The sequence below is a fragment of the Triticum urartu genome, chromosome 4A, assembly GCF_056163025.1.
Source record: "Triticum urartu cultivar PI428250 chromosome 4A, HENAU_Tu73, whole genome shotgun sequence".
Lineage (NCBI taxonomy): Eukaryota > Viridiplantae > Streptophyta > Magnoliopsida > Poales > Poaceae > Triticum > Triticum urartu.
In genome coordinates this window covers 552870741-552942829 of record NC_141876.1, presented here as the reverse complement: position 1 = coordinate 552942829, position 72089 = coordinate 552870741, and the positions used below count along the sequence as shown (strand labels likewise).

Here is a 72089-nt window from a genome sequence, read left to right as displayed (position 1 = left end):
CAACAACTATGAGATGACTGTATCTTCCATACTACATGCATTATAGGCAGTTCCCAAACAGAATGGTAAAGGTTTATACTCCCCCTCCTCCACAAGCATCAATACATGGCTTGCTCGAAACAACGAGTGCCTCCAACATTCAACGGGTCCCAGGGGGAGTTTTGTTTAATTATTTTGATTTGCTTTGATCTTTTTGGATCATGGGACTGGGCATCCCAATTACCGGCCCTTTCTCGTGAATGAGGAGCGGAGTCCACTCCTCTTGAGAATAACCCACCTAGCATGGAAGATATAGGCAACCATAGTTGCACATGAGCTGCTTGAGCATACAAAACAGAATTTCATTTGAAGGTTTGGAGTTTGGCACATACAAATTTACTTGGAACGGCAGGTAGATACCGCATATAGGAAGGTATAGTGGACTCATATGGAACAACTTTGGGGTTTAAGGAGTTTGGATGCACAAGCAGTATTCCCGCTTAGTACAGGTGAAGGCTAGCAAAAGACTGGGAAGCGACCAACTGAGAGAGCGACAACAGTCGTAAACATGCATTAAAATTAATTCACACCGAATATAAGCATGAGTAGGATATAATCCACCATGAACATAAATATCATGAAGACTATGTTGATTTGATTCAACTACATGCGTGAACATGTGCCAAGTCGAGTCACTCACTTCATTTAAAGGAGGATACCATCCTATCATACCACATCATAATCATCTCAATAGCATGTTGGCACGCAAGGTTAACCATTATAACTCATAGCTAATCAAGCATGGCACAAGCAACTATAATCTCTAAATGTCATTGCAAATATGTTTACTTCATAATAGCTGAATCAGGAATGATGAATCATCATATTTACAAAAATAAGAGAGGTCGAGTTCATACCAGCTTTTCTCATCCCAATGAGTCCATCATATATCATCATTATTGCCTTTCACTTGCACGACCGAACGGTGTGTATAGTAATAAGAGTGCACGTGCATTGGACTAAGCTGGAATCTGCAAGCATTCAACTCAAGAGAGAAGACAAGTAATATGGGCTCTAAGTTAAATAAACAATCTTGCATATAAGAGCCACTAAGCATTTTCAATATAGTCTTCTCGACCCCCAAAGAAAGGAAAAGAAAAAATAAAAACTATTTACACGGGAAAGCTCCCAACAAGCAAAAGAAGGACGGGAAATATTTTTGGGTTTTCTTTTTAATTCTACTACAAGCACGGAAAGTAGACTAACACTAATTTTTTTTGTTTTTCTTAAGGTTTATTAAACACACAAGAAGAAAGCGGGAAAAAGGAAAATAAACTAGCATGGATATTACAATGAAAGAGTATGAGCACCGACATCTAGCAATGAGTGTGTGTGAACATGAATGTAATGTCGGTGGGAAATACGTACTCCCCCAAGCTTAGGCTTTTGGCCTAAGTTGGTCTATTGCCAGGGATAACCTGGCTGATATCCGTAGGTGAAGCTGGGGTCGTACTGCGATGAAGAATAGTTGGGATCATAATGTGATGAAGAGGACTCTGACTGCCACTGGCTGGAAACCGCCTCAGGATCCCAAGAATAAACAGACATTCGTGGAGGCTTCGGTTCCGAGGCTGGTGCAGGATTCCGATAGGCTTGAACAGCCGCCCATGGAACAGTGTAAGTACCTGCAGACAAGTTAAACAAAGAGGGAGAAGGCAAAGTAATAGTCTCAGGGTGATGTTTATCAAAGTACAATTTATATTTAAGCGCCCGTTCGCGATTCTTAACAAGAAAATCATGCGCTACCATACTCTTATAATCTAAATAAGCACGGGGCAGCGCTGTTTCTTCTTTCTCCTCATGCCTAATAGGTATTTCAAAATGTTCAGCTAGGCGTGAAGCATAAATGCCTCCAAAGATGGGGCCCTTAGTACGATTCATACTCAACCGTCTAGCAACAATTCCACCCATACTAACAGAGTTATTGCGGTATAAACCATGGAGCAAAATAATAATATCAAGAATACTAAGGTTCCCACAGTTCCCGCGACCAATCAAGCAGCGACTAGCAAATAAGGCAAAGTAGCGTAAAACAGGGAAATGTATGCTAGTAATTCTTGCATCAGAAACCTTCCTGGTTTCTCCCACAGTGGTAGTGTCAATATAAGCTTCCACTTCATTACGGTGTGGTTCATCTAAAGAACCCTCGAAAGGTATTTTGCAAACCTTGCAAAATGCAGCTAATGTCATCTCCCTAGCAACATCATATAAATGGAACTCTACTGTTGGAGGTGATTTCTTAGGGAAAAAGTAGAAGTTCTGCACAGAAGTATTTGTGAGTAAGAGATACTGATGACGTTGGTCGCGGAGGAAGTTGGTGAGGCCGGCGTTCTCAATCAATAGATAGAAATCTTCATAAATCCCGGCACTCCTCAAGAAGTCATCGGAAGGCCATTCACACGGCCGGACCTCCGCGATACGAGGCAGATTAAATTTGGGCTTCTATTCTTCTTCCTTTTGTTTCTCCTTAGAACTTCGGCTCGACGAGCCCCTCAAAAGTGTCTTCATTATTTCTGAAACAATCTGAAATTTTTAGTAACTTCAAACAAAGTGAACCAACTTCAATAAGATTGATAGCAACTACTCATACAAGTGCCTAGACCATATATCAAGCATTAGAACTACTTGGAACCATATATATATTTGACATGCAAGCTCAAGAACATGGTCACCTATGCAGCACAAATTTGCAATGAATAAAGCACTAGAACAAAAACTAATTGGACCAATGGAGGAGTCACATACCAAGGAACAATCTCCCCAAGCAGTTTTGCGAGAGGTGCTTTGAGCAAGGAGATCGAAAATCGCAGCAAAAGTTGCTGGAACACGAGCTTGAGTTGGTTTTTCGGGTTTGTGCGAGACAGAGGAAGAAGATGGGTGCAGGAATAAGTGGAGGAGGGCCACCATGGGCCCACGAGGTAGGGGGGCGCGCCCTCCACCCTCGTGACCAGGTGGCAGCTCCCCCCGCGGTAATTTTTGCACTAAAAATCCTTAAATATTCCCGAAAAAGTCATATTAAATTGGCATGGCATTCTGAGGACTTTTATTTTCAGGATATTTTTATATTGCACGGATAAGTCAGAAAACAGACAGAAAAATACTATTTTACTTTATTTCTACTAAAGAACAAAAAATATAAAGAGGGTACAGAAGGTTGTGCTTCTAGTTTCATCCATCTCATGCTCATCAAAAAGAATCCACTAACAAGGTTGATCAAGTCTTGTTAACAAACTCATTCCGATAATCATGGAACCGGAGAAATTTCGAATAACACTATGTTACCTCAACGGGGATATGGACATCCCCAACAATAAGTATATCATATTTCTTTTTGACAGTAGGAAGAGGAAATTCAAAACCTCCAAATATAATCGATGGAATTTTTCCAATAGAGTTGATACTATAAACTTGAGGTTGTTTCCTCGGAAAGTGCACCGTATGCTCATTACCATTAACATGAAAAGTGACATTGCCTTTGTTGCAATCAATAACAGCCCCTGCAGTATTAAGGAAAGGTCTTCCAAGAATAATAGTCATACTATCATCCTCGGGAATATCAAGAATAACAAAGTCCGTTAAAATAGTAACGTTTGCAACCACAATAGGCACATCCTCACAAATACCGACAGGTATAGCAGTTGATTTATCAGCCATTTGCAAAGATATTTCAGTAGGTGTCAACTTATTCAAGTCAAGTCTACGATATAAAGAGAGAGGCATAACACTAACACCGGCTCCAAGATCACATAAAGCAGTTTTAACATAATTTCTTTTAATGGAGTATGGTATAGTAGGTACTCCTGGATCTCCAAGTTTCTTTGGTATTCCACCCTTAAAAGTGTAATTAGCAAGCATGGTGGAAATTTCAGCCTCCGGTATCTTTCTTTTATTAGTAATGATATCCTTAGCATAAGGATTTGTTTTGAGCACATCAGTCAATCGCATACGCAAAAAGATAGGTCTAATCATTTCAGCAAAGCGCTCAAAATCCTCATCATCCTTTTTCTTGGATGGTTTCGGAGAAAAAGGCATGGGTTTCTGAACCCATGGTTCTCTTTCTTTACCATGTTTCCTAGCAATGAAGTCTCTTTTATCATAACGTTGATTCTTTGATTGTGGGTTATCAAGATCAACAACAGGTTCAACTTCTACATCATTATCATTACTAGGTTGAGCATCATCATGAACATCATCATTAACATTTTCACTAGGTTCATGTTCATTACCAGATTGTGTTTCAGCATCAGACATAGAGATATCATTTGGATTATCAGGTGGTTCAGCAATAGGTTCACTAGAAGTTTGCACAGTTCTATCATTTTTTCTTTTTCTTCCTTTTAGAAGAACTAGGTGCATCAATATTATTTCTTTGAGAATCTTGCTCGATTCTCTTAGGGTGGCCTTCAGGATACAAAGGTTCCTGAGTCATTCTACCAGTTCTAGTAGCCACTCTAATAGCATAATCATCTTTCTTACTATTCATTTCATCAAGCATTTCTTTCTGAGCTTTAAGTACTTGTTCTACTTGAGTGGTAACCATAGAAGCATGTTTGCTAACAAGTTTAAGTTCACCTCTAATATTATCCATATAATCACTCAAGCGTTTAATCATAAAGGTATTCTGCTTTAATTGTCTACCAAAATAAGCATTAAAGTCATCTTGCTTAAACATAAAATCATCAAACTCATCCAAGCACTGACTAGCAATTTTAGTAGGAGGGACTTCAACTATATCATATCTATAGAGAGAATTTACCTTTACTACCTGTGTCGGGATATCGGGAGGTTCTTCAGTAAATAAGTAATTGAGATCATATACTTCTTCAACAGGCGGTAAATTAAGACCATGTATTTCTTCAATAGGAGGTAAATTCTTAACATCTTCAGCTTTAATACCTTTTTCTTTCATAGATTTCTTTGCCTCTTGCATATCTTCAGGACTGAGAAATAGAACACCTCTCTTCTTCGGAGTTGGTTTAGGAATAGGCTCAGTAATTGGCTCAGGAGCTGGCTCAGGAGTTGGCTCGGGAGGTGGCTCAGGAGGTGCCCAATTATTTTCATTTGCCAACATATTATTCAATAAAATTTCAGCGTCATCCGGTGTTCTTTCCCTGAAAAGAGAACCAGCACAACTATCCAGGTAATCTCTGGAAGCATCAGTTAGTCCATTATAAAAGATATCAAATATTTCAGGTTTCTTAAGAGGATGATCAGGCAAAGCATTAAGTAACTTGAGAAGCCTCCCCCAAGCTTGTGGGAGAATCTCTTCTTCAATTTGCACAAAATTATATATTTCCCTCAAAGCAGCTTGTTTCTTATGAGCAGGGAAATATTTAGCAGAGAAGTAATAAATCATATCTTGGGGACTTTGCACACAGGCAGCATCAAGAGAATTAAACCATTTCTTAGCATCACCCTTTAATGAGAACGGAAATATTTTGAGTATATAAAAGTGGCGCGATCTCAGATTATTAGTAAACAGGGCAGCTATTTCATCTAACTTACGAAGATGTGCCACAACAGTTTCAGATTCATAGCCATAAAAAGGATCAGATTCAACCAAAGTAATTATATCTGGATCAACAGTAATATCATAATAATCCTGATCAGGAACACAGATAGGTGAAGTAGCAAAAGCAGGGTCGGGTCTCATCCTACCTCTAAAAGATTCCTTACTCCACTTAATTAGTAACCTCTTACGTTCAGGTTTATCTGGACAAGCAAGAATAGCTTCATAAGATTCATTATTAAAAAGATAACCCTCAGGAATAACAGGCATAGGTTCATCATCACTAACATCATCGTGTTTAGGTTCACTAATTTCTCTTTCTCTAGACTTAGAAATTTGCTCATCTAGAAATTCACCAAGTGGCACAGTAGTATCAAGCATAGAAGTAGTTTCATCATAAGTATCATGCATAGCAGAAGTGGCATCATCAATAACATGCGACATATCAGAATTCATAGCAGTAGTAGGTTTAGGTGTCGCTAGCTTACTCATAACAGAAGGTGAATCAAGTGCAGAGCTAAATGGTAGTTCCTTACCTCCCCTCGTAGTTGAGGGATGAATTTTTGTCTTAGCATCTTTCAAGTTCTTCATAGTGTCCAGCAGATATAAATCCCAAGTGACTCAAAGAATAGAGCTATGCTCCCCGGCAACGGCGCTAGAAAAAGGTCTTGATAACCCACAAGTATAGGGGATCGCAACAGTTTTCGAGGGTAGAGTATTCAACCCAAATTTGTTGATTCGACACAAGGGGAGCCAAAGAATATTCTCAAGTATTAGCAGCTGAGTTGTCAATTCAACCACACCTGGAAACTTAGTATCTGCAGCAAAGTGTTTAGTAGCAAAGTAATATGATAGTGGTGGTAACGGTAACAAAGTAAAGACAGCAAAAGTAATGTTTTTGGTATTTTTGTAGTGATTGTAACAGTAGCAACGGAAAAGTAAATAAGCGTAAACCAGTATATGGAAAACTCATAGGCACCGGATCAATGATGGATAATTATGCCGGATGTGGTTCATCATGTAACAGTCATAACATAGGGTGACACAGAACTAGCTCCAGTTCATCAATATAATGTAGGCATGTATTCCGTAAATAGTCATACGTGCTTATGGAAAAGAACTTGCATGACATCTTTTGTCCTACCCTCCCGTGGCAGCGGGGTCCTATTGGAAACTAAGGGATATTAAGGCCTCCTTTTAATAGAGAACCGGAACAAAGCATTAACACATAGTGAATACATGAACTCCTCAAACTATGGTCATCACCGGGAGTGGTCCCGATTATTGTCACTTCGGGGTTGCCGGATCATAACACATAGTAGGTGACTATAGACTTGCAAGATAGGATCTAGAACTCACATATATTCATGAAAACATAATAGGTTCAGATCTGAAATCATAGCACTCGGGCCCTATTGACAAGCATTAAGCATAGCAAAGTCATAGCAACATCAATCTCAGAACATAGTGGATACTAGGGATCAATCCCTAACAAAACTAACTCGATTACATGATAAATCTCATCCAACCCATCACAGTCCAGCAAGCCTATGATGCAATTACTCACGCTCGGCAGTGAGCATCATGAAATTGGTGATGGAGGATGGTTGATGATGACGACAGCGACGAATCCCCCTCTCCGGAGCCCCAAACGGACTCCGGATCAGCCCTCCCGGGAGAGATTAGGGCTTGGCAGCGGCTCCGTATCGTAAAACGCGATGAAACTTTCTCTCTCATTTTTTTCTCCTCGAAAGCCAATATATGGAGTTGGAGTTGGCATCGGAGGGCCACCAGGGGGCCCATGAGGTAGGGGGGCGCGCCCAGGGGGGAGGGGCGCGCCCCCCACCCTCGTGGACAGGGTGTGGGCCCCCTGGTCTTCATCTTTGGCGAGGATTTTTTATTATTTATTCTAAGATATTCCATGGAGTTTCGGGTCATTCTGAGAACTTTTGTTTTCTGCACATAAAACAACACCATGGCAATTCTGCTGAAAACAGCGTCAGTCCGGGTTAGTTCCATTCAAATCATACAAGTTAGAGTCCAAAACAAGGGCAAAAGTGTTTGGAAAAGTAGATATGACGGAGACGTATCACCTCTCGCCTAGGACTTGGAGGAGTACTTATGCAAGACGGAAGAGTTGTTTCATATGCCTCACGACAACTTCGACCTCATGAGTTGAATTATGCCACACATGACTTGGAGTTGGCAGCCGTAGTGCATGCACTCAAGACCTGGAGACATTTTCTTATTGGGAACCATTGTGATGTGTACACGGATCATAAGAGTTTGAAGTACATTTTCACACAGAAGGAGTTGAACCTCAGGCAAAGGAGATGGTTGGAGCTTATAAAGGATTATGATATGAAGTTGCACTATCATCCAGGCAAGGCCAATGTTGTAGCAGATGCTTTGAGCCAGAAGAGTTATGCCAATACCTTAGTAATAGGAGGTTTGCCAAGGGAGTTAGCAGAAGATTTCAGGGATCTACGTTTAGAGATTGTTCTTAGAGGTTTTGTTACAACCATGGAAGTACAGTCGACCTTGTTGGGAAAGATTCGAGAAGCCCAGAAGGATGACAAAGAAATTGTCGAGATAAAGGAGAATATGAGTGAAGGCAAAGCCAAAGGTTTTCGTGAGGATGAGCACGACACCTTGTGGTTTGAGGACCATGTATTTGTGCCCAATAATGTCGAGATCATAAAGTTAATACTACAGGAAGCTCATGACTCACCATACTCGATACACCCCGAAAACACCAAGATGTATTTGGATTTGAAGGAGCGTTTCTGGTGGACTGGAATTGTCGTGGGTTTGTCACGGCAGATGTCCTTGTGAAAGGACTTAGTCGTGGAGCCATCGCTACGGGTTAGCTTTAAGGGGTTAAACCGGACAAGGGGACACGGGGAATTTTATACTAGTTCGGCCCCTTCGAGGAAGGTAAAAGCCTATGTCTAGTTGTGATTGGTATTGCTAGGGTTTCGAAGGCCAGGGAGCGAATCCGCTTTGTCTGGCTCTCGAGTTGTTGTCTCCCCCTAAACCGCTGCCGGGTCGTCCCTTTATATACATAGGTTGACACCCGCCGGTTTACAGAGTCCCGAAGCCGGATTATAAACGTATCCAGTTCGGTCTCTATCCTTCCTATCTTACAATACAAATTACATGACTAAGCTGGTTTACATTTACAGGCTTTAACCCGCCTTCGGGCCTTGGGCCTCCATGAAGCGCCATCATCCTTGCATTTTTATGGGCTTCTAATCTTCAAGGATTCAACCCGGCTACATAAGGCCGGTTTACCTCCAGTAGTAATATCCCCAACATTAGGCCCCAGATTGGTTTGAACTCGTTCATGTCAATCTTCTATAATTAGAAAAATTCTTCCCTCATATCTTCACCTTGATCTTGTAAACCGCCGTGACGTCATACTTCAAGATTAGGATAAACCATCCTGACGTCATCCATTCGTTGATGTCGAAGATTACCTTCATTTAATATGTCTTCAGCCATCGAGGCGACACCCTTATTAACTTATCCATTTTTGGGCTCCTCGATTCCCGCACTTGCCGTTTCATCTCTTCGCCTTATAAATAGGGACAGCGGACCCCTTTTATTTTCTTTCCGCTACCCATTCATCTCTTCTTCTTCCTCTTGACGACCTCGCACCCGAGTGCCGCCGTCATCTTCGAACTCCGCCTCTGCTTCGTCGTTGGCCGCTGCATCAACCTGTATGCACCAGAGTTCCACAGCGCCCTTCTGCTGCTTCTGCCGTCGCAGTAAGTCTTTTCCTCTTTCTTTCTTAGATCCATTAGGGTTTCCTTGTTCTTCATTGTTCTTGAGGTTCATCAGAGCTTTCAATGTTGCTCTTTCATGGCCTTTAGGTGAATACTTCATATCTGACGTACTCCTTGCCGTAGCTAACCTTCCCTTGTCACCACAAACCCTTATGCGCAAAGAACTGATCTAGTCCTTCATAAGTTGCTTCGGTTCTACACCCCTTCTAGATCCAATTATTTTTACTTTTTTGTCTTATCTTAGATCCGAAAATTTCATATGTCACTGTGAGATCTGTTTCTACGTCCCTGTGAGATCTGTTTCTCCTTACACCAACATAGGCGGTTTAACCTTGTATAAGCAGTCTATGCCATTAGCCCTCTGATAAACCGGAGGAGCATTTTACCTTCATAATTATGCTCCTGTTTAACAGTGTCTGAATAATCCTGTACTAATATACCCTTTTTTCCCTTATTGCATTAGTCTCCGGTTTACACAATTTCACATATCAATATGTTTCTTACTCCCTTGTATCTTGCATATATCATGCGTAATTTATAAACCGGCCTTTCATTTTCAGCTTTTTTTTGTTTTGCAATGGCCAAACAATTCACTGCCTGCAACTGGGCTCGTTCCTGGGTTACTGAGACTCAGTTGAATGAGATGGTTAGCATCGGCTCCCTGTCTAAGAAAACTAAAATCAAATGGCGAGTTCCAGGAACAGAAAATCCTCCAACCCCAAGGCAAGGCGAGGTGATGGTCTTTGTTGACCATATAGGTTGTGGCTTCAAACCTCCAGGGTCAAAGTTTTATCGAGATGTGCTTGCCAGCTTCCAACTTCATCCGCAAGATATTGGTCCCAACTCGGTTTCCAATTTATGCAACTTCCAGGTCTTTTGTGAAGTATATTTACAAGAAGAACCAACTGCATAACTGTTTCGGGATTTCTTTCACTTAAACCGGCGCACAGAGTTTGTAAATGGCCCGAACACAGAACTTGGTGGTGTCTCGATTCAAAAGCGGAAAGAAGTTGAATTTCCTCATGCCAAACATCACAACCACCCAAAGGAATGGAATCAAACTTGGTTTTATTGCAGAGACACTTCGCCTGAAGATGAAAACCCCCTCCCCGGCTTTCCTGATCACAGACTATCCAATACTCACCCCATGCCACAATGCCTGAGCTCTTCAGAAAGGGCGAAATATGCTCCTCAACTCGCCAAACTCCGGGCCTTTATGGCAAACGGTTTAACAGGCGTGGACTTTGTGCGCTGTTGGATATCCTGGAGTATCTTGCCGCTAAGCCGGCGTCCCGGTTTAATGTGTGAATATACCGGTGAGGTTGACGACCCTCAACGTCATTGCAACATCCAATTATCCGAGGAAGAAGTCATTGAAGGTGTAAAGAAGATTCTGAATGAGTCGGAACTGGTTTGTAGTCAAACCGGTCTGAGTCCCTTCTATGCCAAGAACAAACTGCCTGCTGTAAGCATTATATTTCCCCCTCATTCTTAATGTTTTTAGCTTATGAAACATGTAATCCTTCTTCTTTATATACAGGGAGATGACCCCTTCTGGAAACGGAAAACCGTAGAGAAAGCGGCAAAGCCGACTGGAGATAAAGCGGTCAAGCCATCCCGCCCAAAGACAAAAGCCGTAAAGCGGACGTCAAAACGGAAAACAACTGACCGGATTAACATGGAGCTTGATGATGACACTGATGATCCAGAAGTTGAGGTAGAACTTGACTCACTTGGCTCTCTTTTCATGCATATCATTAACAATGATCTTCCTCAGGAGGACGCAGAAGCTAGTCAAGCTGATGATGTAGAGGTAATTACCCTTTCCTCCGGTTCAGACTCTATGCCAACACAAAAAACTCGCCAAGCAGTCCGGAAAGTAAGCTTTTCTCATCCTCTTGTTCACTTGGATCCAACATTTATTTTGAAGACTCAGCAGCATGAAGCTCGCCGGACAACCCGGCACAGTGGCCAACAGGTCACTTCAGCCGGTTTACCTGATACTCCGGTTCGGAAGCGCCGGTCTAAGGTCTCTCCTACTTCTGACCACTCTTACCCCAAGGCAGGTTATTTCAGACAACCTCTTAATCTGTCCGATTCAAATTATCAGGTGACACCTCCTTCATCTTCTGGTGAATCGACAGCAACTCAACTCCCCCCTTTGAAAACTGTGGCCGGGTAAGTTGTAAAAACCTTTCCTTTGAATGCACCATAAATCCTTTGAATAGGATGTTAATCCTCTTTTATTCTATTTGTAGGGCCAAAGCCAGACCCAGTAAGAAAGCTCGGACCACCAATCCGCTCGAAGATCCGGTCGCCGAAGAAGGAGAACCAAGAGGTGAACCGGAACAAACCCGTGAACCGGAAAGCCCTCATCCTGAAGCTGCTTCTGATAACCCGCCCCTTGAAGGCCAAAATACTGATGAACTAGCAGACGCTGATCCTGCCGCGCCTGATGCTGAACCGGCGGAACCAAACCGGGCTAGCCCTGTGAAAGATGCTGAAATTCCAATATCATCCACCAAAAACCCTGAAGGCCAAGGTGATGACGTTATTATTACTGGAATGGGCCATAGCTCTCCTGGCCGTCCCATCATTTTGGCTCAACACAGTGCCAAAGAAGAGCAAGCTGCCGGGGAGAAAGGTAAATGGAGCAGCGATTTATCAAGCTATGCTCATCTTAACGCTGATGAGCTCCATTCTGGCTTCTTGAACCATCTGCACTCAAACCGGGATTATGAAACCGGTTTGGTGAACTTGATGAAAGAGCGATATGAGGTAAATTCCTCTCCCTTTGTGTATTGATTTATAGATGAAACACTATCCCAAATAGCCCCCAAGGGCCGTTTTATGATTGTTAATCACAAACCGGGTCTTTGTAACACTTTAAGCATCTCATCATCGATCCTTGTAATGGCAGGTTGCTAATAATAGATAAGACTCATCTTGAAAAAATTAGATAACTTTCTGTAGCATAGACCCCAAAGGCCGGTTTAACTTGGCAAGTTAATCCGGTTTTTAACCCACACATCTGTTTTAGAACAAACGCACATTAGCCCCCAAGTGTCAAGGATAATGCTTGCATTGTTCTAGAGACTTGTATAAAGTGTAGTACTTGAAAGCAAATAGGCATTAGCCCCCAAGTATGAAGTGCATAACTTTGTTATACGCTTTGTACTTTAGCACATATATATGTTGTTTGTTTAACATACCTTCAACATGGCAGACTGAACTGAGAAGCAAAGATGCCCGAAATTCTGACTTGCAAGAGAATGTGAAGTCACAACAAGCCGAGGCTGCAAAGGCCAAAGAGGAGCTGACCCAGGCCCTGGCCATAATGGAGAAGCTGAAAGAATCCTTCAACCAAGAGCGTGCTGAATGGGAAACCGAGAAATCTGGTTTAACCAAAAGAGCTGTAGACGCCGAGGCAGCCCTGAAGCCAGTGGTTGAAGAACTAGCCGGTTTGAAACGCCAAATCAATGCTATGACCTTTGCTATCTTTGGTAAGTGTCTGCTTATGTGTGTTGCGCCAGTCAATGAATCTTATAACTGACCAAAATGTTGATAAAATCTTTGGCAGGCACTCGGATCGCTCATCTTGGTACAGATATGCGGATGAAGCTCAAAGCGGCATATACATTGGTTGAACAGCTATACTCTGGGTCTCAACGGGTTATTAGCACGGCAGCTTATAACAAACCGGCTCCAACTTTGATTAAGGAGACCCTTGAGAAGCTGGGCATGTTACCAGCCCGTATTGCCGAGTTGAAGAGAGCAGCTGCCAGAGCAGGAGCTTTAACCGCCCTTATTCGAGCCAAAGCCTGGATTCTAGACCTTGAAGCGGAGGATATCATTAAAGGATACCCAGGCGTTAAAGAAGACGGTTCAAACTTCAACAATGATGATCTTCGGCGGCTGACCAAACAGATGCGGCCAGCAGCCAGCAAGTTGGCTGATGATACCGATTTGTCCCATTTTCAACCGTTTTATGATGCAGAAGGGAAAAGACAGCCGGCTGACATCCATGAAGTCGAAGAACTTGTGCCTCCGATTCATAAGCACACTTACGCCCCTGATATTAACCCTTCCAATCTTATCCATGAGGATTGGTCAACGGCTGATTTCCAGCGTCTGGGGAGGGATGAAGAAGTGCCTACACCAACTGACCCTCAACCGTCAACCCGTCGCGATGAAGAGTCCTGATCCGGTCGCCGGTTTATATGGCTACTGTGAAAAACAATGATACTATTTGAGCCGCTTTGAAGCTTCATGTAATAGGATAGTTGAAACTCCGTTATCTGCCATGCCATCGAGCATGTTTTGTAATACTTTGTGACAATATGTGCCGCCCTTTGGGATATATTTATGCATAACCCATGATGAATTGCGTTCCTGCGTACAACAACTTAAAAGTATCTAGCGGTTTACCGCTAGACGTGTCATGGTGTCCATGAAGTATATAGTACCTAGATGAATAATCAAGTGTTTGTACAAAAGGTAATGTATAGAACATACCTCATTGGTGGACCAAATGTGTATACGACAAAGGTGTTAATACCAATCTGAAACGTTGATAACTCTATCTTCATAATGCCGGTCTATATATTAAACCGGACCGGGATAACCACCGGAATTTCTTTATAACACGGGCGATTTAGTCAAACCAGACCGGGTCAATGAACACCGGTTTATAATTGATCATGTGCCCACAACTTGTAGTTGAGAAGCAAGCCGGGTCAAGGATGCCGGTTTATCAAAAAATACTTATGATTTTCAACAAACAAAATTCAAACAGGAAAATATGCAAGGCTTTTTACGAGCTGCCAGGCTCCAAATCGAGGCTTTTCATGGGCTGCCAGGCCTCTGAGTTAAACCATTTAACAAAGCCTTTTAAGATGGGCCTCCAATTAACCAATCATCGTTTTAACTGTGACAAGTTCAGGGTCTGTAAAAGATTGACTTGTCAAACGTTCGATGGGTCATACCAGGATTACCTGGACAGGCGTGGCTTACTTGATGAAGGCAGGTTAACCCGGGTTTTTAGGTGAATACACCAGGCTTCCAAGCCGTGGCTTTATAGCCAATTACGAGGGTCCTTTCAAACTCTTTGTTGCTTTGCAAAAAGAGCCCCCAAGTAACTTTGTGAGTGATGCTCAGTGTGTGACTATGTTTGAGTTTGTACTGTGTACAACACTCTCTTTGGCTTCACAAATTTTTCCCTTTGTGGCTTAAATGCCTATCAAGAGGTGTAGCTATGGTGTGAGGACAACCAAGCCCCCTAGTGATATCCCTTCGTGGTTTAAAAACCGATCAAGAGGTGTAGCTGTAGTTCAAGGATGACCAAGCCCCCTAGTGATTTTCTTTATATCTATGCAGCTGCTAAAGCCGGATTAACAAAAATTCCGCTTTGTCAGTTAACTTGTAAAAGGACACACATGATATAAAAAGAACAAATACCCCGCTTATAACGGAGGCTCCGGTTTATTATATGATATATACACTGTCATAAATATGTACAGATGAAGAGCCTATGGCTTCAAGTATAGTAAGGCCGAAGGAGAGCTATGTTCCATGGCCGCTTGGTCTCCTCCTCTGATTGACGTGAGTCTTCATGCTCTCGAACATCAATGAGGTAGTAAGATCCGTCGTGCAGATTTTTGCTGACCACAAAGGGTCCTTCACAAGGTAGGGATAACTTATGCATATCAGTCTGATCCTGGATGAGCCGGAGCACCAAATCACCTTCTTGAAAGGTTCTGGTTTTAACCCGGTGGTTGTGATAACGTCAGAGATCTTGTTGATAAATCGCCGATCGTGCTGCTGCAAGATCACGCTCTTCATCCAACAGGTCCAGTGAATCCTGACGTGCCTTCTCATTATCAGCTTCAACATAAGCTGCCACACGGGGTGAATCGTGACGGATGTCACTAGGAAGAACCGCCTCCGCTCCATAGACCATGAAGAAGGGTGTGTAACCCGTAGACCTATTGGGTGTGGTGTTGATGCTCCATAACACAGAAGGTGGCTCCTCAACCCAACAACCCGGCGTCCGCTTTAAGGGAACCATAAGCCTTGGTTTGATACCCCGTACAATTTCTTGATTTGCCCTTTCTACTTGACCATTAGATTGGGGGTGAGCCACCGATGCTAGATCAAGCCGGATGTGCTCACGTTGACAGAATTCTTCCATCTCCCCTTTTGACAGATTAGTACCATTATCTGTTATAATGCTATGTGGAAAACAAAACTGGAATATCACCTTCTTGATGAATTGAACCGCCGTGGCTGCATCACACTTGCTGACTGGCTCTGCCTGTTGGGGAACGTAGCAGAAATTCAAAATTTTCTACGCATCACCAAGATCAATCTATGGAGTAATCTAGCAACGAGGGGAAGTAGAGTGCATCTACATACCCTTGTAGATCGCTAAGCGGAAGCGTTCAAGTGAACGGGGTTGATGGAGTCGTACTCGTCATGATTCAAATCACTGATGATCCTAGTGCCGAACGGACGGCACCTCTGTGTTCAACACACGTACAGCCCGGTGACGTCTCCTACGCCTTGATCCAGCAAGGGGAGAAGGAGAGGTTGGGGAAGACTCCATCCAGCAGAAGCACGATGGCATGGTGGTGGTGGAGGAGCGCGGGACTCCAGCAGGGCTTCGCCAAGCACTACGGGAGACGAGGAGGGAGAGGGGTAGGGCTGCGCCAACAGGGAGAGCAAATCACATGTGTTGGGCAGCCCCAAACCTCAAGTATATATATAGGGGGAGGGGAGGGGCTGCGCCCCCACCTAGGGGTGGCGGCAGCCCCCAGATCCCATCTGGGAGGCGGCCAAGGGGGAGAGAGAGGGGCGCACCTAGGGTGGGCCTTAGGGCCCATCTGCGCCTAGGGTTTGCCCCCTCTCCTCTTGAGGATGCCTTGGGCCTTGGTGGGAGGCGCCCCAGCCCACCTAGGGGCTGGTCCCTTCCCACTATTGGCTCATGTAAGCCTCCGGGGCTGGTGGCCCCACCTGGTGGACCTCCGGACCCCTCCGGTGGTCCCGGTACACTACCGGTGATGCCCGGAACACTTCCGGTGGCCAAAACCATACTTCCTATATATCAATCTTTACCTCCGGACCATTCCGGAACTCCTAGTGACATTCGAGATCTCATCCGGGACTCCGAACAACATTCGGTAACCGCGTACATACTTTCCCTATAACCCTAGCGTCATCGAACCTTAAGTGTGTAGACCCTACGGGTTCGGGAACCATGCAGACATGACCGAGACAACTCTCCGGTCAATAACCAACGGCGGGATATGGATACCCATGTTGGCTCCCACATGTTCCACGGTGATCTCATCGGATGAACCACGATGTCAAGGACTTAATCAATCCCGCATACAATTCCCTTTGTCCAGCGGTATTGTACTTGCCCGAGATTCGATCGTCGGTATCCCGATACCTTGTTCAATCTCGTCACCGGCAAGTCTCTTTACTCGTTCTGTAACACATCATCCCGTGATCAACTCCTTGATCACATTGTGCACATTGTGATGACGTCCTACCGAGTGGGCCCGGAGATACCTCTCCGTTTACACGGAGTGACAAATCCCAGTCTCGATTCGTGCCAACCCAAAAGATACTTTCGGAGATACCTGTAGTGTACCTTTATAGCCACCCAGTTACGTTGTGATGTTTGGCACACCCAAAGCACTCCTACGGTATCCGGGAGTTGACAATCTCATGGTCTAAGGAAATGATACTTGACATTAGAAAAGCTTTAGCATACGAACTACACGATCTTTGTGCTAGGCTTAGGATTGGGTCTTGTCCATCACATCATTCTCCTAATGATGTGATCCCGTTATCAACGACATCCAATGTCCATGGTCAGGAAACCGTAACCATCTATTGATCAACGAGCTAGTCAACTAGAGGCTTACTAGGGACATGGTGTTGTCTATGTATCCACACATGTATCTGACTTTCCTATCAATACAATTCAAGCATGGATAATAAACGATTATCATGAACAAGGAAATATAATAATAACCAATTTATTATTGCCTCTAGGGCATATTTCCAACAGTCTCCCACTTGCACTAGAGTCAATAATCTAGTTCACATCACCATGTGATTAACACTAACAGGTCACATAGTTCACATCACTATGTGATAAACACTCAAAGAGTTCTGGGTTTGATCATGTTATGCTTGTGAGAGAGGTTTTAGTCAACGGGTCTTGCCATATTCAGATCCCTATGTATTTCACAAAACTTTATATCGTAGATGCTGCTACCATGTTCCACTTGGAGCTATTCCAAATTGTTGCTCCATTATACGTATCCGGTATTTCTACTCAGAGCTATCCGGATAGGTGTTAAGCTTGCATCGACGTAACTCTTTACGTCGAACTCTTTATCACCTCCATAACCGAGAAACATTTCCTTATTCCTCTAAGGATAATTTTGACCGCTATCTGGTGATCTACTCCTAGATCACCTTTGTACCCTCTTGCCAGACATGTGGCAAGGCACACATCAGGTGCGGTACTCAGCATGGCATACCGTATAGAGACTATGACAAGAGCATAGGGGACGACCTTCGTCCTTCCTCTTTCTTCTGCCGTGGTCAATCTTCGAGTCTTACTCAACTTCACACCTTACAACTCAGGTGAGAACCCCTTCTTTGACTGATCTATTTTGAACTCTTTCAAAAACATGTCAAGGCGTGCGTTCTTTGAAAGTATCATCAGGCTTCTTGATCTATTTCTATAGATCTTGATGCCCAATATGTAAGCAGCTTTATCCAGGTCTTCCTTTGAAAATCACTCTTCAAACAACCGTTTATGCTTTCTAGAAATTCTACATTATTTCAGATCAACAATATGTCATCCACATATACTTATCAGAAATATTGTAGTGCTCCCATTCACTTTCTTGTAAATACAAGTTTCTAACAAACATTGTATAAACCTAAAAGCTTTGATCACTCCATCAAAACATATATTCCGATTCCAAGATGCTTGCTCTAGTCCATAGAAGGATTGCTGGAGCTAGCATACCTTTTAGCATCCTTAGGATCGACAAAACCTTTTATTGTATCACATACAACTTTTCTTACGAAAACTGGTAAGAAAACTTGTTTTGACATCCATCTGTAAGATTTCATAATCGAAAAATACAGCTAATGCTATCATGATTCCGACGGACTTAAGCATCGCTACGGGTGAGAAATTCTCATCATAGTCAACTCCTTGAACTTGTGAAAAGATTCTTTCCCACAAGTCGAGCTTCATAGACGGTAACATTACCGCCCACGTCCATCTTCTTCTTAAAGATCCATTTATCTCTATGGCTCGCCGATCATCGGGCAAGTCCACCAAAGTCCATACTTTGTTCTGATATATGGATCCTATCTCGGATTTCATGGCTTCTAACCATTTGTCGAAATACGGGCCCACCATCGCTTCTCCATAGATCGTAGGTTCATTGTTGTCTAACAACATGATATCTAAGACAGGATTACCGTACCACTTAGGAGTAGTACATATCCTTGTCGACCTACGAGGTTCGATAGCAACTTGATCCAAAGCTTCATGATCACTATCATTAACTTCCTATTCAACAGACGTAGGCGCCACAGAAAACATCTTTCTGTGTTGTGTCACTCTCTAGTTGAAGTAAAGGTTCGACAACCTCATCAAGTTCTATCTTCCTCCCACTCAATTCTTTCGAGAGAAACTCCTTCTCGAGAAAGGACCCGTTCTTAGCGACAAACAATTTGCCCTTGGATCTGAGATAGAAGGTATACCCAACTGTCACCCTTGGGTATCCTATGAAGATGTGTTTGTCCGCTTTGGGTTCGAGCTTCTTCGGCTGAAGCATTAAGCATCGCAGCCCCAAACATTAAGAAACGACAACTTTGGTTTCTTGCCAAACCATATTCTTACGACGTCGTCTCAACGGACTTAGATGGTGTCCTATCCAAAGTGAATGCAGCTGTCTCTAACGCATAACCTCAAAATGAAAACGGTAGATTGGTAAGAGACATCATAGATCGCACCATATCTCATAGGGTTCGATTACAACGTCCGGACACACCATTACCTTGTGGTGTTCCAGGTGGCTTCAACTGTGAAACAATTCCACAATGTCTTAAGTGATTGCCAAACCCATAACTCGGAAAATCCCCTTTTGATCAGATCATAGGAACATGATCTTCTTTGTTATGATGATTCTTAACTTCACTCTGAAATCGCTTGAACTTTTCAAACGTTTCAAACTTGTGCTTCATTAAGTAAATATACCTATATCTACTCAAATCGTCAGTGAAGATGAGAAAATAGCGATATCCATCGCACGCTTCAATTCTCATTGGATCACACGCATCAGCATGTATGATTTCCAACAAGTCACTTGCCCGTTTCATTGTACCTGAAAACGGGGTCTTAGTCATCCTGCCCATGAGGCATGGCTCGCATGTGTCAAGCGATTCAAAATTAAGTGACTCCAAACATCCAACAACATGGAGTTTCTTCATGCATCTTACGCCAATATGACCTAAGCGGCAGTGCCAAGAAAATGGTACTATCATTATTAACTCTACATCTTTTGGCGTGAACATGTGTATCACCACGACCGAGATTCAATGAACCATTCACATAGGGTGCATGACCATGAAAGGTATCATTCATGTAAACATAATAACCATTATTCTCTAACTTAAATGAATGACCGTATTGCAATGAACATGATCAAATCATATTCATGCTCAACGTAGACACCTGATAACATTTATCCAGGTTCAATACTAATCCCGAAGGCAGATGGAGCATGCGATGGTGATCTCATCAACTTTGGAAACACTTCCAACACACATCATCACCTCGCCCTCAGCCAGTCTCCGTTTAGTCGTAGCTTTTGCTTCAAGTCACCAATAATAGTAACTGAACCGGTATCCAATACCCAGGTGCTACCAGGAGTACTAGTGAGGTACACATTAATAACACGTATATACTTTGTTGAAGTTTCCAACCTTCTTATCTACCATGCATTTGGGGTAATTCCGCTACCAGTGACCGTTCCCCTTACAATAGAAGCAATTAGTCTCGGGTTTGGGTTCAACCTCGGGTTCCTTCACTTGAGCAGCAACTGGTTTGCCATCCATATGAAGTTTCCCTTCTAGCCCTTGCCCTTCTTGAAACCAGTGGTCTTATTAAACCATCAACACTTGATGCTCCTTCTTGATTTCTACCTTTTGCGGTCTTAAGCACCGTGAACAGCTCCGGGATCAACTCCATCCCTTGCCTGTCATAGTTCATCACGAAGATCTAGTAGCTTAGTGACAGTGGCTAGAGAACTTTATCAATCACTATCTTATCTGGAAGTTTAACTCCCACTTCATTTAAGTGATTGTAGCACCCAGACATTCTGAGCACATGCTCACTAGCTGAGCTATTCTCCTCCATCTTGTTGGCTAAAGAACTTGTCAGAGGTCTCATACCTCTCAACACGGGCATGAGCCTGAAATCCCAATTTCAGCTCTTGGAACATCTCATATGTTCTATGGCGTTCAAAACGTCATTGGAATCCCGATTCTAAGCCGTAAAGTATGGTGCACTAAACTATCAAGTAGTCATCAGGATGTGTCTGTCAGGTGTTCACAACATCCACAGACGATGTTGTAGGGGTTTGCACATCGAGCGGTGCATCAAAGACGGCAGCCTTCTGTGTAGCAGTGAGGACACTCCTCGGACTACGGACCCAGTCCGCATCATTGCTTACAATATCTTTCAACTTAATCTTTCTCTAGGAACGTATTGAAACAGGGAGCTACAACGTGAGCTATTTATCTACAACATATTTGCAAAGACAATTTAGATTATGTTCATGATAATTGAGTTCATCTAATGAACTCCCACTCAGATAGACATCCCTCTAGTCATCTAAGTGAAACATGATCCGAGTCAACTAGGCCGTGTCCGATCATCACGTGAGACGGACTAGTCAACATCGGTGAACATCTTCATGTTGATCGTATCTTCTATACGACTCATGCTCGACCTTTCGGTCTTCCGTGTTCCGAGGCCATGTCTGTACATGCTAGGCTCGTCAAGTCAACCTAAGTGTTTTTGCTGTGTAAATCTGGCTTACACCCGTTGTATTCGAACGTTAGAATCTATCACACCCGATCATCACGTGGTGCTTCGAAACAACGAACCTTCGCAACGGTGCACAGTTAGGGGGAACACCTTTCTTGAAATTTTAGTGAGGGATCATCTTATTTAAGCTACCGTCGTTCTAAGCAAATAAGATGTAAAACATGATAAACATCACATGCAATCAAATAGTGACATGATATGGCCAATATCATTTTGCTCCTCTCGATCTCCATCTTCGGGGCTCCATGATCATCGTTGTCACCGGCATGACACCATGATCTCCATCATCGTGTCTTCTTGAAGTTGTCTCGTCATCTATTACTTCTACTACTATGGCTAACGCTTTAGCAATAAAGTAAAGTAATTACATGACGTTTATGTTGACACGCAGGTCATAAATAAATTAAGACAACTCCTATGGCTCCTGCCGGTTGTCATACTCATCGACATGCAAGTCGTGATTCCTATTACAAGAACATGATCAATCTCATACATCACATATATCATTCATCACATCCTTTTGGCCATATCACATCACAAGGCATATGCTGCAAAAACAAGTTAGACGTCCTCTAATTGTTGTTGCAAGTTTTTTACATGGCTGCTATAGGTTTCTAGCAAGAACGTTTCTTACCTACGCGAAAACCACAACGTGATATGCCAATTTCTATTTACCCTTCATAAGGACCCTTTTCATCGAATCCGATCCGACTAAAGTGGGAGAGACAGACACCCGCTAGCCACCTTATGCAACTAGTGCATGTCAGTCGGTGGAACCAGTCTCACGTAAGAGTACGTGTAAAATCGGTCCGGGCCGCTTCATCCCACAATGCCGCCGAATCAAGATAAGACTAGTAACGGCAAGTAAATTGACAAAATCAACGCCCACAACTGCTTTGTGTTCTACTCGTGCATAGAAACTACGCATAGACCTAGCTCTGATACTAAAGTTGGGGAACGTAACAGAAATTCAAAATTTTCTACGCATCACCAAGATCAATCTATGGAGTAATCTAGCAACGAGGGGAAGCAGAGTGCATCTACATACCCTTGTAGATCGCTAAGCGGAAGCGTTCAAGTGAACGGGGTTGATGGAGTCGTACTCGTCGTGATTCAAATCACCGATGATCCTAGTGCCGAACGGACGGCACCTCCGTGTTCAACACACGTACAGCCCGGTGACGTCTCCTATGCCTTGATCCAGCAAGGGGAGAAGGAGAGGTTAGGGAAGACTCCATCCAGCAGCAGCACGACGGCGTGGTGGTGGTGGTGGAGCGTGGGACTCCAGCAGGGCTTAGCCAAGCACTACGAGAGACGAGGAGGGAGAGGGGTAGGGCTGCGCCAACAGGGAGAGCAAATCACATGTGTTGGGCAGCCCCAAACCTCAAGTATATATAGGGGGAGGGGAGGGGCTGTGCCCCCACCTAGGGTTCCCTCCCTAGGGGTGGCGGCAGCCCCCAGATCCCATCTGGGAGGCGGCCAAGGGGGAGAGAGAGGGGCGCACCTAGGGTGGGCCTTAGGGCCCATCTGCGCCTAGGGTTTGCCCCCTCTCCTCTTGAGGACGCCTTGGGCCTTGGTGGGAGGCGCCCCAGCCCACCTAGGGGCTGGTCCCTTCCCACTATTGGCCCATGTAAGCCTCCGGGGCTGGTGGCCCCACCTGGTGGACCTCCGGACCCCTCCGGTGGTCTCGGTACACTACCGGTGATGCCCGGAACACTTCCGGTGGCCAAAACCATACTTCCTATATCAATCTTTACCTCCGGACCATTCCGGAACTCCTCGTGACGTCCAGGATCTCATACGGGACTCCAACAACATTCGGTAACCACGTACATACTTTCCCTATAACCCTAGCGTCATCGAACCTTAAGTGTGTAGACCCTACGGGTTCGGGAACCATGCAGACATGACCGAGAAAACTCTTCGGTCAATAACCAACAGCGGGATCTGGATACCCATGTTGGCTCCCACATGTTCCACGATGATCTCATCGGATGAACCACGATGTCAAGGACTTAATCAATCCAGCGGTATTGTACTTGCCCGAGATTTGATCGTCGGTATCCCGATACCTTGTTCAATCTCGTCACCGGCAAGTCTCTTTACTCATTCTGTAACACATCATCCTATGATCAACTCCTTGATCACATTGTGCACATTGTGATGATGTCCTACCGAGTGGGCCCAGAGATACCTCTCCGTTTACACGGAGTGACAAATCCCGGTCTCGATTCGTGCCAACCCAACAGATACTTTCGGAGATACCTGTAGTGTACCTTTATAGCCACCCAGTTACGTTGTGACGTTTGGCACACCCAAAGCACTCCTACGGTATCCGGGAGTTGCACAATCTCATGGTCTAAGGAAATGATACTTGACATTAGAAAAGCTTTAGCATACGAACTACACGATCTTTGTGCTAGGCTTAGGATTGGGTCTTGTCCATCACATCATTCTCCTAATGATGTGATCCCGTTATCAACGACATCCAATATCCATGGTCAGGAAACCGTAACCATCTATTGATCAACGAGCTAGTCAACTAGAGGCTTACTAGGGACATGGTGTTTTCTATGTATCCACACATGTATCTGAGTTTCCTATCAATACAATTCAAGCATGGATAATAAACGATTATCATGAACAAGGAAATATAATAATAACCAATTTATTATTGCCTCTAGGGCATATTTCCAACACTGACTCCACCCATTTAGTGAATTTATCAACTGCTACTAGCAGGTGGGTCTTTTTGTCCTTAGAACGCTTGAAGGGTCCAACCATGTCAAGCCCCCAAGTTGCAAACGGCCACGTAATTGGAATCATCCGCCACTCTTGAGCCGGAACGTGCGCACGGCAGGAAATTTTTTGACATCCATCACATCTCTTGACTAAATCCTCCGCATCAGCATGCGCCGTCAACCAGTAAAAACCGTGGCGAAAAGCTTTGGCAACCAACGACTTTGAACTGGCATGGTGACCGCAATCCCCTTCATGGATTTCTCGCAAAATCTCACAACCTTCTTGAGGAGAAACACAGCGCTGAATTGCTCCTGAAACACTGTAACGATGTAACTCCCCGTTGAGTATGGTCATGGACTTGGAACGCCGGATTATCTGTCGAGCCAACGTTTCATCGTCTGGTAACTCGCCCCGGTTCATGTAAGCCAGATATGGGATCGTCCAATCCGGTATGGCATGCAAAGCTGCCACCAACTGAGCCTCCGGATCAGGAATAGCCAAATCTTCTTCGGTTGGCACTTTGACTGACGGATTATGCAACACATCAAGAAAGACATTGGGCGGGACTGGTTTACGCTGGGAACCAAGACGACTTAAAGCGTCCGCCGCTTCATTCTTCTGCCGGTCTATATGGTCCACCTGATAACCTTTAAAGTGACCAGCCACTGCGTCCACCTCTCGCCGATATGCAGCCATGAGTGGGTCCTTAGAATCCCAAGTGCCAGACACCTACTGAGCCACTAGATCTGAATTGCCGAAGCACTTAACCCGGCTCAAATTCATCTCCTTAGCCATCCGAAGACTGTGGAGCAAAGCCTCATATTCAGCTGCATTGTTAGTACAAGGGAACATTAAACGGAGGACATAACAAAACTTGTCACCTCATGGGGAAGTTAGTATGACTCCAGCCCCCAAGCCCTCCAACTGTCTGGATCCATCAAAATGAATAGTCCAATATGTATTATCTGGTTTCTCTTCAGGTGCCTGTAACTCCGTCCAATCATTGATGAAATCCACGAGTGCCTGGGATTTGATCGCTGTGCGGGGTATATATTTGAGCCCATGAGGTCCAAGCTCAATAGCCCACTTGGCAATCCGGCCAGTTGCTTCTCTGTTTTGAATGATGCCGCCCAGAGGAGCTGAACTGACCACTGTTATAGGATGGCCCTAAAAATAATGTTTAAGCTTCCAGCTCGCCATAAACACCCCATACACCAGCTTCTACCCATGCGGATACCTCTGCTTTGACTCAATGAGCACCTCGCTGATATAATAAACCGGCCGTTGAACCGGATATTCCTTGTCAAGCTCCTTGCGCTCTACCACAATGGCTACGCTAACAGCCCGGGCATTAGCAGCCACATATAATAATAATGGCTCTTTATCGATCGGCGCTGCAATCACGGGCGGTTCAGCTAGCTGCCTCTTCGGATCCTTGAACGCCTTATCAGCTGTCTCGCTCCAGACAAAGTTATCTGTTTTCTTGAGCATCTGATATAAAGGGATGGCCTTCTCTCCAAGGCGACTGATAAACCGGCTCAAGGCTGTAATCCGGCCGGCCAGACGTTGAACATCGTTAATACACGCCAGTTTAGCCAAGGATGTAATTGCTGCAATCTTTTCCGGATTAGCCTCAATGCCTCTGTTTGATACCAGAAAGCCTAAGAGCTTGCCTGCCGGGACACCGAAGACACACTTCTCCAGATTGAGCATCATCTTGTAAACCCGGAGATTGTCAAAGGTTTCTCGTAGATCATCGATCAATGTCTCCTCCTTTCTGGACTTAACCACAATATCATCCACATATGCATGAACATTGCGCCCAAATTGTTTATGAAGGCAATTCTGAACACATCGCTGGTAAGTTGCCTGGGCACTCTTGAGTCCAAAAGGCATGGAAACATAGCAGAAGGCTCCAAAGGGAGTTATGAAAGCTGTCTTCTCCTGGTCCTTAACCACCATTTTGATATGATGATAACCAGAGTAAGCATCCAGAAAACACAAACGGTCACAACCCGCCGTAGCATCAATTATCTGATCAATGCGAGGGAGAGCAAAGGGGTCTGCAGGGCAAGCCTTGTTTAAATCTGTGTAGTCCACACACATGCGCCAAGTGCTGTTTTTCTTAAGAACCAGCACTGGATTAGCTAACCACTCTGGATGAAAGACTTCGACAATAAACCCTGCGGCCAACAGACGGGCTACCTCTTCACCTATAGCCTTACGTCTCTCTTCATTGAAACGGCGGAGGAACTGCCGGACCGGTTTAAACTTAAGATCAATGTTGAGTGTGTGCTCAGCGAGTTCCCTCGGTACACATGGCATGTCAGAAGGTTTCCATGCAAAGATGTCCCGATTCTCATGTATGAACTCGATGAGCGCGCTTTCCTATTTGGGATCCAGGTTAGCGTTGATGCTGAACTGTTTGGATGAATCGCCAGGAACAAAGTCAACCATTTTAGTGTCTGTAGCCGATTTGAACTTCAACGCTGGATCATGTTCTGTAGTTGGCTTTTTCAAAGAGGTCATGTCTGTCAGATCAACTTGCTCCTTATAGAATTTAAACTCCTCTGTGGCACAAACCGACTCAGCATAAGCCGCATCATCTTCTTCACACTCCAAAGCAATCTTTCTACTTCCATGTACTGTGATAGTCCCTTTATGACCTAGCATTTTAAGCTGTAGATAAACATAACATGGCCTTGCCATAAACTTAGCATAAGCCGGCCGCCCAAACAAGGCGTGGTACGGACTTTTGATCTTTACCACCTCAAATGTCAATGTTTCTGACCTTGAATCATAGTCATCTCCAAAAGCTACCTCCAAAGCTATCTTGCCAACAGGATATGCAGACTTACCAAGCACCACACCATGAAAGACCGTATTTGATGGTTTAAGATCCTTATTTGTCAACCCCATACGGCGGAATGTATCATAATACAAAATATTGATACTACTTCCCCCATCCATGAGTACTTTGGTAAACTTGTATCCCCCAACTTGAGGGGCCACCACCAGGGCCAAGTGACCTGGATTATCAACCCGGGGTGGGTGATCATCTCTACTCCACAAAATAGGTTGCTCAGACCAGCGTAAATACTGAGGTACTGCCGGCTCAACAGAGTTTACTGCCCTTTTGTGAAGCTTCTGATCACGTTTGCACAAACTAGTAGTGAAGACATGATATTGCCCGTTGTTCAGCTGTTTGGGATTGCTCTGATAACCCGACTGCTGCTGCTGCTGATTCCCCTGATGGTTGTAACCTCCCTAGTTGCCTTGGTGCCCTTGATTGACGTGTCCGGTTTGGTTGCCTTGAAACCCTAAACCGGAACCACCACCTCCGTAACCCGGCCCATGGAAACCTCCTCCTGAACCGTCGGGCGGGCCGTTGTCATATTGGAATTCTTGAAATCCCGCATGATATAACAGTCCTTCCAAAGATGTGATGCCGGCTTCTCCTTCGATCCATGCTTTGGACAGGGCTGATTTAACAAGTGCTCCAAATTGGGGCCTGAACCTCCACCCCTCTAGGGCTGCTTGCCCGTACGGCGCTGGCCATTCTCCTGCGCGTTGGTATTTGCAACAAAGTCCAAGCTACTGTCGGCCTTGCGCTTACCACCGTTTCCATGGCCTGCCGGATTATGCTGTTGACCCTTGGCATTGCCGTTCTTCTTACCTTTCTCCGGTTTGTCCTCCTCTGAATCCGGATCCTTGGTGTTATCTGAATCGGCGTATTTAACCAAAGCGGCCATGAGTGTTGACATATCATTACAGTGATGTTTGAGCCTTCCCAATTTCTGTTTTAGCGGTTTGAAACGACAATTGCCCTCTAATGTTAACACTGCAGTGTCTGCATTGATACGAACTGATGAATGCAAAATTGCTGAGACCCGCTTGACCCAATGGGTTGTGGACTCCCCTTCCTCTTGGACACAAGCGGACAGATCCACGATTGACATCGGCTGCTTACACGTATCCTTGAAGTTCTGGATAAACCGGTGCTTCAATTCGGCCCATGACCCAACAGAGTTGGTCGGCAAGCTCTTCAACCAAGTGCGAGTTGTTACTTCCAACATCATGGTGAAATATTTAGCACACACTCCCTCATCCACATCTAACATCTCCATTGCCATCTCATAGCTCTCCACCCATGCCTCTGGTTGCAAATCGGCGGTGTAATTTGGTACCTTACGAGGTCCCTTGAAATCCTTGGGCGGTCTCACATTACGCAAAGCGGGGGTTAGACACGGCACCCCTAAGGAGCTGAACATCACTCCTGGCTCCACGGAGGCCGTGGGGTGAACCAGAGTATGATGTCGTGCTCCGTGTCGAGCCGCCAACTCGGCCTCCCGACGTGCGCGGCCATGGTCCACAACATCTTGCGCATTAGCGCCTCCCCCGGCCGGGTTGTTCCCTCGTGGTGAATTTCGGCGATGTGCATTACTGGACACGGCCGGTTCGTCCTCCACATGTCTGCTATAGCTCCGGCTTGGACGGGGAGTGGAATGAATCCTCTCGCGACTGTGTGAATACGCCTGCTGTTGATTTAGTGCTGTTTGAAGGAGATCCCTGGCCCGACGTGCTTCCACTGCAACTGGTGACTCGCCGTCGGTTGGGAGGGCCGCCAGGCGTGAAGCGGCGGCCACAATGTTGTCCAACGGGTTGGAATAATGCCCGAGCGGTGTTGGTACATACTGTGGCACAACGTTGTTCTGGCGAGGCGGGTCCGTCGTGCGCGGTTGAACCGGTGCTCCTGTTCCCGGCGCCCCCGCCCGGTTTAGTGTGGGTTGGCTACCAGCTCCTGCTCCTGGTGTGTTGAAGAGATTCTGTGGTTCATAAACCGATGGGAGACGCGATCGATACCTTCTTCTCATGACTTCCTCTGAAGCATTCTGATCCAGTCTAATCCGGTAGGCCTGTGCTTCCAATTCCGCCCGCTCTGTAGCCATCCTATCATTCTCTGTTGCCAGGTCCGCCTTAGCCTGGGCTATCTGATCTTTCAACTTTGCAATCTCCGCATTGTCCTGATCCCTGGCTGCTGCATCCACCTCCGCGGCCATCAACGTTGCCAAAGCGTCGAACAAATCAGACAGGACTTGGGCCGGAGGCGGCGCCGAGCTTCCTGCCCCTATTGGTGTGGCCGTTGTTGAACCGGAGAGCATTGCTGCGGCAGTAGATGAATGAGGCGCCGATTGTGTGCCGGCCATGAAGATGGCGGCCCGGTTTGGTAGATCGGGGGAATCCGGAATACTGTTGCCCTCGGATCCTCCATCAATCCGGCTGTCCTGCAACTGGTAAAGTGATTCGGTCTCTCTAGAAGACTCGTCGTCAGAACAGACCACGGTCTCTCCATCGAACACCGGTTCATCCTCGTACCTCGATCCATGGATGACACCCACGAAAACATGCCTTGCCTCGGGCTGAACCGGTGAAGGACTTGCATGTCAAGCCGTTTCAATGATGTCGGTGCAGATGTCCGGCTCAGGGGCCGGTTTGCCGATCTTGTCGATGAAGACGTGAATCCCACCAAAGGGGACCCGGTACCCGTATTCGATTGAATCAGCCTCGGGACCCCATCCTGCGTTGTCGATGTAGAGCTTGCCGCGACGACTCTTCGTCATCCGGCCCACAACATATCCCTTAAGTCCATCGAAGCTGCCCTTCAAGAACTCAAAACCATCGTGCGATAGCCCCACGGTGGGCGCCAACTGTCGTGGGTTTGTCACAGCAGATGTCCTTGTGAAAGGACTTAGTCGTGGAGCCATCGCTATGGGTTAGCTTTAAGGGGTTAAACCGGACAAGGGGACACGGGGAATTTTATACTAGTTCGGCCCCTTCGAGGAAGGTAAAAGCCTACGTGTAGTTATGATTGGTATTGCTAGGGTTTCGAAGGCCAGGGAGCAAATCCGCTTTGTCTGGCTCTCGAGTTGTTGTCTCCCCCTAAACCGCTGTCGGGTCGTCCCTTTATATACATAGGTTGACGCCCGCCGGTTTACAGAGTCCCGAAGCCGGATTATAAACATATCCAGTTCGGCCTCTATCCTTCCTATATTACAATACAAATTACATGACTAAGCCGGTTTACATTTACAGGCTTTAACCCGCCTTCGGGCCTTGGGCCTCCATGAAGCGCCATCATCCTTGCATTTTTATGGGCTTCTAATCTTCAAGGAGTCAACCCGGCTACATAAGGCCGGTTTACCTCCAGTAGTAATATCCCCAACAGGAATGAAGAAGGATATTGCCGAGTATGTAGCTGCTACCTCTTGAGCACTGCGTTGGTTTTCCCCGAAGAGGAAGGGATGATGCAGCAAAGTAGCGTAAGTATTTCCCTCAGTTTTTGAGAACCAAGGTATCAACCCAGTAGGAGGCTACGCGCGAGTCCCTCGTACCTACACAAAACAAATAAATCCTCGCAACCAACGCGTTAAGGGGTTGTCAATCCCTGCACGACCACTTACGAGAGTGAGATCTGATAGATATGATAAGATAATATTTTTGGTATTTTTGTGATAAAGATGCAAAGTAAAATAAAAGCAAAGTAAAAGCAAAAGGAAATAACTAAGTATTGGTAGATTAATATGATGAAGATAGACCCGGGGGCCATAGGTTTCACTAGTGGCTTCTCTCGAGAGCATAAGTATTCTACGGTGGGTGAACAAATTACTGTTGAGCAATTGACAGAATTGAGCATAGTTATGAGAATATCTAGGTATGATCATGTATATAGGCATCACGTCCGAGACAAGTAGACCGACTCCTGCCTGCATCTACTACTATTACTCCACTCATCGACCGCTATCCAACATGCATCTAGAGTATTAAGTTAATGAAAACAGAGTAACGCCTTAAGCAAGATGACATGATGTAGAGGGATAAACTCATGCAATATGATGAAAACCCCATCTTGTTATCCTCGATGGCAACAATACAATACGTGCCTTGCTGCCCCTACTGTCACTGGGAAAGGACACCGCAAGATTGAACCCAAAGCTAAGCACTTCTCCCATTGCAAGAAAGATCAATCTAGTAGGCCAAACCAAACTAATAATTCGAAGAGACTTGCAAAGATAACCAATCACACATAAAAGAATTCAGAGAAGATTCAAATATTGTTCATAGATAGACTTGATCATAAACCCACAATTCATCGGTCTCAACAAACACACCGCAAAAAGAAGATTACATCGAATAGATCTCCACAAGAGAGGGGGAGAGCATTGTATTGAGATCCAAAAAGAGATAAGAAGCCATCTAGCTACTAACTATGGACGCGTAGGTCTGAGGTAAACTACTCACACTTCATCGGAGGGGCTATGGTGTTGATGTAGAAGCCTTCCGTGATCGATGCCCCCTCCGGCGGAGCTCCAGAACAGGCCCCAAGAAGGGATCTTGTGGATACAGAAAGTTGCGGCAGTGGAATTAGGGTTTTGGCTCCGTATCTGATCGTTTGGGGGTACGTAGGTATATATAGGAGGAAGGAGTACGTCGGTGGAGCAACAGGGGGCCCACGAGGGTGGAGGGCACGCCCCCTACCTCGTGCCCTCCTCTTTTGTGTCTTGACGTAGGGTCCAAGTCTCCTGGGTCTTGTTCGTTGAGAAAATCACGTTCCCGAAGGTTTCATTCCGTTTGGACTCCGTTTGATATTCCTTTTCTTTGAAACCCTAAAACAGGCAAAAAAAACAGCAATTCTGGGTTGGGCCTCCGGTTAATAGGTTAGTCCCAAAAATAATATAAAAGTGGATAATAAAGCCCAATAATGTCCAAAACAGTAGATAATATAGCATGGAGCAATCAAAAATTATAGATACGTTGGAGACGTATCAGTAGCCGTATGTGATGTATGTCAGAGAGTGAAGGCAGAACATCAGAAGCCAGCAGGATTACTGCAGCCTATGCCGATACTCGAATGGAAGTGGGATAAGCTTGGCATGGACTTTATCACCGGATTACCCAGGACCCGATCGGGATATGATTCTATCTGGGTAGTAGTGGACCACTTGACCAAAGTAGCTCACTTTATCCCAGTGAAAACCACATATACAATTGCGAAGTTGGCCAAGATATACATGACCAGGATCGGATGTCTGCACGGAGTTCCGAGGACCATCGTACCAGATAGAGGAACACAGTTTACTTCAAAATTTTGGCACCAACTGCACCAGACTTTGGGAACCAGGCTGGAGTTCAGTACAACTTTTCACCCGTAGACAGATGGACACACTGAGAGAGTCAATCAGATTCTGGAGGACATGTTGAGAGCTTGTGCACTAGACTACGGGTCTAGTTGGGATGATAATTTACCCTACGCGGAGTTCTCGTACAAAAACAGCTACCAGGTGATACGTCCATTTTGCATCATGCTTTTATATCGATATTTATTGCATTATGGGCTGTTATTACACATTATGTCACAATACTTATGCATATTCTCTCTTATTTTACAAGGATTACATAAAGAGGGAGAATGCCGGCAGCTGGGATTCTGGGCTGGAAAAGGAGCAAATATTAGATACCTATTCTGCACAGCTCCAAAAGTCCTAAAACTTCATGGAAGCTATTTCCAGAATATATAAAAAATACTGAGCGCGAGAAGTACTAGAGGGGGGCCACCCACCAGCCACGAGGGTGGGGGCGCACCCCCTTCCTGGTGGCCCTCCGATGCCCATCTTCTGCTATATGGAGTCTTTCGTCAAGGAAAAAATCATAAGAAAGCTTTCGGGACGAGACTCCGCCGCCACGAGGCGGAACCTTGGCGGAACCAATCTAGGGCTCTCGCGGAGCTATTCTGCCGGGGAAACTTCCCTCTGGGAGGGGGAAATCATCACCATCGTCATCACCAACGATCCTCTCATCGGGAGGGGGTCAATCTCCATCAACATCTTCACCAGCACCATCTCATCTCAAACCCTAGTTCATCTCTTATATCCAATCTTTGTATCCAAACCTCAGATTGGTACATGTGGGTTGCTAGTAGTGTTGATTACTCCTTGTAGTTGATGCTAGTTGGTTTACTTGGTGGAAGATCATATGTTCAGATCCATTATGCATATTACTACCCCTCTGATTATGAGCATGAATATGCTTTGTGAGTAGTTACGTTTGTTCCTGAGGACATGGGATAAGTCTCGCTATTAGTAGTCATGTGAATTTGGTATTCATTCAATATTTTGATGAGATGTATGTTGTCATCCCTCTAGTGGTGTCATGTGAACGTCGACTACATGACACTTCACCATTGTTTGGGCCTAGAGGGAGGCATTTGGGAAGTAATAAGTAGATGATGGGTTGCTAGAGTGACAGAAGCTTAAACCCTAGTTTATGCGTTGCTTCGTAAGGGGATGATTTGGATCCATATGTTTCATGCTATGGTTAGGTTTACCTTAATACTTCTGTTGTAGTTGCGGATGCTTGCAATAGGGGTTAATCATAAGTGGGATGCTTGTCCAAGTAAGGACAGTACCCAAGCACCGGTCCACCCACATATCAGATATCAAAGTACCGAACGCGAATCATATGATCGTGATGAAAACTAGCTTGACGATAATTCCCATGTGTCCTCGGGAGTGCTTTACTTCATATAAGAGTTTGTCCAGGCTTGTCCTTTGCTACAAAAAGGATTGGGCCATCTTGCTGCACCTTATTTAATTTTATTACTTGCTACTCGTTACCAATTACCTTATCACAAAACTATCTGTTACGGATAATTTCAGTGCTTGCAGAGAATACCTTACTGAAAACTGCTTATCATTTCCTTCTGCTCCTTGTTGGGTTCGACACTCTTATTTATCGAAAATCTACGATAGATCCCCTACACTTGTGGGTCATCACCATGCTAGTTTGAAGATGGCACCGTTTGAAGCCCTGTACGGAAGAAGATGCCAACACCGTTGATGTGGGATGAAGTTGGAGACCGCCAGTTGTTTGGACCGGATTTGATTAAGGAGTCCGAGGAGAAGGTTAAGCTGATTCGAGATAGACTGAAGGTAGCTCAATCCAGACAGAAGAGTTATGCAGACTCGAAATGCAAGGAGGTAGTCTATGAAATTGGAGATAGAGCATATCTGTGAGTGTCACCTTTGCGAGGAGTTAAGCGTTTCGGAGTTAAGGAAAAATTAGCCCCGAGATTTGTAGGACCGTACCATGTTTTGGAACGCATGGGAGAGGTTGCCTACAAGTTGGAGTTACCTGAAGGACTGTCAGGAGTTCACGATGTGTTTCATGTTTCCCAGTTGAAGAAGTGCCATGCTGAGATGGCCGATATTCCTCTAAGAGATACAGTCCCCCTGGAAGCAATTTAGTTAGACAGTGATTTGACATATGAGGAGAAACCAGTCAGGATTCTCGAATTTGCCAGTCGAGTTACCCGCAGCAAGGTTATCAAGTTTTGCAAAGTTCAGTGGAGCCACCAAACCGAGGACGAAGCCACTTGGGAAAGAGAGGATGATCTACGCAAAGACCACCCACACCTATTTTCTAGCCAACCCGAATCTCGAGGGCGAGATTCATCTTAAGGGGGTAGGTTTGTAACATCCCAAATTTTCAATTTGGAATGTAATACATAGGTCATTCATGCATATCATACTTTATTGCATTTCGTTTTGTGATCCTCGAGATCCTAAGCAACTCAAGGACCCTCAGAGAGAGTTGGGGATTTTCCTAGTTCTCATATTTGAACTTTTCTCAAATATTGAAACAAGGATCACTTTGGTTTTAATTATTTTTCTCCCTGAAAATGTTTCATATTAAAATTAAATGAGAGGAGATAATATGACTTCTCCAAAATAAATGAAATGTTGGAGGAAAAATATTAAAATCAATTTGCATTTTTTATTTGGGGTTTTATCGCTATTTTATTTGGATTAGGAAAAATATGCGTTTTTTAAAATTGCATTAGAGGCCCAAATAAATGTTCACTTTGTCCGCTATATTTTTAGAGGACGAGAAAAATTTATTTCAGGATTTTTGGAGTCCGTTTAGTATTTCTTTTAATCGTTTTTCTGCGCGTCGGAATATATTTTTTTTAAAAAAAGTGCGAACCGACTTATCGGGCCGTGTCCGGCTAGGACACTTAGCCCGGGGCTTTATAAGCCGCGCCCCCGAGGCCCGAGGCCCAAGTCGCCCCAGCCCCCGAAACCCTAGCGCCGCGCGCCGCCGCCAGCCTCCCGCCGCGTCGCCGCCGACCCCGCTCGCCGCCGCCTAGCTCGCCGCCTTGCCGCCCCGCGCCCGACCCGCCGGAGCCGCGCCGCCGCCGCACCGCCGTCCCGCCGCCGCCGGTTTTCACAAGAAAACCATTCGGTTTTCTTTCGAAACCCTAGATCTCGTTTTTTCTATTAGATCGGTTTTTCCGTCGGTTTATTTATTTTGCGGACGTTCGTCCATATGTTCGTTTTAACGAACGCCGTTCATCCGTTAGTCACAAACAGCAAACGTTCGTTCGTTAGCCTGTTAGTCAGCTTTTCTTTTTCCAGGGTTTTCCACGATTATTTTCGATCACGATTTCTGCCCTGATCTTAGTTTTAGTTTATGTTTTCGCTCGTTTGTCGGAATCAGGCGATTCAAGCACCTGGATCTTCGTCTCGAAGCCCTCTTTCGGTTTAACCAACTTGAATAAGATTTTGGTACTGTAAAATTTGATTTTAGTCCAGATTAGTAATCGGATCTTGTTGCATTCATAGTTTGAGTTTCGTTGCTCCGTTTGATTTGATTCTTTTTGCAAACCGGAGTTCTTCAGTTGAACTTTCTGGTTAGATCTTCTTATTTGAGATTTACCCATGCATCCCTTCTTGATTGCTTATGTATGATATTGTTTGTTTACGATAGAACACCCGGAGTGCGAAGCGTGCTACTACGAGCCTTTAGGATTTGCAGATCGTCAGCAAGGCAAGTAACACTTTGATCATACCCCTTTATCACCCAGTTTTATGCATTAGTTTCAACCTTCACACATTGCATGAGTAGGATCTCTTAACATGTGGGTCTGGGAAGTAGATGATGAGGTAGAACCTATTACCTGTTTTATTATCAAACCCCTGGGAGTTACTTCTATGTTATGCTTATATTGCGATGCTATGCTCGTAGACGTGGTTTGGGTTTGAGTGTATCCATGCCAGGGGTGAGTTGTTAACTAATGGTTCAACATAAGGTGGCAACTTTAATACACATCTGGGTGGATTGCTTGTGGGCACCTGGAGAATCCAGTGTTGTCCTAGGATATCCCGGAGTACCCGTGTGATCATCCTATGGTCCGCCACCCAGGCTCAAAGGGATCATAAGACTATTCGTGCTAGAAACTTCCGTGTGCAGCCACAAGCCATTATGGGCTCTGGCATAGTTGAGTAAGTTGAATGAGCTCTTGAAGAGGTGGACTAGCAGATGTAGGGGATTGTAGGTGTACCCGTCCGCCCGGGTAGAGAGAAAATGCTTCTGAAAGATTGTGTCTCGGTCATCCGTTTCTCAAACACCATGTAGTGCGAGAAATCCAACGGAGGAGATCGAGTCTTGTGGGGAAAAGTGCGCAAACCTCAACAGAGTGTACAAACTAATCATGGTTAGCCGTGTCCCCGGTTATGGACATCTTGAGTATCTGGTTCTTGGATTATCATATGGATCTCATCACTCTAAATAAATTTTGTTGGGTTGATAATTACTTTAATTGGGATTGAGTTGGAGGAAGCTTCTCAATACTGTTCAACTACCATGATAGTTAAATAAAATATATTCATTTGTTGTAGGGAAAAATTGGCTTTTCGCAAAACATATTAACCATACAGCCTCCATCAGCCATATATGCATGTAGTGGTAGCATTTATCTGTTCATTACTCTCCTGTGTTACATTGCCATCATATTCCATGTGCTGAACCGTTTTCGGGCTACAACGTATTATGTTGCAGACTTTTCAGACGAGGAGTAAGATGCGATAGGTCGTTTGTCATGCACTCAGCTATGTCGTTGGAGTTGATGGACTCACTTTATCTTCCAAGCCTTCCGTTGTTATCGTATTAGATGGCCTTAAGCCATATTTATTGTAATAAGTTCTCTCTTGAGACATTCGATGTAATAAGTGTGTGATTGTCACTCTATTATAAATCCTTCGAGTACTATGTGTGTCAGCATTACCGATCCAGGGATGACACTGAAGCACAGAGACTTGACCGTTTGAGGTCGGGTCGCTACAAAATCTCATCCAACCCATCACGGTCCAGCAAGCCTACGATGAAATTACTCACGAACGGCGGTGAGCATCATGGAATTGGTGATGGAGGATGGTTGATGATGACGATGGTGACGGATTCCCCTCTCCGGAGCCCCGAACGGACTCCAGATCCGTCCTCCCGAGGAAGAACAGGGCTTGGCGGCGGCTCCGTATCGTAAGACGCAATGATTCCTTCTTCCTGATTTTTTTCTCCATGAAAGTGAATATATGGAGTTGGAGTTGAGGTCGGTGGAGGTCCAGGGGGCCCACAAGGTCAGAGGGCGCGCCCCCACCCTTGTGGCTAGGGTGTGGGTCCCTGGTGCTGATTCTTTTGCCAATATTTTTTATTAACTCAAAAAATAATCTTCGTTGATTTTCATGTCATTCTGAGAACTTTTTATTCCGCACAAAAATAACACCATGGCAATTCTGCTGAAAACAACGCCAGTCTGGGTTAGTTCCATTCAAATCATGCAAGTTAGAGTCTAAAACAAGGTCAAAAGAGTTTGAAAAAGTTGATATGTTGGAGACGTATCACCCTCACATGGGCTAGCCAAACTGGAGAAGGAAAGGGGAAGATGGAAAGGAAAAAGGGAATAGGATTCCCCCTTCCCCTCTTCCCTTCCTACTCTGAATAGGAATAAGAAAGGAGGGAGGCCGAATTGGAGGACCCCAAGTAGGATTCCTCCTACTTGGGGCGTCCCCTTGGCTGCCTCTCCTCCCCTCCAACCTATATATATGTGGGGGGGGGGGCACCGCTAGAACACACACCAATAATTGTTAGCCTTGTGTGGCGCCCCCTCCACAGTTTACGCCTCCGGTCATATCTTCGTAGTGCTTAGGCGAAGCCCTGCGCGGATCACTTCACCATCACCGTCACCACGTCGTCGTGTCGACGGAACTCTCCCTCGACACTTTGCTGGATTAAGAGTTCGAGGGACGTCATCGAGCTGAACGTGTGCAGAACTCGGAGGTGTCGTACGTTTGGTCGGAACGAGAAGAAGTTCGACTACATCAACCGCATTGTCAAACGCTTCCGCTTTCGGTCTACGAGGGTACATGGACACACTCTTCCCCTTTCCTTGCTATGCATCTCCTAAATAGATCTTGCGTGAGCATAGGAAATTTTTGAAATTGCATGCTACGTTTCCCAACAACCCCATGGTAGCCTCCATATCTTTTCATTTATTTGTTTTTTTGGCATTTTCTTCAAACATGCAAAGGCAAATTAAGCTCAACCAGACCCATGTTTCAACATGATAAATTGCTAGAAACTACAAAAAAAACTATAAAGGGGCCAAAACCCATACGACTATAACAAGGTCCAAAATCCATCCCATTACTATAACTAGCAACTGCAAATGTCGGTTAGCGACATTTTCAACCTATGCTATCTACACCCAGGTGCCCGATGTTGTCCGTTTGTCGCCCTCATCCTCCTCTTCATCGTCGGTCCCTCCTTGACGTCGTCACCAGTCACCACCGTCTTCCTTTTTCCGTCGATGAGGAGATACCCTCCATCTAGGCGTAGGGGTCGGACACACGAGCGGCTGTCGTGAGCTACCATGCCTCCTCCTCGTCGGTGTGTGTGGGTCGTACTCAAAGATGATTTGTACCTCGTTGCCAGCTTGAGCGTCACGTGGATCGGGGCCTAGGGGTCTACCTCCGGCTCTAGTTGGGCCATGACAGGGACGACGTAGTTGACCCGTACGAGGCGACCATCTAGGCTAGCGGGGATGATGTCCTCCAACTCCTCCTTCGCCCGGAGGAGGCCCTGCCTCCCCCACGGACGCCACACCCACTAAATCCACTACTGTTTACACCACGATTTTGGAGGACTTCCAAAAAAGGGGTCCAAATAGTGTTTTTCTAAGTTTCTTTCACAACCATTTTTGTTTTTTGTCACGACATCCTCGATCGTCCAAACAACACGATTATTTGCATGCATATCACACTATTTTTTTGACTTTTTTTTACAATTTTATTTTACTTTATTGTTCACTCATAGGTGCTGATACACTTGGACACCGAATTACCACACTCATGAAAATTACACTATTATATGTTTTATTCTTTGCATATTACAAAAGTACGATTTCAGTGTAAAGTTATGTGCAAGTTTTTATTTTGTTTTCTTTCTTCTTTAAGGGTAATACCAATGCCACTAATTTATTCCTTCTTAGGAACTTTTTTTTTCATAAGTTCCAGTATTGTATGCTTATTCTTGTATATTATAAAAAGAACAATGGCAGTGCAAAACAGTGTGCAAATTTTTATCATTTTTTGTTTTGCTTCTTCTTAAAGGTAATTCCGGTGCCACTAATTCATTATTCCTTGGAAATTTCATTATTTTTGATTAATTTTTGTTTTAATTGATTATTTTTCCTTTTGAAGTATAACACCAATGCCACTAATTTATTATTTTTTAGGAAACTTCTTTTTTATGATTTTTTAATATTATATGCTTATTTTTACATATTTTTTGCGAAATTCCTTTTAGAGGGATTTGTCTACTGTTTTACAGGTGGTGTTTTTACGGGATCTCTGAGAGATGCTCTTAGGTTGTGCACAGTTGCTCTAGCAGTAGCAAGTATGTAGGGATATACAATCTTTGATGTCCTTGCTCGAGTCGCCGGCACGTATGTAGGGATATACTCCCTCCGTACCAAATTACTCGTCGCAGAAATGGATGTATCTAGAACTAAAATACATCTATATACATTCATACCTGCGACAAATAATTCGGAACGGAGGGAGTACAACCTTTGATGTTCTTGTTCGAGTCACCAGCGTTTTACACCACAACAGCAGCTCCTCGATCGGAGCCCCTTGCCGCCGGCGGCGAGATAAGAAGGAAGTCGCACTCAGTAGCGGGACCTTCTTGTTTCTCGACGACGTAGTACATGTTTGGGCATCTTCACGTGGGCCAGGCTGGAGGTGTGCAAATGGACGGACTCCGGTGTTTTTTCTAGATTCCTTTTTGAGACTGGCCATCCCGAACCGGCCACTACCCACTACAGGCCCATCTTTCCTCTCAAACAAAGAAGAGTGGAGGCCCATTCTGTGCTAAGGTCAGCAACCCTAGCGAAATTTCCCGTTCCCTCGAAAATGGTAACCAAAAAACGGCACCGGCAGCCGCCGCTGCTCGTGCTCGGGGGGAACGCCGACGGCGAGCGCCGACGAGCACGAGGGGAGCCGGCGGAGGCTCTCCCAGTCCGCAGCAGCAGAACAGAACAGCACAGAAGCACATCGCGTCGGCGATCCTGCTGCCTGGCGACGCACGCAATAATACTGCAGCAGCATCAGCAGGTGGAGGACACGCAGCAGCAGATGCGTCGCGCCATGTGAGGCGAGGTGGCGAGGCGGGATGAGGAGCCACGAGGCCGGCACGTGAGCGGGCGCAGCAGCTGTCTGAGTGCGACCGTCCGTTTCTTCGGTTCTTGATGAACCATGATGGCCGCGCAGATCCGGGGACCCGCCGGATTGGTGGCAGCTACTGAATTTTCCTCGCGCTCACATGGACATACGGAATCCCTCGGCAAATTGGTCGTATCGTACTCTGAGGGATTCCGTATTAGTACGTGCCCTGTTGGCTGTAGATCGTAGCTCATGTCAAGTACCGGTGGTTGATGCCCGAGTTCATGGGCTGCCGGGCAATAATGCTCCTCTGCAGACTTGCTGCGAGAGCAATGGGAGGGAGACTGCTTGATCTGCACGGAGGATTTCTTTTTTTCTTTTTTTCTTTTCTACTGCCAGCCAATTTCACATCAGCAGCACCAAACGAACAAGGAGATGAAGACACACGCAGAGGGAGGGAGCGAGGAACAACAGATCACCGGACCACATGGAGATGCTAGACGAGCACCACGAGACCGATCATAGCATAGGGAAATGCCAAATGAACATTTTTCTATGTGCCACTTTCGCGAGGGCAAGTGCGCGTGTCACATGGGCACGAGCATGGGGATCGTTCAGATCAACCGAACCTCATCATTTCGTTTCCCCTCGGGTCTCTCTCTCTCTCTTCCCTGGATTAATCCCAGGTTAAGTCAGTCAGTCGAGCCGAGCGTGCCTTCTGCAGCAGCAGCGGTAGAAAACATGTCTTGGGCTTCTCTAGAAGACGCAGCCAGGAAGCAGCAGCGGCAGAAAACAACGCATGTGAGCTGCAGAGGCTTGCGCAGGAAAGAAAGACACCGCGGTCAAACGGGTGGGTAAATGCAGAGTATATTTAACTCGTCCATTAAACCCGGCGTCAGTTTTCTTCTGTCCTGGATATACCATTTCAACTTCTCTAACCCCCGGATTTATTGGCACCGTAATTTACTTTTCAGAAAGCACCGCCACTCGATTGGGTTTAATTGCCTTCAAGGACCGCTTTCATTGCCACACTAACTACCGGTAAATCAATCGCACATCTCAAATCACAACCCCAGGAAAAACGAAAAACTCCGCTATACTGCCACAGTGTGCTTCCCCCGCTGTGCCGCGCCCGCTTGCGCTTGGCCTCGACCGGCCCTCCGCTTTTCCTTTGCGCTTTACGCAGCCTTCACACTTCAAGGGCACTGGTGCTGGTGGTGACTGGTGAGTGGCGTGCTGACCAGAGGCAATGGGGGCGAGACCGTGAGGTGAGATGGGATCTTGATTCTTGCCTGCCTTGTCGCCACCAGCCAGCCAGGCTCCACTGCGGTACGCCACTGCGCTTCCCTCCCTCCCTCCTCCGCTCCGAGATTGGATCTTTACCTACAACCCGTGCTTCTCCGTCTTCTCCTCTTGATCTGTTCTCCGGTTCAGCTTTTTCCGGCGCATTCTGGTCTTTGTTGGTTGCCATCTGCCTCCCAGTTGGTGTTCTGCTGCTTCATTGGGTTAGTGGGATGGGGAAGAACAGTGGGTGCTGAATCGTGTGGTCTCTTACTCTGGTTGGGTGGGGCACCGTCGCTTGATTCGCTCTGGTATTTCTTGCCAAGGGGGCTCTGATGTAGCATTGCCCTCCAAGTTTTAGGGGTGTGTGAATGTTTATCTTCTTTTATTTGTTTTCTCTCTCCTGATTTTACCATGTTCCATAGCATTGGACCCTTTTTCCCAGTATTTTCATAGCTACATGTGTTAATCATCCCTGCAGTTTCATTTCTTGCAGTTTAGTTTTTTCATCTCTTTACTGAACACTGTTTCTTTTCTGGGCGCAATGCAGTGGGATTGTTAACCTGTCTTTGTATGCTCCGAAACTGGTTCAAGAATTCATCCATTCTGCTGCGTTTATCAGGAAATCTGTGGATGGGAGGTGAGTGTTTCTACTGACTAGTACCAATCTTGACCCCTAGTTTCCAGCTTACATTGTGCTGTTTTTTCCCTTTCGTAGATTCCATTCACGCAGTTCCTGGAAAAAGGAAACTGTAAAAATCCTAATTTTAACTACTGATCGATCTACACTTCTGCACTCTACTATAGGTAAACTGCTTACAAATTGGGAGATTCTGCCTGCTCTTCGGGCTCCTCGCTCTTCGCTTTGCCCGGAAGCATGATATACTCCAAGGCTACTTGAATGCGTATTCCGAAGCATCAGAGCCATCTTCTGTCCCCACGCATGATATTATACCGCAGGGTTGCTCAATCCTGAGCACTGAAGAAGTTGAGAAATATCGTGCCATCTGTGGTGGTTTACCTTACTCCTCTCTGACAATGGCGACATTAGTCCGTCATGACTCGAATAATACACGGTACTCATGGCTGTGGGTTAGCCATATCAGCCCTAAGAACTCCAAGTGGCTTCAGGAGAATCTTACTGGTATGCATTTTTCCCCATGATTCGTTATTGTTTATGCTGTCTTGTTAATTTAGTGTGGAGTATATGTGTTAGTATCGAAACTTGTACATATGAGCAAACACAGTTTTATTGAGCTTTGCATTATGCTTTATAACCAACCACTTAAATATAAATGTGCATGCAATGCAAGACATTTTTTTGTATATGCGTTTTCTTGTCTGCCAGATATTCCAAATCTTGGTTTTGCTGGATATCTGTGTTTGGTGTGTTGGAATATTCTGATCTCAATAATCTGTAGAATCTACCGTATATTGTTTGTAAATTTGCCTGTTCAATTCCTACTAACGGGTGTGTGCCACAAATAAATCAAATTGACATAACTTTTTGATGTAGATTTACAAAGCCGGCTAAGTGCCTTTGTTTCATGATCATTTAGTCTGTAAATTTTGTTCATGACCACTTTGGACCATCTTCTCAAGTTCTTAGTGCCAGACTGATATAATCTCATATCTGGCAATCGGAAGTTTATCAATACAAAATAGGCATTTTTTCTGTCTTTAATGAGGTAGAAAGGTGACAGCAAAAGACAGGGCTATCGCCTTTCGGAGCTAACAAAACTTTGATCCTTCAACTTGAAGTAATTTCTGAAGTCAACAAAGAGGCTGAGCTGACACTAACTTGAATTTTTGTTTGCAAATTGCAATAGCACATTGTAATTCACAAACTAAATGATGTTGCTTGTAATGTGATTATGCAACACTACATAGACCTGCCATATCTATTTTTAATAATAGCATAAGCACGTGACTACTTCAGTTCACCTCATTGTCATGATTCTCTACATGCTTAATTTGCTATTGTTTGCTTTTTGAACTGAAATGCTATTTTATGATTTAGGAGCAGTATTACCAAAACCTGGTCTATAAAAGAAACAGTATTACCAAAATATTTATGTTACAATAGGCTTAATATGTTGTTTGGTTAGTTTTTCGGGAGTTCAGTATGTATATGTATATAATAAGATATTTGTTTGGTTCCTTTGCATTTTCTTGTATTAAACATGTTTTTTACTTCCTGGGAGTAATATTTTATTTCTGACCTACATTCATCTCTCACCATTCTGTATTTACTTTGTTGATACATCATGTAGAATCTAATTACATTGTTGAAAGCAGAATTAACAAAAATAAACTAGTAGTATTGAATGGCATGTGGCTAATTGAATTTCTTTTTGTGAACAGACATGGATATGATGGTCAAGGCGATGATAAAACTTATCAATGAAGATGCTGATTCTTTTGCAAGGAGAGCAGAAATGTACTATAAAAAACGCCCTGAGCTCATGAAACATGTGGAAGAGTTTTACAGAGCATACCGTGCCTTAGCAGAAAGGTACGATCAAGCAACTGGTGCACTCCGGCAGGCCCATCGGACAATTTCAGAAGAGTTTCCAAATCAGATGCCATCAATGTCTGAGGACTCGCCCTCCTCAAGCCAAGAAGGGGAGCCACGTACACCAGAAATGCTGACACCCTTGCGTGCACCTTTTGAACCTGATGATCTGCACAGGGATGCACTTGGTGTTTCACCACCGCTATTTACTGTCAAGAGGAATGGTACACACCCTGATGAAATAGGTTCTTTATCAAGTCGCAAAGGTCTCAAGCAGTTCACTGATTTGTTTGAAAGCTGTGATAGTGCCCATCGTGTCAATTTCGCTGATGGGAAAGTAAGAAAAGGCCTCAGTTTTGAAAGCCCAGATGCTAAAGGGAAACAAGATGCAAGTGATGACATCATGAATTTGCAAAATGAAATTTCCAAATTATTAGCAGAGAGCCAAAGTCTGAAGCAACAAGTTTCATCTGAGTCTCAGCGGGCAGACAATTCTGAGAATGAATGCCAAAGCCTTAAGGACATCATCTCATGTTTGATTTCTGAGAAAGACAAAGCCCTTGTGCAGTACAGCGAATCCACCAAAAGATTGTCTGCTTTAGAGACTGAGCTCTCTAAGGCACACAACGAACTCAAGAAACTCTCTGATCATATGGACAGGGAAGTTCAGAATCTAAACAGTGCCGTATCATGTAACAACACAATGCAATCCGAGCTTGAAACTCTGGGCCAGAAGATCATGATGCAGCAGCAAGAACTTGCACAAAATAGAAAAGATCTGGTGGATTCAAAGAGTAAATTCGAGAGTGAGATCCACTCCCTGAGGAGCACTGTCTCACAAATAAATACTGAGAAAGATGTGGCTCTACTACAACATCAGCAGTGTATTGAGGAGGTTTCTGATCTGGAATCCAAGCTCTTGAAGTCACAATCAGAGCAGGAGAAGATTGAACTGAAGGTACAATTGCTGGTGCAAGAACTTGAACATAAGAGAGAAGAGGCTGGTGCCATACATACTCGGCTGCAGGATGAACACTTCAATTACATGCAAAAGGAAGCAGCTCTTCTTGCAATGGAAGACCTGCATTCCCAGTCTCAGGAAGAGGTTAAAAGGCTGGCACAAGATCTTGAATACTCCAACAAGAAATTGAGTGATTTGGAAGCTCAACTTCTGTTTGCACAATCAGAAACGGAGAAGATTGCAAGTAAAGCCCAGATACTGGAGCAAGAACTTGTATGCAAGACCGAGGAAGTCAGTATCCTTCAAAGTAGTTTGCACAAGGAAGGGAAGAAGTGCATGCTTGCTGAAACAACTCTTCTCAGAGTGGAGAACCTACATCTGCAGTCCCAGGAAGAAGCCAAGACACTAGCACAAAATCTTGAAACTTTAAGCGAGAAGCTTAGTGAGGCTGAAAATGATAGGTTGAATCTGCAGAACATTTCACGAGAACTCAAGAACACCATTTTGGAGATGGATTCTGAGAAAAATGCAATGCTACTTCAACAGCAGCAGTCCTTAGAGAGACTTTCTTATTTAGAAGCACATCTTTTCGATGTACAGTCAGATCTGGATAAAAATAAGGAGAAAGTCCATTTGCTGGAACAAGAACTGAAACACCACAAAGAAGTGGTGGATGGCCTTCACAATAATTTGGAGGAGGAAGGCCATAAACGGATGCATGCCGAAGCAGAACTTAGGGTGGTGGCAAACCTGCATTCTGAATCTCAGGAAGAAGTGGGTAAGCTTGTTATGGATCTTCAAAAGTTAAACGATGAGTTAAGTGAAGTGCAGGGCAGCAATCTGATTGTGGAGGACTTATTGTGTGAACTTATGAACACCATCTCTGTTTTGAATACCGAGAAAGATGCAGCACTTCTTCAACTGCAGCTGTCCTTAGAAAGAGTAACCGATCTGAAGTCAGAAGTCTCGGAGACACAGTTGGAGGCAGAGAAAACTGAGGAGAAGTTGCAGGTACTGGAGCAAGAATTTGCTCAGAAGAATGTCATGGTGGATTTTCTGCAGTCAAGTCTGCAAGATGAGGGCAAGAAACGTGTGGAAGCTGAGACATTGCTCATGTCAAAAGAGAATCAATACTTCCAATCACAGGACGAAGTAAATAGATTGGCCCTGGAGAATGAGGCACTGAACAGAAAGTTGAATGAGATGGAGAACCTGTCTTTCGAGCTTAAGAACACCATCTTGCTGCTGAATTCCGAGAAAGACGCAACTCTTCTTCAGCACAAGCAGTCCTTGGTAAAAATATCTGATCTGGAATCTAAGTTTTCAGTGGTGCAGGTTGAACTAGAGAATGCTGAACAAAAAGTGCAAATGCTTGATAAAGAACTTGAGCAGAAGAAAGAAGAGTTTGATAGCTTGCAGACTAGTCTGAAAGATGAAGCCCAAAAGAATGCTGAGGGTGAAACAGCTCTTCTCACGATAACTAATCTATATTCTAGTTCTCAAGAAGAAGTGAACAGGTTAGCACTTGAGATTAACAAGCTGAACAGAAAGTTGAATGAAGTGGAAAACGTGTCTTCCGAGCTCAAGAACACCATCTTGCTGCTGAATACCGAAAAGGACACAGCTCTTCTTCAGCACAAGCAGTCCTTGGTGAGAGTATCTGATCTGGAATCTCAACTCTCTGAAATGCAGGCTGAACTAGAGAATTCTGAACAAAAAGTGCAAATGCTTGATGACGAACTCGAGCAGAAGAAAGAAGAGGTCGATAGCTTGCAGACTAGTCTGAAAGATGAAGCCCGAAAGCATGCTGAGGGTGAAGCAGCTCTTCTCACAATGAATAATCTATATTCTAATTCTCAGGAAGAAGTGAACAGGTTAGCCATTGAGATTAACAAGCTGAACAGAAAGTTGAATGAAGTGGAAAACGTGTCTTTGGAGCTCAAGAACACCATCTTGCTGCTGAATACCGAAAAGGACACAACTCTTCTTCAGCACAACCAGTCCTTGGTGAGAGTATCTGATCTGGAATCTAAACTCTCTCAAGTGCAGGCTGAACTAGAGAATGCTGAACAAAAAGGGCAAATGCTTGATAAAGAACTCAAGCAGAAGAGAGAAGAGGTGGATACCTTGCAGACTAGTCTGAAAAATGAAGCCCGAAAGAATGCCGAGGGTGAAGCAGCTCTTCTCACAATAACTAATCTATATTCTAATTCTCAGGAAGAAGTGAACAGGTTAGCCCTTGAGATTAACAAGCTGAACAGAAAGTTGAATGAAGTGGAAAACGTGTCTTCCGAGCTCAAGAACACCATCTTGCTGCTGAATACTGAAAAGGACACAGCTCTTCTTCAGCACAAGCAGTCCTTGGTGAGAGTATCTGATCTGGAATCTAAACTCTCTCAAGTGCAGACTGAACTAGAGAATACTGAACAAAAAGGGCAAATGCTTGATAAAGAACTCAAGCAGAAGAGAGAAGAGGTGGATACCTTGCAGACTAGTCTGAAAAATGAAGCCCGAAAGAATGCCGAGGGTGAAGCAGCTCTTCTCACAATAACTAATCTATATTCTAATTCTCAGGAAGAAGTGAACAGGTTAGCCCTTGAGATTAACAAGCTGAACAGAAAGTTGAATGAAGTGGAAAACATGTCTTCGGAGCTTAAGAACACCATTTTGCTGCTGAATACCGAAAAGGAAGCAGCTCTTCTTCAGCACAAGCAGTCCTTGGCGAGAGTATCTGATGTAGAATCTGAACTCTCTGAAGTGCAGGCTGAACTAGAGAATTCTGAACAAAAAGGGCAAATGCTTGATAAAGAACTCAAACAGAAGAGAGAAGAGGTGGATACCTTGCAGACTAAGCTGAAAGATGAAGCACATAAGCACATTGAAGCTGAAGCATCTCTTCTTATGATGACAAATATGCATTCTCAGTCTCAGGAAGAAGTCAGTGGGTTGGTTTTGAAGATCGAGAGGCTGAATGATAAATTGAATGAGATGGAGAGCAGTAAGTTGGACCTTGAGAGCATGATATCCAAGCATGCAGAGGACAACCGTATCCTTGGTGAACAAAATCTTTCTTCTGAATTAACTATCAGTGGCCTTCACGATGAACTGGACATGTTGAAGGAAATGAAAGTGAATCTAGAGAATGAAGTGGGGCTCCACATTGGTGACAGGGAGGTACTTCAAAGTCAACTGATCCATCAGAAGAAAGAGACAGAAATTCTGGAGAAGCAGTACTGTTCACTGGAACATGAGATGGAGGCAGTAAACAGAAGTGCAGCCGCACTCCAGCAGTTACTCGAGGAAAAAACATGTGAGGCGGAGAAGCTGTCAGACGAGTGTTTGATGTTGAAGAAATCATTTTCAAATGCAATTGTTGAAACTGAAGCCCTGAAGGAGATCATAAAAGAACTGGAAGCTTCACAAAGCTCTCTGAAATATGATGTTTGCTTGCATAGTTCTGAGAAGGATGCTCTGGCACGGGAACTACATATCCTCAATAAAAAATATGCTGATATTTCGGAGCAAAAGTCCATGTTGGAGATTTCATTCTCTAATGTGAATTCTGAGATAGGAGAACTGAGAATGAAGTTAAAAGATTCAGAAGAACTGTCCCGGTCTTATCTTGCCAATAACTCTGCTCTTCTTGCTGAAAAGGACAATATTCTGGTCCAGGTATTACTATAATTGTGCCTTCACTCTTAACTATCTGATTAAATATTCATCCGTCTTAAGTTCCCTTGTTAGTACAAATTATACTCTTCTTGTTCATAGTCTTCTTGAACAGTCCCGTTCCTATCTGATCCAAATCTTATTTCCTGTCAGCTGGAGAGCGCTACACTGGCTATGAAATCTCTGGAGGATGAGCATGCTGATCTGGGAGGCAAGAACTCATCCTTGTTAGCAGAGAAAGACCTCTTATATAGTCAACTTGAGAATCTACAAGATCAGGTGGAAATTAGAAATGAACAGCATGAAGCTTTGCTCAGGTTGCACCAAATACAGATAAATGACTTTGAAGCGACAGTTTCTTCCCTGCAAGAGAAAATCTGTCATATGGGCGAGGTGCTTGATCAAGAGCTACAAGAATGTACAGATGCTTCTATCAGTGCATTGATCTTGAATAGTAGTTTGGCTGATGTTAAAGACAAAAACTTTGCTCTTTTTGATGAATGCCAGAAGTTCATAAAGGCTGCTCATTCTGCAGAGGTAGTAATATCACGGCTCAAGGAGGAAGCCAAAAATGAAGAAGAGGAGAGGAAAGTATTGCTGAAACACAATAAGGAACTAAGGGAGGGAATCTCACAGCAAATAAAGATCCTCAATGTCTGCAAGGACTTAGGACGTCCTGGTGTGATTCATGATGAAATTATGCTGCAGACTTTGTCTCGTGAAACTTGCAACCATGTAAAGCATAAAGAGGAGAGTGAACATAGAAATGTCTTCATGGAGGCTGAGCTATCTGTTCTTGGAACAATTCTTACAGAAATAGTCATTGACTTCAGAGATCTGCACTTGCAGAAGTGTGAACTTGAGAAAGAAGTGGAGGCAGGTGCAGCAGAATTGCTTTTTACGCGGAATGAAAATCACAAGCTTATTGAGCTGAATGAACAGATGGGGCAAAGGTTGCAGCAAGGTAGTGAAAAGGAGGAGACGTTGAGCATTGAACTCACCAATGGCATGACACGGTTAATGCAGAAGGATGATGAGCTACACAAGGCAGATGAGAAGAACCAATTCTTGCAGGAGACAAACCAGGAATTGTGGAGAGTTCTCAGGGATCTTGAGGCTTCTGCTGAAGATGTAAAAGGTGAATTTGAGGAGAAAATCGCAGCGCTAACTGAACAAGGTGCTGTTAGGGATAATGATTATCTTCTTCTTTGCGAAGCTAACGTGGCGTTGCAAGGAGATGTTGACACTCGTAAGCAGAAGGAAGAGAGTTTGGTGTCTACACTTGAGATGGTGACAAAAGAGAATGAGCAACATGAAAGGGAAATTGTTTCACTCCTGAGTGATATGATAACTTGTTCGGTGAATGTCATGATCTATGAGGAACATCTACTTGAGCTGATGATGGAATGCGAGGCTCTTGAGATCAGAATGATCACTGAAAAGGGAATGCTAATGAAAGAAATCTCCTCAAGGGATGCTTATGTTGATGAGCTGCACAGAAGGATTGCCGCCATGGGAGCAGAAACTGCAGAACTGAAGGCAGAGATGGGCAGATATCTGCCACTTTTAGCATCTCTGTCGGATCAGATAAGCATGCTGGAAGAAGGCACCCATTTACTTTCAGATAAAGAAGGCAATTTGGTAAGCTACTCCATCCTATGAAACTGGAGCATTTTCCATTCTCCACGGATATGCAATATGCTGTGTTTACTATAAAAGTTCTCCATAGTTCTACCTTTCACTTATCTTATATTTGGCTTATGCAGGAGCTTGTACAAGATGACAGACGTGGTTCAGAGTTCCTAGACATGCCATCAGGAGTTTTAAAGTTGGACAGCTTAATTGCAAGAGTTGAAGCACTCCGGGTTGTGATATTAGATGTCAAGGACAGCCAAAATAAGGAGTTTACTGAATTCGCTGCTAAATTGGAGTCGGCGAATATAGAAATTCAAGATCTTAAATCAAGAAAAGGTTCATGCATTAGGCACAAGGAACAATACATGGAGGATGATAGGCAGAAATATGACGCCGATAACTCCAAAGGGAAGCAAGCACAGATCATGAAAGATATCGAACTTGACCAGGTATCTACTTGCCCGCCATATGGCTCTGGAGCCGCTGTCTACCCTCTTGGTGGCGATGCAAATGCAGAGCTTGATGATGAGATGCTCCAGCTGTGGGAGACTGCTGAGAAGGATTGCAAGAATGGAACAGCCAAATCCTCATCATCTGAACATGACATACAAGAGGTGGAGGAGGTGAAGAGTCAGTACACTTCCTTTGAGATAGCAAGAGGAAGAGACCTAGGGATCAACAGGCTCGAGATATCGACAGCAACCCTGGAACCTCAGCAATTATGGACCAAAAATGTCCTTGAGAAGCTCGCCACCGATGCTCAGGGGCTGCTAATCATCCAGGCAAGCATCGAGGAAGTGAAGCAGAAAATCGAGGGAACTTCCAAGGGCAAATCTCCCATGAGCTCGGAGTACAGCAGCATTAGGGCTCAGCTGCAGGAGATCGAGGGCTCTGTCTTGGAACAGATAGGTTTCAACAGCAGTTTGACGAAGAAGGCCGAGAATTATCCTGCATTCGAGGTGAACGCCGACCTAGAGGGCTATTCCAGCAGAAGGAAGATCTCCGAGCAGGTGCAGAAAGGGTCGGAGAAGGTCGCGAGGCTGGACCTCGAGCTCCAGAAAATACAGTACGTGCTGCTGAAGCTCGAGGAGGAGCACGAGTTCAAGAGGGTCAAGGTCTCCGAGAAGCGTTCGCGGCTGCTCTTGAGGGACTACGTGTACGCAAAGAAGGACAAGAACGACGCCGGCCAGAAGAAGAAGAGTAGGGTGCCCTTCTGCGGCTGCGTGCGCCCCAAAACAATGACCGAGCCTTAACCGTTTCGTTCTGTAGGCGGCCCAACAGGCTCGTGCTCCTTCTGATTTGGAGCTGCAGCAAGTGATGTCTTTAGTATCTCTTCTGTAATGGGTTGCATGATAATGTTAACAAGGAGCTCATGCATTCAGAGTTTTGTCCTTGTTCAGAAATGTCCTCTAGTTTAACTAGTTAATCCTACTGATACCGTTATGAATCGAAGCATTTTGTAATTCCGTTGCCCTTCGCTGGTTCTATATGTCTGCAATGACGATATATGAGAATGCTTCTTTCAGGGATATAATTTTCACTCCCCTTTTACAACACATAGATCCACTCATCTTTCATGTTGGAATTTGGTAGTCAATACTGATTCTCTGATCTGTTCTTATGTTGGAATCTGTGGATCTGCAAGTGTTAACTTTTCTGTTCTTATGTGTCTGTCCTCTGCAAGTGTATTTCTGATCTGTGCCCTGATTTTTTGTTGAATGTCTGTTAATTAGGGTAGCAGTAAATTTGGGAAGGTTAGTCTCGTGCTATATCATTTGTTCACATTACCGACTAGTATATTGCATTTGCACAAGCTTGGCTTTTGCTTCAACACCAACAAAAACGGTGATATTCATTTCATGCGGATTTCATCCACAACGTAGGAGTACAATAGCTCGAGATGCTTATACCGATCTCGGCTCGCATTGCCTGTTAACAACTCAACTCAGGTCAGGTCAGGCCCAATCAGACCATGTTCTCATGCGAGGCACCGTCCACCACCATGCCCGGCTTGTGGGAGTGCAGCACGAAGTCGCACTCCGCCACGGCCTCGCCCACCGTCGGGAAGATCCACTCGTGGCCGATGAGCTCCAGCACCTTGGAGCTGTCCAGCTTCTTCATGATCTCGCTCCCCGGGTTCGCCAGCACGATCTGAAACCAAGGAGAAATCAGCCATGGCTCATGACAGAAGAAGAAAGATGACAGTTTGTGTTGCTCTGTTCTTACCTGAATCCCCCTCCTGTCCAGGGTCTTCTTGAGCTCGTCCAGCATGCTCGTCCCGCTGGTGTCGATGCTGCCCACAGCTGCGTGCAGAAAGAACAAGTTTCAGAGATGCTCTGTTCGAGATGTTCAGATGTAGGCATTGTTTCAGAACAAGTTGCTGTAACTTACCACCCATGTCGAGGACGACGTACTGCACGCCGGTCTCGCCCTTGGCGCTGGTGCGTTCATCGTCCTCGTCGATCCACCGGGTGAACCTCTCGCGCAGGTAGCCGGAGTTGGCGAAGTAGATGGGCGAGTCCACGCGCAGCACGAGCACGCCGGGCACCGCCCGCGCCGTCGTGTACTGGTCCATCCTCCGGTAGACGTTGGTGTCCGGCACGTTGCCGAGCACGGTCGTCCTCGGCCGGGCCACGAAGAGCAGCACCCGGAGCACGGAGATGGCCACGGCGACCACCAGCCCCATCTCGACGCTGCCGAAGACGACGCCGAGGTAGGCCCCCGCGCAGACGCAGAAGTCCACCTTGTCGACGTGCCAGAGGTGCACGGCGGCCGGGAAGTCGATGAGCCCCAGCATCGCCGACATGATGATCGCCGACAGCACCACCAGCGGCGTGTAGTGGAAGAGCGGCGTGAGGAAGAGGAGCGTCACCATCACCGCCAGCGACATGACCACGTTGGACATGGCCGTCTTGCACCCGGCGTTGTAGTTCACGGCGGACCGGGAGAAGGGCCCCGTGGTGAGGTAGCAGGAGGTGAAGGACCCCAGGATGTTCATCGTCCCGATGGCGATCATCTCCTTGTTGCCGTCGATGTGGTAGTTCTTGAACATGGCGAAGCTCCGGCCGACGGCGATCCCTTCCTGCGCATGTGCACATACCCCAGCCGGCAGGTGTGAAATATTCGATCTTTCACCGGTGTAATTTACTTGGGCGAAGCAGATGAGTGTGTTGGGCTTACGGCGAGGGCGATGACGCCGGTGATGAGGCCGGTCTTGAGGGCGAGCATCATGTACGGCGGCGTGAACTGGAGGTTTGTGACGGAGATTGGGTTCAGGCCTTTCTTCAGATTACCGATCTAGAGTGTTCCAAAATGGCGTCAGTCATTCAGTCGACATAACATGGAAGCTAATGCTGTGGTGAATGTATGGGTTGCTCACAATTTGAACGCCATGGTTTTCAGCATGGGTGAAGTAGACCAGGAGGCTCCCAAGGATGACCGACGTCAATGGCGCGGCGGCGGATACCCAGAAGAACCTAGGCTGCCTCTTGCTCTGACCAAATTAAACATAAGATTAGTTTCATGAAACATTAATAATCTTTAGAGTGATATTAACTTTAAGTGGTTTCAGAGCAGCAAGAATTGGTCTGTTAGGTAATTATAATTCTTGGTTCAACTTGGACCAAGACCTCAAAGTTCAGACCAAGGAAGCAGTTCTGAAACAGTATTCATCATACATAAATATTCAGAGTCTTGTAGCATCAGAATTCAGAACAGAACTGGGCATATCATATGGCCGGTTGCGCGTTGAAACATGACGAACACACTGGAATAATCAGCCAATGAACATACTCAAGAACAATCCATTTTTGATCGGGACATATACTAAAATTCAGTGGCTACACTACCACACGTGATATTCTTCTCCCAAGAACAAGCTACCTCAGGCATCTCATTTCAGATTAGTTAAATAATCGTCACACCATAATGCAGCGGTTAGTGGAGCTTGGCCTTTAGCAATAATTCCGCAGGTCGGCTCTTTCCCGCGCCCATGATGTCCGGTCCGATGCATGCACCTCGCCATCAGCGTGACACCGATGCGAAAACAAGCTAGCACTCAGAGCATGCAGGTCAAGCGCTGTCCCGCTGCTGACAGAAAATGACACGACGCAATCGACGCGCTGTCTGGCTCGAAATTATATGCTCCTCGGTCACTACCAACATGTTGAAAAGACGAGAGGTTTCTCCCTTTCAGACGCAAAAAGGAAGGAGCCCCCCAAGTCAGGCACATATACTGGTACTAGAGAGAGCAGAGATCAAATTTGGTTTGTGTAAAGGCGCGTGCATGCTAATTTTTGCATGGTGTTCAGAGACAGACGAGGAGGAAGATGACAGCGGAGGTATGGAGCGAGATCAGATCGTCAGAGATGAGAGGCATCAGGCATGTGCTGCGTGCAGGTGCAGGCTATGTGTCCAAAGGCGCCCAATGGATGGATTCTCTTGTCCCACTCCAACCTCGATCGCCAATGAACTCACGAGCGGGCGTCCTCATGTGGAGTAGGCGCTACCCCGCCTCGCCTACCTCATCTGCAGAAAGCTCACGGCACAAAATTGTCTTTCCTGCAGCTCTCGAGCTCGACCAGACCTGTGACTGACTGACTGACGCGGCTAAACACTGGGTCTAGCACTAGCTAGCCATATGCACCCATGGACTAGAGAGCAGAGAGAGCATGGCTTTTGGATTACGAGACGCGCGCAAATGGGGTTAGCCTCCCGTGCACAGGCCATTACCTCCAAAACATCGTGTCACGGATGGACCGAGGCAGCGTCTGTGCCGTCGCGATCCTGGTACAGGGTGCGGTACTACGTCATGGACGATTATAACATGCTACTGGTAGTACAGTAATGGAGTTAGAGGTGCAAGAAAAGGCCCAATGATTGGGGACGATCCATGGATGGATGGATGGATGGGTCGATCGATCGATTCTCTGGTGGTCCTAGTTTATGCACCCCTTTTGGTGTCATTGGGCACGTCATTAGTTTACCAGAGGAGAGATTCTCGCGCCACTTACTACTACTGCTACACTAGCTATAGAGAGGCGAATCGGGATTTTGTCACGCACAAGTTAAGCATGAGGTGTTTAACTTGTGTAATTAAACAAGAAAAGGCAATCGAAAGCATGCGTAGTAATTAAAAAAAGGAAAGGTGATCAAAAGATCTGGGAAGTAAAGTGAGAGTAATTTAGTAGTGTTACTGGTAGACTTGACTTACGAAGAAGCGGGTGACGAGGAGGAAGAAGAGGAAGCCGCAGCCGAGCACCACGCTCTCCCATCGCCACTGCACACCAAAGCCATCCAACCAATTGAACCCGTCAGCAACATACACGGACTATTAACAGTGGAGTAGCTAGCTAGTCACATGAAATGGTCGATCGGGTGCATGTCCCTCATATGTACGTATGTGACTGTGCCCAGCTAGCGAGCTGGACCAAGCTGCAGTGCAGACATGGACATAGGCAAGTGGAGCTCGCCGTCGTGTCGTGTTCCTGTCCTTCCCGGGCATGGCATGCACGTAATTAACCTTGCCGGTCTAGACATATATGGCTGCCTACCCCAGAGGCTTGTGCCCCCGGGAGCCCAGTCCCGAAGTGTCACGCGCATGCACCGGTGTCATCATGCCATCCGTCCGTTTTTCATGGAGTTCTTGGCGACTATATATCTACGGACAGGCATACGCACGGTGCTGCAAAAATCTACTAGTAGCCAGTAGCTTGATCACAATACGCAAGAAAAAGCACTGAAAGGTGCATGGCTACCATGGGCTCTTGGGAGTCCTAGGTACCTACTAGCTACTATGTATGTATGTATGTATGTATGTATGTATGTATGTATGGGTAACAAGATGCAAGTGTCAGTTAACAGATGATGAGTGATTAGATACTGGACCTGGTGTGTCTGGGAGAAGACGGAGCGCATGACGGAGACGAGGTCGGTGGAGGTGGTGAAGTGCTCCAGCCCCAGCATGCCCTTGAGCTGCTGCAGGCACACCACCGTCGCCGCGCCGCCCATGAACCCCACGATCGCCGCGTGCGACAGGAAGTCCACGATGAACCCCAGCCTGCACGTAGTCCCAGTAAGTCCGTGCTGCACGTAGCAGTTACACCTAAACCTCCACACCCATAGTACCAAGCTTGCTGCATCTAGAGCTACAACTAATCATACTCTAGAAGCTGATTAACTTTTGACAAGTTAGAAAGGTGCCACTGTGCTTTTGGACTCGTCCATTCTCACCAACTACGTAGGTATGTGGCTTGACCCACAAGAGAGAGCTTAGTAGGTGTGATTTCCCTAATCGTAATCAATGGTTTGATTAGTTAAATGGAGTGAGCACGAAGCTCATGCATGGTGTACGACGTGCCTGAGGATGCCGAGCGAGGCCTGGATGACGCCGGCGAAGAAGGTCGCCGTGAAGGCCAGGTGGAGGTAGAGCGCCGGGTTCTCCGTGGCCGACACCTCGGCGCCCAGCATGGAGGCGATGAGCAGCGACGCCACCGCCACCGTCCCCACCGCCAGGTCCTTGGAGCTCCCCATCATCGCGTACACCAGCGGCGGCACGAAGCTCGAGTCTGCAGTCCGTCACATACTCATACAGTGAGCCACAGAGGCACGAAGGCTCATACAGTCGGCAATGGCAACATATATATGGCCATGTGTGACGCGCTTACAGAGGCCGAGGATGGGCGGCAGGTTGGCGAGCTTGGCGTAGCTGATGCCCTGCGGGATGGCGAGGCTGGCAATGGTGATGCCGGCGATGAGGTCCGACTTGAAGGTGCCGAGCCTGTATGCCGGCGCCCACTCGAGGAACGGGAAGAAGTAGCGGAGCGCGGCCGCCGCGCGCCGGCCGAAGCCCCGCTCCCGCACCACCGCGCGGAACGGGTCGTCCGGGAAGAAGGTCTCCTTGAGGTTGGCCCGGAACGTGTCCAGGAACGGCCGCGCCTCCGGCACCGGCACCCTCTGCGCCGCCCTGCCCCCGCCGTCCACGCTCTTCCCGGCCGCCGCGCTGCCGCCCATGGCCGCCGGCTGCACACGTGTGCGCTAGGCCGCTCGCTCCCTCGCTCGCTCTCTCTAACTGTGTGTGCTGTGTTGGGAAATGGATTTCACCACTTGCGCTTGCGCTTGCTCTTGCTCTGGATGGTCTGCCCGTGCTGCGCTGGTGTATATATACAGCGGCCGGGGGTCGGATTTGGTGTCCGGTCCGGGCGGTGGGCTCGGTCGGGATTAGCGTTCCGGGCAAACCTCGGCGTGCGGTGCGATGCGACGGGCGCACGCGCCGCACGGGCCCCGCCTGACAGGGACCTACGTGCTCGCCTGACGTGGAGCGCGCGGTAGAGGAAGGAAGTGACGGGATCTGCAGGGAGCTTCAGTAGAGTATAGGGTTATTGTTGGCGTCTCGTACGTGCGGGTGGGCGCGGCTGTCGCCTCGTCTCGTCGGGCGATCTGCCGTGCGATCGGGCCGGTCGGCTCTGCCATTGATCCATCGGCATCGGCATCGGCGCGTACTGTACGCCGGGTTCGGCCGGGCTCGTTTGCTCGATCCGGCTGCTGACAAACACGTACGTAAGCGCATGTGCAAAACGTGTACTGTGTTTGCAATTTTCGTGTATGTGTGTGTGTATGTATACTGCCTACGGTGCGATCGTACGTGCAGGTATCGTTTCGGTATTGTAGGTTCCCTAGTTTCTGCATATCGAACGGTCTGATCTGGAAAGGTGGTTGGCGAAGCAGCATCTCGTGTGTTAGCTGGTGACGTGTGTGCACATGCGGACGGACGGCGTGCCAACTGTGCTTGCCAAAACAAGAACAAAAACATAGAGCAGATTCCACTGAGACAAGATATGCGATGATCACATCCATCGCATATACGCCTCAAAAATGGATGCAAAATCGCCACGGAGCTGGTAATCCTGCACGTGTTCGGTCCTACGTGTACTACCCACAGCAGTTACTTTTTTTCCCGCAAAAAAAAGTAGTACTATCCACAGCGGGAAATTAGCGAAAGTGTTAGTACCATGATTAAGCAGAATATCGTATCTCTCCCAGATGACATGAGCAAGTTACCGGCCGCCACGACGGTCGCCTGGGCAAATGTGGTTGCTTGTTTAATGATTTTTTAATCGAGTAGCCGACCGGCATCAACACGTGTGCGCCGTTATGAAGCTACCCATACAAGTTACAACCCATGCCCACTCGTTTTCGTTTCGGTGGCTGCTGCCCCGTTAACCTTGTCGACTACTCCTGCGACGCCGGGTAATCACGCACGCACGGCGCAGATTAGTAGCGTGGGAAACCGAATTGTCTACCGATCGATTTGGTCAGCACCGAGTCAGTGTTGAGCGTGGAGAAACTATCTGATGGTGGCTGCAAGTGCTGCACTTGGAGTTTGCCTTCTTGAGTCTTGACCGACCTCCGAGACATCACACAATTTAAAACACCCCGCGTCCTAATCAAATCATTGGCCTTCTCTGCGCGTGTGGGCCCAAACTAAGTAAGTACTCCTTCCGTCCTATAATATAAAAACGTTTTTGACACTAGGGACTGAGGCAGTAGATAGCATGGTGCGCAAATATGTTTTTGTTTTCCTTTCGAAAAATGACGAGTACACGTTGGATCAACATTTAAGCATACTTCCCGCAAAAAAAAAGTGCATGCATACACCAAACTCAAATAATGTCTACAGAGACTCGAAGCCTGTAGTCGTGGAACTTCAGAGTTTTTGAAAACACTTGAGTAACCAGATACCGTGAGAGTGGAGCCTTTCCCCATTTTTTATACTCGATATTGTTGTGCTTTTCTCTTTGAGCAGTAATAACTCTGTAAGCTTTTTTCTTAATTAATCAACGAGGCAAATTTTTTGACTAGTTTAAAAAGAATCACAAAGTTGTTACGCGCATCTCAACCCACCCCCCCTCTCCCTAAGCCCTTCCTCTCCGACACATGGCTCTCGTCCCCGCCTACCCATGCAAGCTGATTTGTGCACTCTCGTGATCAAATTTGCCGGATCAGAATTTCGAAAAAAAAAAAACCTCCACCCCCTTGGGAGTTTGTCTCCCAGGGGAGAGAGAGACCAAAATCTATGGTCAAAAGAAAAGAGAGGCGGCACTTAGAAAACGAGTGAGGCCACTGGGCGTGTTCAAATGTGCACAAATTTAATAGGGTCGATTTTTCTTCTTCCAGAAATTTGAGAGAGGTGTACCGAAGCACACCTCTTAAGATAGTGTTGTACTGTTTGTGGCCAAGTAATACCCAAATGATCCCATTTATTTCTTGGTTGGACTAATCCAGCCGTCTTGTGTCTTCCTGAAAATTTACCTTTTTGCAATCACTACCTGGACTTCTCCTTTTAAGCAATTATGAACAGATCGGTCAAGAGCTATCTTCAAAAGACTACGTTCGTTTTCTCGCCTTCCAATCCATAATAGTAAAGTAAGAGTAAGGTATGGATAGCGTATAATTTACATAATAGAAAACTCAAGTTCTTAATCCTAAGAAGATTGAAGACGCCGATTGCTAGAGTACTCTTGACACGTGCATTTCTCAAATTCTAGCCAACATAATGAAACTATGCATGCATATTTCTTGTTTTTAGTTCGAACTGATCCCCTCTTCTTTTTGAATACATTTATGGTATGATTACTAGAATTTGATCCCCTAGCTTGCTAGATTGATAAACGAGAGACGTAGTCGTGGGATTGGTAGCAAGGGTCGGAACATCTACGTGTAAATTGACTATGTAAAAGAAGTTGTACTCACCTTAGTAGGTGTTTGGACAAAGAACAAGGAGAAATGGGGGGTCTTTTGTTATGAGAACAAGGAAGTGCCTATAGCCTTCATGCTACAAATAAATAACTATACACATCCAAGCCGCATGAAGATGGTGCCACCCGAAGACTTACATGAATAATCATCGTTGTTGAGAAACAACCGATTGGATTCACTCTTATTGTTTTAGCATGAACACCCCCCCCCCCCCCTCTAGCAAGCACATCCTCAACTACCCATGAACGTATAGGTGCGGAAGTAAAATCAATCTTTATTTATACACCACTTAACTTACATACTCGAGCACAACTTTTTTTTGAACAATTGAATAACGACTTTTCAATGACTACCATTCAATCTCCTGAACTGGTCGAGACTAAATTTGGATAAAGAGGTATAAACGGAAAGGAATACCAACTGATGAACGAACAAGAAACCCTTTTACTTCTATGGAGGTATGGAAAACAGTTGGGGCCAATAAAGAAGGTGAAATTTGGACTCTTCGAGTTGTTCCAACCATGTTGGATGTCATTGCAAGAGGCGAACCAGAATGCATACCACACAAGAGTCAAGACAAGACTCCATAATAGTTAACCGGTTCATTTTAGGTTAATCTAATCATTAGATTACTCCATTATGACAACTAACCATATGGCGACTTTGGTAGAGTTGCTTTTAGCCTCTTCTACTTTCCCTGGGACGTTGAGTAAGCAGGGTTAAAAATTTCAACGAAATTTCTGAAATTTCGCATATTTCAGTGGGGTCTGAAATATTATCAACACCAAAATTTTGATGCAAATTCAAACAGATTTTCAAATGAATTTAAGTTATTTTAGAATTCACAAAAATTAAGCTAAATTTGAAATCGGAAAATCTGTAATAATTTTCGAAATATGCGAAATTTCCGAAATTTCACATATTTCGATGGGTTCCAAAATTATTTTATTTTCGAAATTAAAAACCTTGTGAGTAAGTATGACACGTATTAGTTTGGGAGCTGAATTGTCTAACGATTTGATCATCACAGAGTCGGTGTTGACTGTGGGTAAGTTAGCTGGTGGCTACAAGCGCTGCACTTGGATGTTGCCTACGTGTCCTAATCAAATCATTGACTTTCCCTGCATGTGGGCCTACTTAAACTAACAATAGAGAGTGTGGCGTGTAAATTTCTTTTTCTTGGGAAACAACAAATACAATGCAGACGTGCATATATACCTACCACTATAGTCACAAACCGAAATAATATATATCAAGCATCAAAGTTGTGGTGCTTCAAGATTTGCATAAATGATTACGAATACGCCATTGACGGATATGTCATCTCATAGTGTTTGATCGTGCGATGGGACTACAACCACCTCCACCTAGCCATGGTTGGTTCTCTTCGCGCAAATTTGTTGGTGCTGCTGCTTAATTACTTGTGCTTCAGAGTGTGTTCGATTTATGTTAAACTGTTTTTGATAGAAAATGGATATGCTTTGAGATATTATGAGTTAACGCCACCTAGCTTGTCTGGCAAACCAGACGAATGTGATATACGAAAGTGATGCCAAGATCACATCATTGCAAGATATACGATCGTGCTCATTAGATGCTTATCAGGCAAAAGCTTATCAGTGGGTCGAAATTGCACTGGTCTTATCCGCAAACAAATAATCGACTCAGTGTCAGTGGCCATTCTCTAACAATCAACAAAGGGCACGATCGATCGACGCGATGCGCGCATTTTTCTTTCATCTAATCTAACCGTACGTTTATGTTCGTTTCTCTCGCCACTTTTCTTTCAGATCATGTTTCTTTCGCATATAAGGGCATCTTGCAAATGCGTGGAATATATGCTCAAAGTTTGTCCGGGCACAGTCATTTCAGATATTTCAGATGAGATGATGACCTAGCTCAACCTTAGCTTGTCTCATGAGCGAAGCGACTCGAGTGCGATATGCAGGCAGCAGATCGGTCGCGTCGATCGCAGCGTGTACGCCACCGATAGTGAAATTAGACGCGTATCAGCTTATCACCGGGGTCAAAGCTGCACTAAGTCGTTGACCTTTCATTTCACCTGCAGACCGTGCTTAGAGGAGGCGTCTGGTGGTGTTAGTCAGACCGTAATCGCACATGCCATGTCCCCGTGGTGTGGTGGTAGTGGTAGGACGATGTACTTACTCAGAAAGCACCTTAAAAGCTGCCCCTGTCAGAGATTTGCTCCACAAATCGAGCACCCAAAGAAGGCAGCACGCCCAGATGTATGGCCAGGAGTAGCTCGTGACGATGTTTAGGCCAACTCCACCGCGTGACCTATCCGTGACCCATTCGGTCCGAAGTTGTCCGTTTGAAGTAAAATACGACCCAGCGCTAATACCCAAACGAACAGAGTTGTCTTTTGGACACTTTTTTGTCCCGCCCAACCCCAAACCTAAAGCAAACTTGGTCCAAGAATGCTCCCGAACGGACAGAAAACAGACACTCTCCTCGCCCCTCTCGTCCGCTCCTGTCCGCCCGTGCCTTCCCTCTGGCCCACAAATCAGTGAGACCGAGAGGCTGGGGCGCGTGCGCGGGCAGGACGGCGCCGCAGCGAGGGCGCGGCCGAGGCTGGACGAGCGCGGGCGGGGCGGCGGCGCGGCGCGGCCGGCGGGGCGAGGTGCAGGCGGCGGCGAGGCAGGCACGGGCGCGGCGCGGCGGGGCCCAGGCAGGCGGGCACATGCGCGGCGCGGGCGGGGCGCGGGCAGGCTGGCGCGGGCGGGCGCGGCGCTGGGGCGGGCGCGTGCGGGCGTAGCGAGGCGCGGCGGGGTGCTGGCGCGGCGCGGCGGAGCACTGGCGCGGGCGCAGGCCGAGACTGGGGCGGCGGGGGTTCGCGCAGGGCGGCATGGCGAGCTCACGGCGAGGCTCCGGGTGTGCACGGCGCGGCATGGCAAGCTCACGGCGAGGCTTCGGGGTGTGCACGGCGCGGCATGGCAAGCTCGGTACAAAGTGGGGCGGGCAGTTTGGGGTCCAAAAGCCTTCTGCGCGTTGGGTATAGATGCCTCTCGGACGTCCGCCAAATCGTACTTCAAACGGACAAAAGCGGACGTCTGGATGGACCACGGATGGGTCACGCGGTGGAGTTGGCCTTACTGCCATTTCGCCATGCAGGTTGAAACCAATACCTCATGGAGTTAATTAAGGTTTGATAGACTTGTGCTAACTGCTACTAGTACAAACACAAGTCAAGAAAGTAGCCGTGCTCAAGCCTGCGCGGTAACAATTTCCTTTGGATGCATCTCATGACATGAGGTTCTTTTCAGACACCTTTTACCAGAGCACAGAGGACGTCGCCTAGCTAGACAGAGATGTGCCACGCGATCGCGCTTAATAACATTATAAGAAGAGGCGTCAGACAATCAATCGATGACCTGGTCAAGCAGGGTGTAATCAATCAACCTACTGAGCATATGAAAATTGTTTTTCTTCTTCTTTTGAAGAAGAATCACAGACGGATTCGGTTCCCCCGCCATTTTGCCAACCTTCTCTACTTTCAGATATGCCTCCCTTTTACCTTCCAATATATAACCGGTAGATACTATCGGCAAGTGCCCCCAGGAAAGATGATGATCCCTGAGCTGTTCCTAATGGCGACGTCCCTTTGGCGATCCATGCTTCAGAATACGCACCAAACGCTGAATGAAATAAGCACGGCATCATCGGGGGCAAGAGAGGCTTCCGGAATATAGCCGGGGGTCAGTGGTGGTGGTGGTGCCGATGCCGATGAGATCTGTCCGACAGGACGTTAAATATAGCCGGCGGCGGCGTTGGCCCAACTGCGGGTTTGCCACAAGCAACGGGGCAGTGGTGACGGTGAGTGAGACTGACACGTACGCAGGTACTGAAACAATGCAGAATCTGAACTGAAAATTCAGAGCTGTCCTCTCCTCCGGGCCAGCCAAGCCAATACGCCATCATCTTCCGGCATTACGCTCTGGTTTTTGGCCGTCAGTATCGTATCTCTGTTCAAAAGACCCTCGAGATATTCTCGTCCGTGCACGCAGCCCGGCTCAGGCCGTGATCAGGCAATCATGGTGCACGCACGCACGCATCTGTCCGGTTCGGACGAATGCATGGCGCGCAAAGCGGCCGGCATCGGCATGGCGTGGCGTTATCCAACCATATCTCAGGCCACCTCGCCGGCCAACTTGCGGCCGCGCGCGGGCGTCTTTAGCGAGTGCAGGTTCACGTCGCCGGCCGGCGGCTGCCACGAGCCGCCTTGCTCGATCGCGCCGTGTCCCTCGTCGAGATACGTGGTTGGCCGTTGGCGACGGGAGCGCACTGTGCACTTGTTTTACGGGATTCGCTTTGCGGGTCACGGCCGTTCTTTCTTTGGACGACGGGTGGTCGATCGATCGCGTCGTGCCGTTGCGTCGATCGATCTCTAGGCTTTTTGCCAGGCTGAGATATGTTCTGCGTCTAGTTCCTGTCAGGTTCTCTCTCTCTCTCTCTCTTTGACCTATGCACAGGTCTGATTTATTGGACATGGGCGCGTAGAGTAGAGTAGATTCGTTCGCCCCCCGTGTTGGGCGTAGAGTAGGTGTCACTTTGCTACGGGAAGGAATCGTTGGAAACGTTGCGTTGCGAGTGACAGACAGCAACTGTGCACAAGGGCGCGCATCTTGTGTGGTCTTTCTCGGGTCTGGGCCGGAAAGAGGAGCGCTTTCAGTTGAGTGTATACATGTACCCTTTTTTTTTGCGAGATGTAGATGTACTTTTCTTGCGTAGACGTACATTCCCTGTAGTCATCTCGCTGGAAAGGAGGGACACTGGAATTCTAGGGGAGTTCGTGGCGTAGCAGCTGTAGTAGGGCGGCCAGGGTGGGTGGTCCATGGACCACCCTGGAATTCAGCCCATTCGTTCTAAGAAAACACAGCCAGGCCCAATACATCTATATCATAGCTGATCGTTCTGTCTTCCCCTCTCGAACCCTAGCTTCTAGCGAACGAGCGAGGCAGCGAGCGCCAGCTCGTGGCTGACAGGCAGACGGGGCACTGGCCGGCCGCTGTTGACCGGCGGCTGGCAAGCACACACGGGTGCACAGGCCGAGGCAGGACGAATGGACGATCAAAGAGAAGCAGCGTCAGTGTGTATCACCGGTTTTTACATTTCCGAGTTGAAGCACAATTTTCATCTCTTTTTAATTTAAACTATACATTTTCTTTTGCTTCGAGTTTAACCGAGAGTACGAATTTGAAGGTTTTGTGCAACTTAGAATTGGTAAATTAAGCTAACTGGTTATTAGGGACTTTCGTGGCCATGAGAAGGTGGTATCCCAACATACAAGGTGTGGTATCTTCTTTTTATGCAAATTGAATTCTAATATGTTTTGAAAGACCTTATTGATACGGGCTTCTGGTAAATTATATACTCGTATGGTGTAATATTTTGTTTATGTCAACTGTACCGCCCTGACCTAAAATCTGGGCTACGGCGATAGTAGGTCCATACGACCAATAATGCCAAACATACAAAGAAAAGAGTTACACGTAATTACACGCTGACCTTTCTTTCTAACTACCCTCCCCCCCCACCCCTCCGCGGGCCCCTCCTCCTTAATCTTAAAACTCTTGTAAACCTATGTATGTGTAGCATTACTACCATGCACACTGGAAAAGCCCTTTTGGACGCCTTGCCTGCCTTGCCACTGGCTGATATATTAGTTTTGCAGCCTCACTAAATGCATGTACACATATACAGTTCGTCATGATCATTCATATTTACAACCTTCACCGGGCATATCTCCTTGTGACAGGGTTAATGGATGATTTTCGAGTGGACGAACAGACCACACGAAAGATACGTGCCAAAGTTAGTCAAATGGTGCGCCCCTTTTTGCAGATGAGGCGAACCAACAGATTCTACTACATGTGTAGGGGTGACTAAACGGATGAAAGTCTCGAGCTACTTGCCCTAGTGAGATATGTGAAGCATCAACGTCGACTGAATGCTCCATTGGATGATGGAAAAGTGAGGAGATTTGACGAGGCAATGTTGACTGTTGAGTAGTACTGAGTATAGCCTTCCCCGGTTGGAGTTGGATCTTTGCCTCGGCATGTCAAAAGTTGACGAAAAAGAAACTAATAGCAGATAGCTCAGACCCCAAAGATATGGTAGAGTAGCTATGTGCTGTTGTGGGCTTATTTGCTCTATTATTGTTCTCTGGCCTTTTCCACCCCGTTTGAACAAATTCCTTCACTTGTTATACTCCTTCACGGAGTATTAGTTTTGTAACGAGATCAACGTTCACGGCGCATTATTTTAACTGAATTTTCTCGCTAAAGTGAGTTGTGCAGACTGCATGCCTGCATATCTGAGTATGTGGCCAAGTGAAGCCCAACACTCTGAATCTAAAAATAGAAGAGTGAAGCCCCAGCTGGCAAGCACTGGAAACATGGCAATAACGTCATGCGTTGAGTTCATGGTAGGTAGGTCAAGGAATATATATTTTGGGTACCACGGGGGAATCTTCTGTCGCAAGCAAGTTGACTTGTTTTCCAACATTATTGATGTGTTTCAAATGAAACTTGCATGCATAAATGCCAGAGAATCTAATAAGTCCACACCTGCTCAACAGCGCATTATCACTGTAGCTCCACGTTTTTATGGATTTTGCGAGGTCCCGTCTTTTGGCGTTCTCCTTCCTTTTGAAGAAATTATATTTTCTTAACACCCTTGTAAATATATTTATTTTGATAATAGTATTTTTTTGTCTTTTTATTAGCCCTTACTTCTGTGTTCAAGTAACCATTTTCACCCCATTAAATAAAACTTTCGACAAGTTGCCGGATTAAAGAAGTCTGTTGCTCATTTTACACTAGACCAAGTAATTCTTATATTTCTTTGATAGAATTCATGTCTCACTAATTGATAACATCATATCTCACGAAATTCCGGCATTGATCTCAATCACGCTACCTCCAAGTTGAGTAACACCTATTCCTTTTATATATATCTTAGAATCGATTTTGTTGCAAAGTTTATGATATTATTAAATGGAAATGTCAATTATTTTGTAATCAATTTGAATGTCTTTTTAGAACCCCAAATTGTAAAGAGCTTAAATGGGCGAGATGTGGTATTTTAAAGTACTTAGCATAACTAATTCATATAATAATGTGATGCCCTTATCACCACGCACGCACGAGCATCTAAAACACATGTCGACATTGCTCTAATTTTTCTTTGCGACAATCATTGTTCTAAATTGTCTAAATTACATTCCTTCCAACATTTTGGATAAGCTTCGCCGCAGAAACAAAAACCAAAACAGAACATTTTGGATGAGCAGATAAGAGATAACTATGAAACAGTCTTCAGGGAATAAGCTAGCTGACTTGTTTACAAACACTAGCACTGCATTATTGGTTATTGCTGTCCCAAAACGCAACAAGCACGCAGAAATGCTAAACAATTTCAGCTCAGACAGATATGGCGCTCAACAGCATATCACACACACGAGCATCATCACTACTGAAACTCCACCTGTAATGGTACCCTGCGCTAATTATTGCAGCTGCATTATTGCTGCTGTGCCTGGGGTCAGAGGGCAACGCAGACGGATGGCTCCCAGGCAGCGCAGGTGGCGTCCGTCGCCCACCGATGAAGGTGACCGATAGGCTCGCCGGCTCACTGAGAGGTCAGCTCTAGGAGCATGCAGCAGATCGGTGGCACTACTACTCCGGGCGCGCATTAGCACGCCCGCGCGCTCCTCATCTGCGCCTGTCGGGCGCATAATTGAGGACTAAAAGGAGTGGGAGATTTCAGTGGCGGCTACTGTGGCCTGGCCTTGATCACTGATGGCTGATCGATCGGTCCATGGCCTGCTCATCTGAACAACGCCTTTCGGGAGGGCCGCGTCCAAGAGATTTGCCCCTGCTTTTCTGTACCGGCGGAATCGGATCGAGCCACTGTGGCGCTGCACGATCGGGCGGGCGTTCGTCATCCATGTGTTTATGCCGAGAACCGGAGCGGTTGACGAGCAGACGAGATGGACGCGCGCGACGCGTGTAGAGCGCACTGCCGGTCAATTTTCTGGATCGAATTGGAGTGGAGCTCCTGTTTGGGAATAATGTGTGCGTCGCGCTGATAGAGAAACACTGGTTTGCATTGCGTTTAGCATCCTTCCTATCCTATCCTTGCTTCTCAAGATAACCTTGGTTTTCTCCTGTTGCATGCAGAGACTGTTAGGCTAAGGCTGTCGTGAATTTTTATTTTTATTTGAGCTTGGCTGTATTTATTTTTGAACACAATATAATCGCGGCGATCATATATACGCGCATACACTCACCTAACACATGCACGCCCTACCTTCAGGAGCTCCTTCAAAAGACTAAACCGGCATATCATCTTAAGATTGACGAACTCACCAAAGGTTTCTCGTAGTCGACGATAACATCTCCTCCCACTGAACGCGCATCGCCGAAAATCTTAAATTCGAGCACCAGGACTTGAACCCAAATGGGCCAGGAATACCATTGTCCACCTAACCATTCAACCACAGATTGGTTCGCTTTGAGTTTGCTTGCCGTGAAGTTGTTGTGACTGGAAACACAGGCAAAATCATTCTTAAAGAGAAAAAAGACAGGCAAGAGCTGTGCCGTTCGAACTCTGTCAACCTCTTCCATTTCTATTCGAAAATATATCTCTTCCATTTCTGTTAGTGGGTAGGAACAGAGAAACGGTAGCAATGTATAACTGAAAGTCCATTCACTGTCGGAAACGGAATCTTCGTTTACTTTCTAGAAGCAGTGGTAGGTTCTTCTTCTTCGTGTGCGCGCAAGCGTGCGGCTGCACCGGAGTCGCTGTCATGAAAGGCCTGAGCTGAGCGCTCCTCCGTCCTCCACTTCCCACGCACTCCCGCCACCAATTCATCCAACATGGGTTGGGTTTGGCGTCCACACGCGCACACCGCCGCTGCGTTCTCCGCCACACGCGCCCGCGCCGCCGTGCGTGCCCCCAGAACCGCACCCGCGTCCCGCGGAACTGGCCGGCGAGCCCGGGCCACGGGGAGAAAGGAGGGGACGGCGACACATTCCCGGAGTGGAAAACTCCAAGCGGGTAGGCAGATAACTGAACATCGTACTGCATCGGTTTAACAAGACTAGACCAAAGAGTGCTCTCTCATGCATTGCCGTCGGGACGGAGGAACCTGCGGCGTACGTGCCTCGGGAATCGGTAAACTTGGCCGATCTTCAGGGGCTCCGGCCGGGCCGGGAATCTCCCCCGTGGTGGCGACGGGCGACGGCGGGCCCGTCATTGATCCCACTCCCCCTAGCCCTAGCTAGTGGGTCTGAATTATTGGCGAAAAGGAGGCCGGCGATTCGTGGTCAGAGGGCTCCTCCCTGCGAAACTGAAGCATCCAGAAAGAGTTGGAGCAGTGGTAGCTCAAGTGAGCAGCGCTCTCGTTGCACTGTCGTCAGTGGTGGGTGGGGTTGACCTCAGGCAAAGATGCCCTGTAGCTGCGCGTATCGGCGTACTTTGGCGTATGTGTACATGAGCCGTTCGTATGGTGCTCCAAATCAAGCCCAACATTACGTACTGATGGAACATACCTCTAATACATGCTGTAGTACATGTGGTATTTCTTTCTTTCTTCTTCTTTGCAGTACTGCTATGTCACGAACACACGGGATGCATGTCTGTGGTGAGAAATCTCTTGTGCTAAACTTTATTGGTCGAGCACATCAACGGCGGATTTGTATCATTATTTTGTTGAAGGCGCAACTTTCTTGCTATTGTGCTGGCCTTCATTGTCTAATCTCAGCAAGTAGGTTAAAAATTCTTGTCCACGCCGACTCCGCTCGATGTTGCGGCATTGGCGCAAGGACGTGTATTCCTTTTTGAAGGTGTTGCCGTGGAGAAAGTCGGCTTAGTCATAGGCGTTAATTTCATATCTTGTAGTGGGTCGGTCATGATTGTTTTTATCATGTACTCTACTCAATAATATATATAAATAGTTGTGCGCATCACAATGATGTAGAGGCTGCGAGGGTACGAACTTCTGTTTCGAAAAGGAAGAAAAATTGAACACACAAACTCACAGCAGGGAGGTTGGAGAGAGAACTTGGGGATCTGAGAGGAGCCAGAGGAAAGATTAGGGTTCAGGAATGGTGTATTTGGTATAAAATTTGATGCCTACTCCTCTGTCAGCTGCTCCTCAAGGAGGAAGAGCAACCTACAGGTATGTTCAAAGATTGGGGTTTAGATTAATGAAATAATTTCGTATTTGATGCAAATTTTTAATTCAATGAACAAATTTTGAATTTGATGAACATTTATTAAATCCGATAAACATTTTTTAAATTCGATGAACAAAAAATGTTCGTGGTTTTGAAAAGAAAATTCGCAAAAAAGGTGAAAAGGTCAAGGAAAAAAGAGAAAAAAATGGAAAACATAAAAGAAAAAGAAAAAAAAGAAAAGAAAAAAGAAAGGAAAAAACAACAGGAAAATGGGGGGCCCGTAAGACTCCCGCGCTGCGAGGAGGGTACGCGCTACGGTGATCGCCAACGCCATACGCACTTTATGGGCGAAATCACTAATTAAGGAGCAGTCTTTGCAAGCGTCACTTGCACCACCCCAGGTTGCGAGAAGTGGCGCACTGGGGAATCACAGCGCGCACCCCTCGCACGCCCATTTGGGCCAGCCCATGAGCGGCGGTGGGGCGCCCCCTATTTTTTTATTTCATTTTTTCATATTTAAGTAATTCAGGAATTTGAAATAATTTCAAAATTTAAAAAATGAGAATTTTGAAAAAGTTTAGGGATCCAAAAAATGTCCTTGAATTCAACTAATGTTCAAAAAAATTCATCATTTCAAAAAATGATCGTGATTTAAAATAATGCTACTGAATTCTGATATTAATGAACATTTCTAAAAGTGACGGTGAACAAATTTGGAATATGACGAACATTTTTTGAGTTATATGACACTTTTCTTGGAAAAAAATCGAATGAATGTTTTTTCAATTTGCTGATTTTTTGGAATTTGATGAACATTTTTAGAAATCTATGAACAAATTTCAAATTTGATGATTTTTTAAATTAACAAATTCGGAATACGACAAACATATTTTGAATTTTGATGAACATTTTAAAAATCTCGATGAACAAATAATGAAGAAGATGGGTTTTAAAATAATTTTCCAATAATAATGAACATTATTTGGTATTCGATGAACATATTTTGAATCCGATGAACATTTTTTGTTCTTGATGACTAATTTTTGTATTCTGAATTTGAAGAACATTTTTTTAGATTAAGCCTATTTCGTACTTGATGCACAATTTTTAAATTTGATGAACATTTATTAAATCCGATGAACACTTTTTGAATTCGATGAACAAAAAAAATGTTCACTGTTTTGAAAAGAAAATTCGCAAAAGAGGTGAAAAAGTAAAGGAAAAATAGAAAGAAAATGGAAAACAGAAAATAAAAAGGAAAACGAAAAACAAAACGAAAAAAGCAACA

At 45.8% G+C, this 72089-nt stretch overlaps 2 protein-coding genes across 3 annotated transcripts; one reads left to right on the top strand and one right to left on the bottom strand.

Annotated features, from left to right (window-relative positions):
* The first annotated feature begins 41864 nt into the window (after nt 1–41864).
* LOC125552711 (uncharacterized) lies at nt 41865–52377 on the top strand. Of its 2 annotated transcripts, none has more exons than XM_048716384.2 (6): nt 41865–42111; nt 42614–42703; nt 42871–43207; nt 44428–49211; nt 49362–50849; nt 50975–52377. In XM_048716384.2, the coding sequence occupies exons 3-6, from the start codon at nt 43102–43104 to the stop codon at nt 52094–52096; spliced, it is 7500 nt and encodes a 2499-aa protein (XP_048572341.2). In that variant the 5' UTR covers nt 41865–42111; nt 42614–42703; nt 42871–43101; the 3' UTR covers nt 52097–52377. The 2 variants fall into 2 exon arrangements, with proteins under 2 accessions (XP_048572341.2, XP_087374996.1); XM_087518870.1 differs by lacking the exon at nt 41865–42111 and adding an exon at nt 42126–42426.
* A 286-nt stretch (nt 52378–52663) lies between these two features.
* On the bottom strand, nt 52664–57993 carry LOC125552712 (sulfate transporter 3.1). The gene is made up of 9 exons (XM_048716385.2): nt 57509–57993; nt 57202–57409; nt 56730–56901; nt 56056–56121; nt 54223–54336; nt 54024–54140; nt 53235–53925; nt 53070–53146; nt 52664–52994 (listed from the first exon to the last, which is right to left on the bottom strand). Exons 1-9 carry the CDS (start codon nt 57852–57854, stop codon nt 52809–52811), a joined length of 1977 nt encoding a protein of 658 aa, XP_048572342.2. The 5' UTR covers nt 57855–57993; the 3' UTR covers nt 52664–52808.
* Between the last annotated feature and the right edge of the window lie 14096 nt (nt 57994–72089).

What these genes read in the sequence shown, in the direction of transcription:
- LOC125552711 (XM_048716384.2), top strand. Translation starts at nt 43,102, where the DNA reads ATGGCGACATTAGTCCGTCATGACTCGAATAATACACGGTACTCATGG. An exon ending in AGGACAATATTCTGGTCCAG is followed by an intron (nt 49,212 to 49,361) that starts GTATTACTATAA and finishes ATTTCCTGTCAG; the next exon opens with CTGGAGAGCGCTACACTGGC. An exon ending in CAGATAAAGAAGGCAATTTG is followed by an intron (nt 50,850 to 50,974) that starts GTAAGCTACTCC and finishes TGGCTTATGCAG; the next exon opens with GAGCTTGTACAAGATGACAG.
- LOC125552712 (XM_048716385.2), bottom strand. Translation starts at nt 57,854, where the DNA reads ATGGGCGGCAGCGCGGCGGCCGGGAAGAGCGTGGACGGCGGGGGCAGG. An exon ending in GCCGCCCATCCTCGGCCTCT is followed by an intron (nt 57,410 to 57,508) that starts GTAAGCGCGTCA and finishes GACGGACTGCAG; the next exon opens with ACTCGAGCTTCGTGCCGCCG. An exon ending in GCCTCGCTCGGCATCCTCAG is followed by an intron (nt 56,902 to 57,201) that starts GCACGTCGTACA and finishes GACTACGTGCAG; the next exon opens with GCTGGGGTTCATCGTGGACT.